This window comes from Vicia villosa, linkage group LG3 (genome assembly GCF_029867415.1).
Source record: "Vicia villosa cultivar HV-30 ecotype Madison, WI linkage group LG3, Vvil1.0, whole genome shotgun sequence".
In the NCBI taxonomy this organism is placed as follows: Eukaryota; Viridiplantae; Streptophyta; class Magnoliopsida; order Fabales; family Fabaceae; genus Vicia; species Vicia villosa.
In genome coordinates this window covers 212,887,411-212,959,499 of record NC_081182.1, presented here as the reverse complement: position 1 = coordinate 212,959,499, position 72,089 = coordinate 212,887,411, and the positions used below count along the sequence as shown (strand labels likewise).

Below are 72,089 nucleotides of genomic sequence, written 5' to 3'. Positions count from 1 at the left end.
AAAGTAAACTCTGTTGCAAAGATGAAAATGATACATTTTATGAGTGATCACACAAGAGAACATAGAATTAGAAAAATAATCAGTCGACAAAAATTGTAGAAAAAATAGTAGAGTGTCTTCTTAGGTGATTTGGGAGTTAGTTTTGTCGCCGGAGTTAAGCTCTTTGTTTCAAGTTGTTAGGTCCCTTGGGAATTGGCCTAGAGTTAGAGTGGAGTTAAGCTCTATTCTATACAATCAAAGTATATGGCACCACATCAGAAGCCGAGACAGAAAATAGCATGCATAAAAGTTAATAAGTGCGGGACAACGTAAGGGAGACAATAGAAAAGGCTGCTGGGTGAAGTATAGAGGATTTAAAGGGAAAATTATAAATTTGTATAGTGTCAACCGGTCAAGCTTCAATCGTATCTTAGAAGTAGAATCAATACCCAAGTAAGCATCCTTGATTCTAGGCTTACGGCTTCTATAATACATAAGACTTTTTCTTCATAATTTTAAGCATAAGTTAGAAATATAAGGAAGTAATAACAGATCACAAAATGAGAGAGAGGGGGTGAGCGAGAGAGAATACGATCATAGAGTTGCTTTGTAGCTAACCTGAAACTTTGCCATTTCATTATCAAACGTTTGTTGCACGTTAGTAAGAGGAATACTGCAATTTTCAACACAATGGCTTATCTCCTCCTGCCTTCTGTTTCTATCAAAGCACTCATATGCACATTTAAAATACGCTTTCTGCAAATATTCAATCAAACAATCAACTATACTGAATAGAAATTCTACTTCCCAATCAAAGATATTGCCAAATATTACCATTATATGCCAAAACGTTAAATATCTACATTTAAATTTTTTAAAGCATTGGGTGTAAAAGAAGAAAAAAAATAGATCGTCAAGAAATATAAAAGTCAATAATCCATGCACTAGTTTTCATTTACGACTTCTACGCACAAAATAATATCATTAGTAAAAAAAATTGAAGCAAAATTCAAAAAAAGAAAAGAAAAATGCAGGGGAAAATATCAGCCAGCCAGATGGTATCAACTTTCTAGGCACCCGTTACAATATAGAGTAGTCAAGAGCAGCCAATAGCAATGTTATCATGCTATAGCGGAGCAAAGACCGACCACTATGGAAAGAGCCTTAGCGGTGCAGAACATTATAAAGGCCGCTATAGGATAAATAGCCGGGTCGGGGTCGGAGCAGTTTCTGTCCCTTTATCGTTTTCCCCTCTAAAAAACTGAAATTACTCATCAACTTTAAAACGTTTTAAGGGTAAAATTTTTGGTTTTTTAAATCAAATTTGATATGAGACTCCACCCTAACCTTCCTTCACCAACGTTTCTGCACTTAGTACGTTTATAATTATTATTCATGTAACTTATCCAAAAATTGATTAAATAAGGGCCATCCCGCTATCCCATTTTTTGGGCCAGCCGCTCCGTTCTGCTATCCGGGATCGACTACTCTGGTTCTAGGATAAAAAATTCAAAATCGTCTAAGTAATTACAACCGAACCAAACTAGAAATAACCTGAAGAGTATAGTTGACATGGTCTTGAACAGGTGCAAGATGAGTTTGAGCAGCTACATTCACTTCCTCAAGTTTCTGCCTAAGTCTCTGTGAAGCTAACTGCTCTTCAGATACTGCAAAATGATCCATCTGATATATATACCCAATGTCAAAAATGGTGTTTCAAACTTAGTTTTGAAATTCATCAACAAAACCTAAAATTTGTTATGATAGTGATAACAAATTCCACAAATTTACAAACAAAAAATTGGGCGAAAATTAAAAATCTAGGGTTTTATTCCAAACTCTAAAAGATGCAATTTTTAACTGAAATTTGCAACAACAAAAACAAAAGAGCAAAAATGAAGCAGAAGGTGATTTTACTAACCTGAGAATTTGGGGTTTGCAGGAAATTGAATTTGTTGAAAATTTTGATGCGGCTTTGTTCTTCGATTTCGTTTCCAAGGGTTTAAGGGTTTAAGCATGTAAGAGATTTTTCTTTTGATTTTTTTAGTCCATATTTTGTTGGGTTAATGAACTTTTTCGTCCCTTTAAATATTTCAAATTTTATTTTTAGTCCCTCCAAAATTTTCCTTCAAGAAATCGTCCCTTCAAAAATTTTCTTCTGAACTATTGGTCCTTAATGTCAAATTTCGTAGCTAATCGGTGGCTAAATTCGTAGCTAATCTCTAGCAAATTTGACGTTAGGGACCAATAGTTTAGATGAAAAATTTTGAAGGGACGATTTCTTAAAGGAAAATTTTGGAGGGACTAAAAACGAAATCTACAATATTTAGAGGGAACAAAAAGTTCATTAACCCTATTTTGTTTTAATAAATTATTAAAGTATTTTTTTTTCTTCTTCTTTCTTTGTAATTTTAACAAAAATGTATCTCATATTTAAAAAAATTATTAATTTACATAAATTAATATATAAAATTTCTTATATTTCAATATTTTAGCATAACTATGGTCACTCAATGTGAATTTTTTTTTTGAATAACAAGTTTTTTAAAAAAAATTTCAGAAATAACCAACTTTTCAAAATAATTCCCCAAATGTCACTTTTTTGCTATCTGCAACACGTTGTCGCCAGGGGGGGTGGCGACAACACTTGGCCCATAACGTCGTCGCCAGGCCCATTGGCGCCTACATGCAATATTTAGGTGTTGTCGCCACCCCCCCCCGGCGACAACACCCCCCCTTATTTTTTTTTTCTTTTTTTTTTGTTATTTTTTTTCTTTAACATAATTTCTCTTAAAATATTTTCAGTATACTTTTTTAATAACTACATTTTTTTAATATTATTTTTTCGTATTTTTTTTAGTATTTTTTTTTAACAACAATTTTTAACAATAATTTCTCTTATATTGTTTTTTTAATAACTACAATTTTTAACAACAATTTTTTTAATAGCTACAATTTTTTTAATAACTACAATTTTTAACAATAATTTCTCTTATATTGTTTTATTTTATCTATCTTGTTAAAATTATTTTTGGAAGTTGGTGGTGGATTCATTATTTTGAAAGTTGAGCATTCTTTAAAATATTTATATATTAAAATACAAATACATTAAAATTAAAGACATTAAAATACATTAACGATACAAATACATTATAATTAAAAACATTACAAAATACATTCACGATACAAATAAAAATCTTATTGCGCGCCACGTGGACCATGGTACGATCCACATTGAGGTTGCCGAATGGGTCGTGTAGACGGGTCACGAGTTGGTAATGCCCCCTATTTCCGCGACGACGCCCCCCTCTATTTGGTTCGTCTTGTGCCATAGTCGACGGTCCCTGAATGAAACCTGGGTCTTCAACATCTTGACCTATAGAATTCCCTCCATAGGATAGGCGGGTGCCCGCGGCGCTGTCGAAGCTGTGTCTAGGCGGGTTAAAATTTCTCCTAGTGGGTGCAGCCTGGAAGTTTTGGAAGTTGGTGGTGGATCCGGTTTGGTTAAAATACAATGGTTGTGGCGGTGTGTTGAAGTCAAATTGTTGGCTGGGGTACTGTGATGTGTGTTGGTCGAATGTGGTGTATTGCGGGTATTCTTCTTCTATGCCCATGTCGGGGGTCATTGGTGGTGATCTTGAAGAGCCCCCCGCATGGAATTCCTGGAAATATGATCTAGAAGAGCTCCCTGCATGGAATTCTTGATTTTGTGGTTGAGTTTGGGATGGAAAAAACTGGTGGAGTTGTTGGGAATGTTGTTGGTAAAAAGGTGTTTGTGGTTGCATTGGTTGTTGGTGGTAACTTTGTTGTTGTTGTTGGTGTTGTTGTGGGTAATGTTGTTGTTGGTAATTTGGTGGTGGTTGTTGTTGTTGTTGGTAATTTGGTGGCGGTGGTTGTTGTTGTTGTTGGTGGTAATTTGGTGGTGGTTGTTGTTGTCCTCCAAAATATGGAGGTTGTGCTCGCGGGTCAGCTAAATAGAAAGGGGCAGACACAATCATTTCAGGATTTGTGACGGATCTGTACCAGTTTACATAGTCAACAGTTGGCTTCATTTCTCCCGGCGCCACAGGAAATTCTAGAACCGTTTTTGATCGACGAGCCCATATTTTACGCTGATCTATGGCAAAGGACTTGTAATTTTTTACGTACCACTGTCCGCTAACCTTCGCAAGATGCCAACGTCCCAAACAGTCAGGCTCAGGTGGGTCAGGGATACCTTGATGCATGCCGAATTGGAGCTTCACACGGTCACTCGGGTGCATCTCCACAGTGGTGAACCGTATGATGGGTGATTTTGCTGTCCAAATAGCCGCCTCGTCAAGGTCGGGTACGTGGTCCAATTCCAAGTAAGGACGCCAAATAAACTGCAAAGCAAATAATATTAATTTCAGAATATAGAAGATAGTTATTTTTAAAAATATATTTAGAAAATGGACATTTTTAGAGGTATTACTTCTTGGGGTCCTAGTCGATCTAATAGCTGGCGGTAGAAAATGATTTTGGAATCAGGCGTTTTGGACCAATCCATTCCGAGTGCATTGAACCTAAACACATTAAAAGATATAAATCAATATAGTTACAAATAATAATAGAATAAAAAGCAATAATTAAAATAAGATCCAAAAGTTACCTTGAAGCGTAAGGGAAGGCGTAACTGTTTGGATTTGCAGGGGCCAATACCGGCATCCTCCACCATGCCCATGCTTGTAGCAAGAATGCACATCCACTAAATGTACAACTATCCTTTTTTGCACATTTGCACAAGGAACTATATAGGTATGCCAACACAGCCGAACCCCAACTATATGTCTTTATTGCATCATTGTCCCCAAGTAAACACAAGTACATAAAATTAACACTATTTCCCGTGCCTTCGGGAAATAGAAACCTACCAAACAACAACATAATATACATCCTAGTTTTCTGCAGTATAGTTTCTTCGTCAGAAAACTGATCCAATTGAAGCCCAACATAAGCTTCCTGAAGGCCAGCAAGCTTTATACCTTGGCCCCTACCCCTTTGTTGCCCCTCACCCTCTATTAAATCCACACCCAACAATTCGACGCATAGGGCGTTTGGTTGTTGGACATTTCCATACACTGCCTTTCCATTTGTTTTGAGACCCAACAACATGTACACGTCCTCTAGAGTGACGGTACATTCACCCATTGGAAGGTGAAAAGTATGAGTCTCAGGCCTCCAACGCTCACACAATGCTAATATAAACTTCATATCAACTGAGGTATGTGTTAAGTTCATTACCTCACCAAATCCCGCACGTTTAACGTAGTCCACAATCAAAGGGTCAGGAGCATTCATCTTACCAGCACGGGTCCTAAATCTCGTGACATCCTATAAAAAAAACACCTCCCATAAGTATTTGAAATTAGTAAATTTAAGTAAAAAAATTAAGTGTTTACTCAAACTTACATAAGTGGCAATGTTTGCAATGGTGTCTCGATGCTCTTGACCCATAGTTAGGAGAGACATGTTTGTTGATGATGAAACACAAAGTTGCTCTGATGATAAGTTGCTCTGATGAAAGTATAAGAGGTGATGAAGAAAATGAACAAGTTTGGGAACATATTTATAGCCAAAATGCATAGGTTATTACGAGATTCCCTGCAGTGTCTTGTCCCGTCAAGTCTGTGGTGGGGACGAGATTCCCTGCAGTGTCTTGTCCCGTCATGTCTGTGGTGGGGACGAGATTCCCTGCAGTGTCTTGTCCCGTCAAGTCTGTGGTGGGGACGAGATTCCCTGCAGTGTACGAGGGGGAAACAGTTTGGCATAACGATTTAATGCGTCGGAATAAAAGCGGTCGACCAAACAGCAGGCGTATTAGAACCGAGATGGACGTAACTGAAAAAATGCAGAGGAAGTGTAGTATATGTCGTGAGGTAGGACATAATAGGACCAAATGTCCCAATCGTGGATCTAGTTCCACAACATAGTTATTAGTTTCGATGATGTTTGTAATTTACTTTTTCAATGAAATGAACTTTTTTTTTATAAATTTTATGGGTTACAACACAAAAAAAATTACTAAATAAAAAAAAGTTCATGATACATATTGAAAGAAATTACCAAATATTACCATGGAAAAAATATTTGGAACCAATAAAATTTACAAAAATTTAAGAGAAAATAGTACCGAAAACATTAATATTGAAAGTAAAAAATTACCGAAAATATAATACCATGAAAAAAATAATTATTTAAAAAATCCATTTTGAAATAATAATTGAAAAGTATAACATAAAAAAAATTTAAGAGAAAATAATGTTAAAGAAAAAAAATTACAAAAAAAAAAAGAAAAAAAAAATAAAGGGGGGGTGTTGTCGCCGGGGGGGTGGCGACAACACCTAAAAAAAAACACATGGGCGCCAGGCCCACTGGCGACAGCTCTCCAGGCCCATTGTTGTCGCCACCCCCCCTGGCGACAACGTGTATTTTTTAGCAAAAAAGTGACATTTATGTAATTTTTTTGAAAACCTAGTTATTTTTGGAATTTTTTTTAAAAAAATGGATATTCAAAAAAAAAATTCACTCAATGTATTTAACACTTAAATTTTCATTTATATTCAAAATTTAGAATGAATTTTTCATTTTATCAGTATTTTTCTACTTTTTCATTTTTTCACATTTGTAAGAAAAATAATTTTTAAGTCATTATTGTGTTCTAGAAAAAAAAACTATACTAATTAACACCTTAAAACCTTGACATTTTATTCAAAATCTTACTATATGTTCTATTATGGAATCAGAATAGATCGGAGAACGGAGGTTCCAGGGTACATTGGTGGATCTGAACTTTTGATGTGATGGGAAATGAGCTGATCTGCAAGGTTAGCACTATGATGTTCAAGCTATTATGTAAGTGAGATGAGTGAATGAAGTTTGAATTTGAAATTGTCTCTCTAAGAGTGTGTTTGGATGAAGCATTTTAATGAGGGAAAGTAATGTTTTGAGGGAATTTAAAATGATTTGACCAAAATCCATTGTTTGGATACAAAAATGAAGAATTGTTAAAATGATAGAAATTTATGGAGTATTTTATCTAAGTTAAATTTAATCATTTTTAAATGACATCAAAAACCAAAGAATTTGAAATTCCTCTCATGTTCCATAGAATGTAATTGTTATTATTATTTCTTCAAAATTTACAAATTGGTCCTCATATTTTTCAAAATTATAAATTGACCCCAAAAATATTTAAAAAATTGCAAATTGGTCCTTAATAAATTTTAAATTTTACAATTTGGTCCTTCAAATTTTTAAAAATTGCAATTTGGTCCCTACTTTTCAATTTTTTAATTTGGTCCAAAAAAATTATATTTTATAAAAAATGACCCAAAAATTCTAACAATGAATTACCTTAATACTTCATCCAAACAAAATAATTTAAAATGAATGGATTTCAATTGAATAATTTAAATTGCTTTGAATTTTAAATTTCTTTAAAATTTTCAATTACCTCATCCAAACACACTCTAAGAGTGGCGTTCTTTCCATTTATATAAGGGAGCAGTTGTAACCACCCATTATTCTTCACGCGTGAAATGTGGGGAGTCGTTGGATGTATCTAGGATCTAGATCTCCCACACTCTTCCCTAGGATAATACCTTTGTTCTTTAAGTGACTGAGGTGCAGTTACCGTGCATAGATAAAAATCTATGCACCATGCATAGATTATTATGGACCCTTGGATCATTGGATCAAATTCTAGATATCAATTGTTATTACTCAATACTCAATACTCATCACTCAATGTTCAATACTCAATACTCAATACTGGATTAAAAACATGATCCAATGGTTTATGTAAGCTTATGCATGGTGCCTAAGGAAAATCCTTATGCATATTAGCCAAAGCCAAGTGACTGGGTGAATTGTAGATTCTCTAGGTCGGGATTGTTGGCCCTGGTGGCCGACTCAAAATAGTTGCCCCTCAAGCCCTTGTCTCTACTTGACAAGGCAAGGACTTTTTGTCGTATATGTTCTTTTGTGTCGGCCATATTTGACTTGAATGAAAGACTATGAGATTGCATTGATGTCAGGGACGGATGCATGTTTAGACACAATGTGGCTTTAGCCACACCAAAATCTTGTCTTTTCTCTTTACTAAATTGTACTTAGATTAACTAAGTTGAATAAATCAGATAATTCAATTAAATAAACGGTCTCTATAATAAAATTATATAGTTATTAAAATCATTTGAATCAGATGACCCGATCTCTAGAAAAATTATGACACCTATTAAATTTCAAAGTATTATAATTTTAAAAATTTATTTTTTAAATTCAAATTTTAAACATACTCATCACATATAAAATTAAATAAATTTTGAATAACAAAATAAGTGGTAAATTTAATTTCAAAGAGAAAGTTGTTCTAAATAACTTTTGAACAAAGTCTACTTATATTTTAAAATTGTCAAAGCAATGTCGTTTTGTGAGAAAAAAATGAAACATTTAACTTGTCGATTTTCAAAACCATCGATTCGTCGATTTTTACCAATTTTGATCGGTTCTCATTAGTTTAATAGCTTATCAACAATCATACCAGGCATATGATCCCTCCGATTATCGGTTTGATCAATTGGTCCGATCCAAATTTTGAAACAATATCACCACCTTTTTATTTTCTCTGCCACTTTCATATTTACTAATTATTTTCTCATATTTAGTTGACGATTTTCAATATAAATGAATTACTTTAATCAATTTTATTCTTATTTTTAATATAATTTAATTTATAAATTCTTTTATTTTAGCCACACAAATATATAATGTCTGGATCCGCCCCTGATTGATGTTCTTGAAAATTCGCGCCATTAATGCACCTCATGCTTTAGAGGTCTTTTCGTAGGTTTTGTAATAATGACCTTTGGAAATCGAAATACTTGAGTGTCTTCTAGAGGTAATTTGGAGCATTGATAATGCTTATTGCTTTTTAGCAAGTCATAACGCGATCTTTGAGGAGTTAGTTTTACGTTTTCCTGAGATGTTACCTCTGCTTCTCTGCCACATGCATTTCTACAATATTTTATCTTTCTATACCTGAAGAAAGTAATGTCTACCAAGAGTCGAAAATCAAAAGAAGATGTTTCCACTTCTTAGGTTGATCATGTTGCTTCATCGATTATTTCTATATTTTCTCGGGAGAGTAGCCTTAATAGAGCCTTTTTGGATATAAGTTCTTATTCATATTGGGGTTTACTGGCCCGCGATGAAGATAAAAGAATCTAGAGTAAGTGTGGAAAATGCGCCATTCCATTATATGGATGTATCTTCTCGATCATGGGTTTTCGTTTGCCCTTGTAAACCTATGAGATAAAAGTTTTAAACCACTTGATTATTTCTCTTTCGCAACTCCACTTAGCGAGTTGGGAGTACATTAAAGTCTTCCAATACTGATGCGAGTGCCAAGGGAAAACCCTATTTGTCCATTTTCTTCCATGTTTTCAAAGTACAACGTAGTTCAACAACCCTGACACAAGGTCAAGGTTTTATTACTCTGGTGCATTTTACTCGCTATTTTGGAATGTTCTCATTGAACCTAAAGCATTTTGAAAATCGGTTCTTCCTAGTAGTTCCTCTCCACAAAGGGGCTCATGCAATAGTGTGTACCTTAGGGACCAAGATGAAAGACAAATGTACCTTCCTGTTTCATAAGTACTAGAAAATATGTCATTTCCTAATGGGGAATAGGTTATATGTCTATGAGGAGTGCAATTTGTTCCAGGAGGAGCTTTATCTAAAGAAGCGATTGCTTTCTTTCGTTAAAGAGTTAACTCATGTCGGGGGTGTCACTCCCCGGGATAAAGCTTCAAAGAGACGTTTAAAATGATTTAGAAACCCACTTGTTGTTGGACATTCATACTAAGGAGGAGAGAAAAGTTGTCTTTAATAAGTTTTGACATTCTTGTCCAGTATTGTCACTTTGATTGTCTGTAATGCTCTTAACTTTGAGAATCATTATTTGCAGATTCTACACTAAATTATTTAGAAGTTAGAGAGATGACATAAGTATTTTCATATTAGGTCAGTCATATTGTCCTTATTACTGGCTTAATTTAATCCTAACACCATATGCGATAGATTTTCTTCTTTAATTGCACATAAATTACTTAACCTTTAATTGCACATCAATTACTTAAAAGATTATAATGATTCTTTAAGTCTGAAACAAAGTAATCTTAATAGTCCTCATCGTGTTCTATTGAGTCTTGCAAAATAAATTTAAATTTATGAACTCTTTATAAGTTAATCTTCAAATCCTTACCTTTTAAAGCTTCAACTTTCTTAATTCTTGAACAATCTAACTCTTGAATTTCCCTAATTACAATCATGTAGAGTATATCAAAGAAGTTTTTATAATATTTTCTATGGAAAACTCTGGAACAACACTTCACTTACAAAGGAAATGTTAAATGTAAAAGATTCCAAATGCCTCAAACAATTTTTAATTTTTTTTAAAAGATAAAGAAAGAATTAAGTATTGAATCGAAGAATGTGAGTTGTTTTATATGAGAATGAATTTAAATTATTAGATTTTAAAATAAATAATAGATATTATGTGTCATTCTTTTTTTTTTCTTTTTCTCTTCCATTATTTATACTAATAAACGGTGGAGATTATGTGTTATTTTAAAATATCAAATCCTTTTGATAAAAAAGAGTTCATTCTTTTATAAAATGTATTCTGTTACTTTTATTAAAAATATTTTAAAATATAAAATAATTAATATATTACATACATGTTTAAATTTTAATATATAAAGTATATTTAATTTTGAAAACAATTTTTTCAACACTCTCTTTAAACATATTGAAATATTTAATATAAAAATTTAAAATAATATTTAATTTTGAAAACTATTTTTTATTAAAGTATTTTTTTTTACTATATAGTATACTCTACAAATAATTATAATATTCTAACAAAAGATCGACAACACACTGAAAGCAACAATGCCATCACATTCTATTTATCAAAGACAATTACATAATTTGTCAAAATAAGAATAGGATGGGTTTGAACTTTGAAGTTTACAAATTCTTTGGATTTCTTTCTCCTCCTATTTTCAACATTTTCTTTCTCAATTTGTTTTCTATTCCTTGCATTTTTGTCCTCTATTCTATAATTTTATCTCTCTCTAATTTATGTCTTTTCTTTTTTGTGTCTATCAATCTGATAGTTAAATGGAAGAAATCTCCACAAGAATTTAAGACTACAAATTTAAGACTACTATGGACTTAAATTCAAACAATTATTGACCAATCATTTATATAAGGATCATGCAATTTATTATGGCAATGTTTCATTGCATTTTAATATTACGGTGCTTCTGAAAATTTTAAAATATTTTTGGATAAATTTGAAAATGTATTTTGAAATATATCTTATATCATTTTTTTTAAATTAAATTCGAAAATGCATCTCGAAATAAATTAAAAATAAATTTGTAGATACATCTCCGAAATCATCTTTTTTTTTCCTAAGTAAATTAGACATACACCACATTTCTTAAGAAAATAGTTCGAAGATGTATCTACGAACTAGGTGTTCAGAGATATATCTCTGAATTCCTGGCTGAATGTTTTATTTGCAGAGATAGTGTAACTAGATTGTAGTTTTTTTCAATCCAACATAATTTTAAGTCGATTAACACTGCCGTTATTTGTTTCAAAAATTAATAAAAACGAATATTATAAAATTGAGTATTGCGTTAATTAATCAGAAAGATTATAATAGTACCAAAGTTGTTCGCCAAGTCATTGAAAAATATACAAAATACAAGCAAAAGCATAGTCTATTGAGTATGTCTTATCATAACACCTTAGCTCCTCCTATGTTTACGGTAACCCAAGGCATTTTGTGCCTCGATAAAATGGAACGTGCTAGGTCAACCGCTTCTCCGCCACCTCTCTCAAACAACCCAGACTAATGCCCTCTCTTGTAATCCGCACAATGTTTTGACACAACGACAACAAATCAATGACATGGTCATCCATGGACAATGATTCATCCTTGAAAATGAATAAGAAAAAAATTTAGTAACAAGTGTGAAAAAAAGTTATTTTAAACTTAATAGTGGAATTTGGAAATTACCGTAAGCAGGGTACATGAGCCTTTTATTTGCTTTGTCATAAACATTTTTGCTATTGCCCTAGCCATCCTAAAGTCATCCAAACTCACCCAAATCATAGAAACAAATCCTACCCATATTCTATTTCAAATGTTGATGCTATCTAATGGATTAAAACTAACTTATTTTTAAGCTAATACATAAATCAAAACTCAAAATAAGGTAAATTATAGAAACTTACTCAAAAATGTGTTGATAAGGGTGTAAAGTGTTTAATGAAGTAGTTAGAGGGAGTTGAGAATGACAAGATACAAGCAAATGATAATGGGTAGAGGGAGTGGGGAGAAAGTTTTTTTCTTATGAAAAATGAAGAAGGAGAAGAGGGAGAGTCTGACGCGAGTTTTAAATATGTTCACCTAGTTCGGAGATGCATCTTCAAAATATTTTTTTAAATTAAAAAAAAAATTTAATTCTACAATTCCCTTCGCAGATACATCTCTAAATTTACATTTACTTAAACTGAAAAATTGGTGCATCCGGAGATATATCTCCGAAAAACATGATATATTTTAAAATTTTCGCACTGGCCTTGGGAGAAGGTATAATAGCTACAATGAAAAATTACCTTTATTATCCAAATCTAACTGAATCAACCAAACATAACTCTTTTGTTCATAATTTTTGACCATCAAACTCTAGATTTTAGATCTACATCTTTTTTATTATTTCTATTTCGTCCTATTTTATTTTTTGAAAATTTTTTGCAGACAAATAATTAGGAGTATAGATCCCACCCTATTCTTACTTTTCCTGCCACGAATTAAGAATTTAAGCTCATATCTCATACTATACTTGTCTTAAACGAGTATAATATAAGGTGTGAATTGTCTGCCCTTATTTTATTTTTTTGCAATTCTCGACTATGAATAGTATGTTTACTTTTAAGTTTTTTTAATAAATTTACAAAATTTCTTTACCCAACTACCTATAGGAGTCACCCCAGCGAAATCCCAAAATTACCCCTGCTTCGGAGATGCATCTCCGAAGTTTTTTTTTTTTTTTGAATTTTTTTTGACTTCGGAAATGCATCTCCGAAAACACCAAAAAAATGGTGTTTTTGGAGATGCATTTTCGAAGTAAAAAAAAATTCAAAACTGTGAATATTTCGGAAGTTCATTTCCGAAAATATTGCTGTATATACAATTTTCCCACCTTCACTATTTCATCATTTTTTCTCCAAAACTTCTCCAAACCCTCTCCAAAACTCAATCAATCTCCATCCATTTTTCGTCCTAAAATCAAGTTTCAAACCGTTGATCACGTTAAAGGGAGCATAGAAAGCTACAATTTGAGGTATACATCTCTCATTTCATCCCCTATTTCACTACATTGATTCAAAAAATTTATGCTGAAACCTGCGATGGTTCGGAAGTTCATTTCCGAAATATATTACCTAACAAATTTCGGAAATGAACTTCCGAAATATGCCCTAGCAGTTAAAAAAAACACAGTTTTGGCCAATTTTGCTAATTTTTGCATATGTTAGGTATGGTGCATCCGGACAACATTGTGCAAGACGGTTATCAACGTTAATAACGATCCGGTTATCGACGTTAATCCTATGATCAATGCAGTTGATGTTCGGCAACAATTTACAAATGATCGGAGCTTCGGTAGTCGCGAACAATTGATTGATTGGGTTCGAAACGAAGCTAGTAAACTTGGATTTGGTATTGTTATTTTAAGGTCCGACAATGGAAATAGTAAGCGGAAAGCTTTCGTTGTTTTGAATTGCGAACGGGGTGGGAGTTATGCACAATCAAACCGAGTGCTAAAAAACGAAGACACGGGATCGAGAAAGTGCGGGTGTCCGTTTAAGTTGCGCGCGACTTGGAGGGTTGATGATTTGTAGCGTTTAACCGTAATTTGTGGAATTCATAATCATGCCTTGGATGCCAAGTTACACGGACATCCAATGGCGTGTCGTTTGTCCCGCCAAGAGAAGAATGTGATTTCAGATTTAACGATAGTCAAAGTGGCGCCTCGCAACATACTTGCCGATTTGAAGCGTAAAAAACCGGATAGCGTTTCAAATATCAAGCAAGTTTACAATGAACGACACAATCTCAAAGTTTTGAAAATGGGCCCTCGGTCAGAAATGCAACAACTTTTGAAGCTATTAGGCGACAACAAATATGTGTCAAGCTTCCGAACGTCCGAGGACAAAGTTACGGTGCGTGATATTTTTTGGACTCATCCCAAAAGTATCAAATTATTCAACACATTTCCAACCGTTCTTGTGATGGATTCGACGTACAAAATCAACAAGTATAGGCTTCCTCTTCTAGAGATTGTCGGTGTGACCTCGACGGACAAGACATATTCGGTCGGGTTTGCTTTTTTGGAGTGTGAAAAAGAAGATAATTTTACATGGGCTTTGGGAATATGCAAGTCTTTGTTAGTTGATCAAAAGGTTATGCCAAACGTCATTGTCACCGACCGGGACAATGCTTTGATGAACGCGGTTGATACCGTCTTCCCGACATCGACCGCGTTACTTTGTCGGTATCACATAACTTGCAACGTGAGAAGTAAGTTGAAACCCGCGGTTGGGACAAAAGATAGGCCGGATGAAAACGGTAAAGTTATCAAAGCCGGTGTTGTGGTTGATAGGATAATGGCGGCATGGAGGGAAATTTTGGATGCATACTCCGAAGAGGTGTATACCGAGAAATTGGTACACTTTAGGTCTTTGTGTGGTTCCATTAAGACTTTTTGTCATTACGTCGAATCCACCATTCTTGACAAAGTCAGAGAAAAAGTCGTGTGCGCTTGGACAATTCGAGTTAGACATCTTGGTTGCACCACGACTAACCGAGTTGAATCCGCACATGCGGTCTTCAAGAGGTGGTTTGGTGATAGCAAGGGAGATTTGTGTCGGGGATGGGACACCGTGAACCAAATGCTTGAAAATAAACACAATGAAATTCAAACATCGTTCGGTCGGATCAAGACGGTTATGGAACACCGGTATAAGGGCCAAATTCTATTATCCCAATTGATTTACAACATATCCCGAACGGGTTTGAATTTTTTGTTTCATGAAGCAAAGCGGTCGGAGACCACGGGGCCGGATAGTTCATTATGTGGGTGCACCATTAGAAAGACATACGGCCTTCCATGTGCTTGTATCCTTTCAAAAAAGAAGAAGTTGAATTCACCAATACGCAAGGGTGAGGTAGCCGACTATTGGAAGAAGCTTCGTTTTGATGATTTTGACCCGCCGAAAGAAAATGACTCCAAAATCACCATCTCCGACGAGTTGGAAGTGATAATGGAGAAGTTTGCTAAAGCGGATGACACAATGAAAATGCACATAAAAGAACAATTGCGAAAAATTGCATTTCCGGAGACCACCGATTTGAAACCGCCATCTCAACCGGTTAAAACGAAAGGTGCACCGAAAAAGTCCAAAATTACACAAGAAGACACATCAACAAAACGATCTCCTTCCTACTTTGAACATGTTGATGCATCATTCCCGGATTCACCGACACCGAAGTCCAAGTGTAGTGGTAACAAAGGAGCCCGTATTTCGAAGCCACCTCGCACACCACCGATCAAAAAATCACCCATTGTCTACATTGATGAGATGCCACTTTTTATGCACAAATATATCGATAACATCGTTGATGTTGGAGGCGACGACAATTGTGGATATCGGGCCGTTGCGGGTTTGCTCGGTAAAGGGGAAAATAATCACACTTTAGTCCGACGGGAACTTATTGCGGAGTTGACTTCGTATCGGGACATCTACGGTCGACTATATGAAAATCAAGAAAAGTTTGCGAAAATTCATGATTCACTTGTTCCATCACTTACCGGTATCGCTCCGGTTTCGAAGTGGATGTCATTCCCCGATATGGGTCATCTAATAACAAGTGCATATGATATGATGTGTGTCGATTTGACAAGGTTTGGACTAAGTGAGACTTTCTTTCCACTCCATAGTCGACCGCCATTGGACGCGTCGAGCCGCATCATATGCATCGGGTATCTATGATCGCGGCACTTCGTCCAAGTGTTTTTGAAACCGAGGTGTCCTATACCAGCTACTTCTTGTCAATGGACGGCACATCGTTCAAATGAGGCGGAGACTTGGCCGGATCCTTTCGTTTCAAGAATGGCGGAGTTTGAAGAAATGACGAGCCAAGAGCGCGAGCAAAATAGAGAGCGGTCGAAGAACATACCTATTTTGGACTTAGGATCCACCGATTGGTTCGGTGAATTTTAGTTTCTTCCGGATCGTTTTTTGTTTGTAATGACCATTTTTGTATGTATTATTGTTTATCATGTAAAATCGGACCGATTCAATACATATAGAATATAAGTATGTTTTATGTCATCATTGTCTAATTTATGTCTATTGTGAATTCCTTTTGTATTTTTTACACAAAACACTAAGCAATCAACAAAATGCAAAATTTACATCTGTTTCTGCATAATTCGGAAATGAACTTCCGAAATATACTAGTCTGCCTCAAATTTTCGGAAGTTCATTTCCGAAAAGTCCACTGAGCAGGATAAGGTTTGTTGGGCCATCATTGCTCCAATAAGTCTATAAATACAACACACTCTTCTTCATCCTCTTCACACCAGAAAACACAAATGACACAAACCTACCCCCACCTAGCATTCGTCTACTTCACCACCGGCTACCCGATGCCGTTCCAATTTCGCTTCTCGCGCGACATGCCGTTTGCGGAGTTGATAACGTCGCTCAACACGCTTTTGCACTATCCCGAGAATTGAAAGGTTGTCAAGCTCGAGTACCGCTCGCCATCGCTTAACGACGAGGGAGACATTAAGTTCACACCTTTTGAGATCAAGAACGACGAAGATTTAGCGGTTTTGTGGACAACGTTCGACCGATTTTCTTCGAAGGGCCCGATCGAGTTGGACGCGAAACTTCAAAGATCGGCGGACGACGTTATCAAAATGTTGACTCATCCCCACCTACCCGTGTTCAACAATATGTAACTTTAATCTTATGTAATGTGATCAATGTAATCTTCATCCGATTAAATAAAGCGAATCGTTCTTGTTTGTTATTTTTCTTCTGTCCAGACCTTATTTCGGAAGTACATTTCCGAATTCCTCCAAGGGGGGTGAATTCGGAGATGAACTTCCGAATACACCAATTTTCTGAAAAACAACTTTATTTCGGAGATGCATCTCCGAAATCAATATTTTTTTATTAAAAAAGACACCTTTTCGGAGATACATTTCCGAAAACACCTTTTTTTTTCAAAAAAAGTACGTTTTCGGAAATGAACTTCCGAAACAAGAGGTATTTTGGTAAATTCACCGGAGGTGACCAAAAAAATTAGGAGATGAGTAAAGAAATTTCCTAAATTTAACCTTGAACACTAACAATACTAGTCATGGTCGAACGAGTTATAACAAAAACAATAGATTTATTCTACTTTCTACTTTAAAAATCCATGTTAAAATTTCTAAACTTCAAAATTTCCTGTTTGAAAAATTATCTTTAAAAGTTTAAAAAAAATAATTTTTTTTATTTTATTTACATGCCGTTTTAGAAAATCTCTCATTCAATCCTGTGACATTCTCACGCACCATATATGTTTCTAATTTTAACTCTCATTTTTGGAAATGTATTTACGGAAGTACATTTTTTTTATTTTACGTTAAATTGTTCTGTAGATGTATTTACGGAATTTTTTTTAACGTTGTTTAAATAGTTCTATAGATACATCTACGAAATAATTCAATATTAAATTAAAAAGTGTTTCTGAATACACCATTGAAAACAAAAGACAAAAATAAAATTTCGTCGGTGAGGTAGATTTAGATATTTTCCGTTTTAAAACACAACTTATTTTTTATTTTTCATTTAATGAAGTTAGTATTGGAATGTGATGTTGGAGATGATGTCTAACATTGAATGGTTTGAAATTGAAACCCTCTCCTGGGTGGATGAAAAAGAAACTAGTGGAGAGCAGCCTGCCACAAACGTGTGAGTTTTTATAAATAAATTAAATGAAGACTTTTCAAACATTGATGTTGATAGTTTCTTTATTTTAAAGAGGGACTTTTATATTTAATTTTATATAAATATATAAAAACGCAAATTATTTTAAAAAAATTTTATGTTTAGGTGTGCCAGAATATTTGTGAAGAAAAAAATATTTGTGAAGAAAGAGATGTTTGTGAATTTTTTGACTGACTCACAGGAGGGAAGATCGACTCTTAAGTCAGCGACATAGAAAGTTGTAGGAGGAACGAGAAAAGATGCTAACTGCAGGAGGTGCGGAATGAGCGAGAGAGGTTGGATGAGATTGACCTAAAGAAGTGTGTCAGCGATGTAATTGAGGTATAAGTATAATTTAAAATTTATGTGTTATATGTTGTTGTTATTGATCGTGTACTTTTACCTTCTTTTTTTTAATCATATTTGGTTGTTTTTATGATACTGAAATTGAAATCAATGAATTTATTCTACCACCCAAATCCAGATCAGTTGGACATGCTTGACAAAGTAGTTAAGAAAGTTGTGATGGATGGTGCAAACACAATAGGTAGTTGTTCTTTCTCAGTTCACAATATTGATACTACACCACCTCAACTAGATAACGTTTAGAGATTATCTAGTACGAGAGACGAGATTCCTATCCACATTTGAATTAAAACATGAACCAGACGTATCTTGTGTATTTCATAAGAGTTGCCTTAAGGAATTTTGGAAGACAGGTGATTAACTAGACATACTTGTAATATAATTATGGTGCTCATAAGTATACTTCTTAATGTGACTTCAATTTATATTTATTGTTCTCATACTTTAACATAAAATTTTGACATTCACATGAATTTTTATTAGGATCCTGTATGAGATGCGTGTTGAAAGGAAATTGAAAAAACAATGTTTCATAGATCCATTAAAAATTCATTCAAGGTAACTCTATAAACACTATCAAGATGCACATACAAGATAAGTTGGTTAATGAGAATAAAATTGGTTACTTGGAACCAGTGGCGGAGCCAGAAATTTTAGACAGCCTGGGCAAAAACTTTACAACATTGATTATTCATCTATTTTAATTTTCACATCTTATTTTTATTAATTTTGCCCCTAATTTTACCTCTGATTTTGTCTAAAAATCAACTATTAAATTGGGAGGAGTACAAAAAAAATAGGGGTTGAGCCCGGGCACCTGCCCGGGCTAGCTGGGCCTTGGCTCCGCCCCTGCTTGGAACCATTTATCCGTAAGTATATGCTTTAATTTGTGTTTTTATGTATAAATCAATTTTATACACATTATTAATTATTCAGAGTGTTTATATAGGGATCATTGACAACTAATTATTTTATGTCTGAAGCAAAGTACTGCAATTTTTTTATGCTCATTACACTATTATCTTGATGAAAATATGCAAAATATTTTAAACGAATAACTGATATTATTTGTAGTACTCAAATTTTACATTTAGTTTTAAATAATTCTTATTCATTTGAATAGTTTTTATTCAAATGTCATTATAAGTAAGGTAAGTACTATACATTTAATTTTGTAAACAATGTAAATTTGGTATTCTATGTTATGTTCTATATAAAATATAAATAGTCTCATTCTGTCACATAATTTGTAGGTTATGTGTAAAAAATGATCCAAGTTAATCAAAATTGAATTTAAAACAAAAAAAAAGGTTTAAACCCCTCGGTTATTAAAACAATTTGACGTAAATAAGGTGTATCGAACCCATGTAAAGAGTACTTTACACCTTGATTTTACAATAACCGAGGAGTAAAGTGACAAGTTTTCATGACGTCTTTTGTTACCTCACCTTTGTATTTGAGGTTAAAGACTTTTCGCGTCCAAGGTCATATCCTTTTTTGTAGTAGTGTACATTCCTTCTACTTGCTTAGCTAAATCAGTCTTCTTCAAATGATTCTTTCCATGTATGATGCAATGATCAGAACAGAAAATCAATCAAACTTTTTCTTCTACGCACAACTTCAAAATGTAGAATAAATTCACAATAAAATCAGGGACATCTAACATATTTTCTTCCTATACTGCTCTTAATTTAGTAAAATACTCTTAAATTTTGTAGTTACCTTATTTAAGATTTGTAGTTTCTTGCTACAACTCTGCTACTCGAATTCTATCACCTCACTTGAGGCGTTCCTTGATATCGGTCTTACATGTTCAATGAAGACGACACCTTTTGTAATCAAAAGAATGATTGGGTTGATCATCTAAGAATGCACAAGATTATTGCATCACTCCTATGTCACAAAATTCAAATTGTTATCCTTTGAACTTCAATTGATTCGTCTACAAATTTAAATTTATTCTTCGTTGTTAAGACTATACGCATTTTTGACGTCTAAGCATGATAGTTTTTTACATACACAACTGGTGTCACACAAATAATAGTAAGATTTTTTAGTGAATGAACATAATAAGGATCTAAAGATTGTGATTGATCCTGATTTTGATTATGAGAACCTTGCCCCATCACCATGGATCTTCTTGAAAAATTGAAATCAATGAAAAGGAAAAAAAAATTGATAAAGAAAAATGACCTAACCATTTTTTGCTAATGAAAAAGATCAAAATTTTAGACTCACACCCTGAAATATGCTTGCTACGTCACATTTTTTGCAGGTACAGACATTAACATACGTTTTTTTTTCCTTCAATTTTTAGGACATCTCATTATGTCATATGAAATATGACCTAACGTTAATTGCCGAAGCACAACAACTAAAATGGAAGTTTTATTTAAGACCGCTAAACTACTTTTAGAACCAGCTTATCTTCTGTATGCTTAAAGACACTATATTTCATCTATTTGCTTAGCCAAACTAGTTTTTTTTTTCATATGAATCTTTCATTGTATGATGCAATGATCAAATTATAAAATAAATTGAACTTCCTACTCTATGCACAACTTTGAAATAAACAATATATTTATAGCAAAATTAGGGACATATAACACATTTTCTTTGATTAGATCATCATTCAACTGTATTCTTTCATGAAAAATGATATGCACTGTGAACTTCCATTTGGTAGTCTAACATATATAACATCTATCTTGTCATTTCTTTTGCATCACTCTCATGCCGCAAAATGTAAATCATTCTCCTTTAAAACTTCAATCGATCCGTTTACAAATTTAAATTTGTTCTCCGTTTCTAAGGCTCTACGCATCTTCAACGCCTAAGCATGATAATTTTCTCTAGACAAAACTTGTGTCACACAAATAGTTGTAGTATTTTTTATGTATGAACATAATAAATATCTTGAGATTGCGATTCATCTTGATTTTGATTTTGAGAACCTTTTCCCTTTGTCATGGATCTTTTTTAGAAATTCAAATTTTGATGAAAAGCAAAAAAATAATTGATAAAAAAAAATTGTGATTGAAAAATTTGAGACAGAAAAAGGATCATCTAGCACATTAGAAACAAAGCGGAATGAATTCACTCTAATACCATCAAAGTATTACTGAGACGGAAATGATAAGAAAAAAAATTAGATATTGTCTCCGGGTGTAATTGTGTAATTGGTTCAGTTTGATCCTATTTTGATCAAGAAAATGTTTGAACCGATTGTACCTCCATCAGTTTGGTTTGATTCAGTTTTTAGTGTTTTTCAAAAATAGAACCGAACCAAACTAACCGATTTGGTTCAGTTTGATTCAGTGTTATTGATTAGTTTACAATGTTTTTTTCTTTTAAATATTATATTCATTTATGTATTCTCCGCTATCATGTATCACTTAACAGTGAATAATATATAACCAAAATAAGTTCATCATCATATTAAATATAAAATACAATCAAGTTTATTAGTTTACCATCAAATAACAAACAAACTTGATCATTATTAACCTCAACACTAATTAGACACATTCTATCAATTTCAAAAAATTAAAAAATACATTACTAACCATAAAATATTATTTTGACAATGTCATTAATAAAGTAAATAATAACAAAAAAATTAAAATTTTATACCTTCATCAAGCTGTTGCACGTCATCCCTGTGTTCTCGTAAATCAATCTCATTAAGCTTTCTTAAAAATTTCTCAAATAAAATAATTATAGCCATCAATTCAGTACACCGATTTATCAATTCGGTACACCGATTTGACAATTTTTAAAAATTAAAACCGAGAACCTAACTAAATATTCATAAACAGTTTTATTTTTATAAAACCTACTTATATCATATAAAAATTACCTCCATTTGTAACCAATATTTTAATCAAGAGGCCTCTTATCACATACTCTCTCGAGATTCTTGTCATTGCAAGGTGTAATGTACTAGATACGTGCAAAGTGGAACAAAACTTGTAGAACCACCTTGCACATGGACATTAAAGCCGTGAGCAACTTAAATTGACTCTCAAAATCACTTCTAGAGTATTTAGCTAGACATCAATATTTTTGTACTAAATCATGACCCCTCCATTGCCATTTATACCTAGTCAAACTTGTTGGCTTCCCCTTTTCATTTTCACTTAAAAAAAAACAAAAAAACCAAACTTCCCTAAACCTTATCCTCAACCCTACAAACACCCTTTATTAACTCAACTTCACCACCCTTCACTAACCATTCCACTTTCTCATTCTCAAAACACAATGAACATGAATCTCTTCCTCATCATACTTACTATCACCACCCTACTCCCCCTTAATGACGCCAAATGTCACCCTAACGACGAATCCGGCCTCCTCGCCTTCAAATCAGGCATCCAATCTGACCCGTCATCCATACTAAAAACATGGATAACAGGCACAGACTGTTGCACATGGTTCGGCGTCAGTTGCGGAGACAACAAACGAGTTAGATATTTGTCATTATACGGAGATACCCAAAATCCAAAAAGCTATCTCACAGGTACAATCTCACCCTACCTCTCTAAACTCCAATACCTAGATAGCCTCTACCTCCAAGACCTCCAAAACATTTCAGGCCCATTTCCACTATCTCTCTTAAACCTAACAAAACTCCAATACATTTACATAGAAAACAACAAACTCTCTGGTCAAATACCCAAAAACATAGGCACCACCTTGACTCAACTAGGAGCATTCAGCCTAGAAGGAAACCGATTCACAGGAACGATTCCTACTTCAATCTCCGAGTTAACTCAACTAACTGATTTAAGACTCGGTAACAATCTCCTCACCGGAACAATCCCAGAATCTCTCAAAAACCTTAAAAATCTCAATTTTCTGAGTCTCAAAGGTAACAACCTCAGTGGCAAAATCCCAGATTTTTTCAATTCTTTCACAAACCTTAACATCCTCGAACTTTCCAGAAACAAGTTCACCGGAAATGTTCCAGTTTCGATTTCGTCCATGTTTTCACATTTAAGGTTTCTCGAGCTAGGACAGAACTCTCTCTCTGGAAAAATCCCAGATTTTCTAGGAAAATTCAAAGCTTTAGATACATTGGATTTATCAAAGAACAAATTCTCAGGAACAGTGCCTGAAAGTTTCGCAAACTTGACGAAAATCTTCAACCTTGATCTCTCCGACAATTTTCTCGTTGACCCATTTCCTTCATTGAATATAAAAGGCATCGAATCGTTGGATTTGTCGAGAAATTTGTTTCATTTGGAAGAAATTCCGAAATGGGTCACTTCGTCTCCGATTATATACTCATTGAAGCTGGCGAAGTGTGGGATAAAGATGAAGCTTGAGGATTGGAAACCTTCTGAGACATATTTCTATGATTTTATTGATCTGTCAGGGAATGAGATTTCAGGAAGTGCTGTTGGGTTGTTGAATGGGACAGAGTATTTGGTTGGGTTTTGGGGGTCTGAGAATGTGTTGAAGTTTGATTTGGGAGGGTTGAGATTTGGGAGTAGGTTGAAGGATTTGGATTTGTCACATAATTTGGTGTTTGGGAAAGTGGGGAAGAGTGTTGTTGGGATTGAGAAGTTGAATGTTAGTTATAATCATCTTTGTGGGGAGATTCCTAAGAATAATTTGTCTGCTAGTGTTTTTGTTGGGAATGATTGTTTGTGTGGAGCTCCTTTGAAGCCATGCAAAGCATAGTTTTTGAACAATATGATTATAGTATATATATACAATCTTGAGATGTTGTATATGTAGTTGGTTTTTGTGTTTTGCAAGAATAATCATGTTTTCGGAATTCGGTTTTGACATCAGCTGGTTTCAACCTTTTTCCGATCACAATTGCGATGCGAAAATTGATCGAGCCGTAGTCCTTTTTATCAAGTTCAGCTTCAATCACCACTAGACTAAGTAATAATCGTTGACTCGGTATTTAGTGTGTATATTAAAAGATCATTTTTATTTAAGAGATTAATAACTCTCTGGTGAAATGACATGAATATATTATAGTTTAGTAAATATCTTGACTTTGAAGTCAAGTTTTAGCAATAAAGTTGGTTTTTGTGTTTTGCAAGAATAATTATGTTTTTGGAATTTGGTTCTGAAATCAAGTGGTTTCAGCATCTTTCTGATCACAGTTGTGTAAATCAATCGAACCGTAATCTTTTTTATCTATCAAGTTCAACGTCAATCACCTCTAGACTAAGTAATAATCGTTGAGTTAAGAAGGGGTATTTAGTATGTATAATAAAAGATCATTTTTATTTAAGAAGAGATTAATAACTCTCATATGAAATGACATGAATATATTATAGTTTAGTAAATAATCTTGAGTTTGAAGTCAAGTTTTAGCAATAAAGTTGAGTTGAGAACTATGTAATAAGGTTTGAAGCCATTCAAAGCATAGTTTTTGAAAAATGTGATTATAGTATATCTATTCTAGAGATGTTGTATATGAAGTTGGTTTTGTGTTTTGCAAGAAAAATCATGTTTTTTTTCTTGTTAGTATGAATAATAAAAGATCATTTTTATTTAAGAGATTAATTTCTCTTAGATTAAATGATATGAATATTTTATAGTTTAATAAGTGATTAATCTTGAGTTTTGAATTCAAGTTTTAGCAATGAAGTTGAAAACCTCTCTTTTTGAATAGAATGATTTTGTGGTTAATGTAATAATAAAATTTTAATTGTGGTTAATGTAATAATAAAATTGATTAATGACAAAATTTATATTTGTCTTATAAAATATATTGACTTAATTGCAAATTTGATCTCTCTTTTATTATTTTTTTTAGTTTTGGTCTTCCTATTTTAAAATCCGGAATTTTAGTCCCTATATTTTAGTCTTTTTGAAGATTTTGGTCCCTTGCAAATTCAATGACAATTTTAAATGAAATGAGGCTCATATTAATGATGTGTCGGTGCCAATGTGAAACATGTCATCAATGTGAGTTCCATTTCATTAAAAATTACCTTCGGATTTGCAAGGGACCAAAATCCTAAAAACATCTAAAACAAATGGACCAAAAATATTTTTAAAATAAAAATAATTTTTTATAAATAATTTTTTTATTTAATTTAAAAAAAGTATGGTTCATCGGAACAGTAAATACAATGTACTTTAATGCCAAATTAAATTAGTCATTTCTAATTGAGTTGATACAAGCACAGACAATAGTAACAACTTACAAAAAGGACTTAACAGAATCTCCCTAGCAAAATTAGCCTACCACGCTTTGGTAAGAAAAAACAATGCTTGATCCATTTTTTTTTCTCTATTACTTCTCACCATTACAATAGTTTTTAAAGTGTATGGTTTTGTCAAATGTCACATTATTAAATTTATATGTTTAAAACTTTAGTAAGAGAGACACAAGGAAAATATGAATAAGGAAAATCTTGATGAACCTATAAGTTCTAACTATGTGCTTACAAATTTGTAGCTTTGGAGGATCAACGACTCATCCTTCAACTTTACAAGGAGATTACCAACTTAATAATGGTTATGGCCCAGATAAAGCTCCTCAAGTCTTAAGGGTGAGAAATCTGATAAACTTTTCATGAGAAACTATGACATGTTGAAATTGTTTTTTGGATTTTACAAATCACATTAAATTGTTTTTTGGATCTGAGCAGTGTCTCTTCAACAAATGCTCTTAGTTTTGTTGGTAAAAACTAAATCCTAGCCAATTATTTGGCCTAAATATCGATAGTTTTGCATGAGATAACCGCACGTTTTTTCATTTGGCAGGGGAATGGACTGGCGAGTGGAGCATACAAGATGCATCTATGCAAGACCACCAAAGATATGGCCAGGCACAACTGGATGTGTATTCTCGTGCGATATTTGGATGGGCTGATTAGGCCTACAAATGTCACTATAACCGCTGGAGTCTCAAGTGGATGATCGAGAATGGTTACATTAAGCTCGGGAATGGCTTAGCAGTTTCTGAATCCACCTCATACATGCGAGTATGTTAAAATATGTTAAAACGGGTCGATCTTATTTCCTTTTAACATACTTAAAAGGGTCTCATTCTAGCTCTTTTATAGACATAATAACACATTTGTTAATTCGGTGCATATCAACAAAAATAGCAATCATATTCGTATAAAACCATACTTAATACATTCATAAACAAAGCTTAAAACAAATTCATCCAATAACCTTATATTTTCAAAAGTACGCGTCCACACGATTTTTTCCGGTGCACAAATCTTAAGAGATCGATGTTCGGTTGAGGAAACAAGCCCCCTACATCTAAACTTTTATGTAACCGTTCTCGATCATCCACTTGAGACTCCAATGGTTATACTGACATTTATAGGTCCAATAAGCCCATCCAAATGTTGCATTAGAATACACATCCACTTGTGCTTGTGCATATCTTTGATACTCTTCTTTAGATGCACTTTGTATGCTCCACTCACCACACCATTCTCCTACAAAACTAAGAGCATTTGTCGAAGACACACCACTAAGATATGAGGCTCTTTCGTTTCGTATATAGTCAACATTTTGTTGAACATTCATGCTACTGAATCTGTCTGAATAAAGATTGTAGTAATGCACATCGAGGACTACTTTGTCGAAGCCACTAACAAATGAGAGAAGAACTTTCGAATCTGCATCCAATGGATTCGACATGATCACATAAGCATTCGGGTTGTATTTCCTCACAACATCGTAAGCCGCCTTGTAATACTTCTTCAGGCTCTCTAGATTCACACCTTGTGGCTCATTCATCAGCTCTATTCCTCCTAAACTTTGTCTATTACCATATCTGTCAACAAATTCATTTCAAGCATAAAGAAATCAATTACTTAGACCACAAGTAACCTTATTTATCAGAGATACAAAACCTTTTTGCCAAGGATTCTATGACAGAGACTGTCCGAGGTATATACGAATCGCCCCATTCTACATATCCATCTCTTGCTCCACTATGTTCATTGCCATTTTGAGAACCTTCAACAGCATGCAAGTCCACAATCACTTTCATCCCATGGTTTCTGCAAGTTATTCGTCGTTAAATATTTGTCGTTATTTCAACTTTTTCTAATAGCGTGTAACCATTAATTTAATCAAAATATCGTCTCAACGACTTACTGTGCCCATGTGAAAGCATTGTCTAGTGCTGCCAATGATCCTCCAACAAAAGGCTTAGGCGGGTTTGTATCTTGAGCTATCCACCATCCAACTGGTATTCTCACCGCATTCAATCCGTTTTGCGACATGAATACGAAATCATCTTCTGTTATATATGAACTCCAATGATCCTACAACAAAATTCAAAATTAAGATGATTTGGAAATTCAACAAAGAATTTAAGTTATAGTTTCTGATGAAAAGTTTATCGAATTTCGAACCTTTAAGACTTGAGAAGCTTTATCCGGGCCATAACCGTTAGTAAGTTGGTACTCTCCTTGTAAAGTTCTTACAATTTTCATACGAAAAACCGATGGATCACTTTCTTCCCAATTCGTCGTGCCTTGATAATCTGCACTCACTGATGTCTTTGATTGAACCTTCATACATATATGGTCAAAAGAATCAAATTTCTATGTAATTATTAATATCTTGAGAATGGTCTAATGAGTACCTGCAAAAATAGACCATTCGATGCTTTGATTCGAATTTTGAGTGGATCGTCATTGTTCCGTATAATCCGAAATGTTTCTTGGTTGCTAGGTGAATTTGAAGCTGCTACAAGTTTGTTGGCTCCTTGATTATTTAGCCCCACAAATTGCTTGTTGAACACTCTAAGATTGAAGGATGAGTCATTGACCCTCCAAAGCTACATATGAGCAAATACTTAGAACTTGAGGTTTTAAAAAATGGTTGTTACTAAAAAAACAACCACGACAAAACGGTATCAGAAGGTGTCGAATATATGCAAAAAGTTATATACGTCCACATTTATTAAAGATAATCGTTTGTCTCGTAAATACAAGTACATGCCAGTTGATAGCTGCACAAAGACAGTGTTACACATAGATTTAAGCTTGAACAAAGAATAGTACATTACTTACTTACCCTAAATGTTTCCCAACCAGAAGCCGAACCGCGGTTGGCGACAATAGCATCTCGTCCGCCATTTTCGGCACTAAGATAAGTTTGAAACTTTGTGGACAAAAGTTGTACTTGAGTTCCATCCTAAAATCATCAAATATAAGAAAAACATTTTCATTTATATGTATTGATGTTCTAACTATATAAGAGTGATGCAAACATACCAAGAGATCTTTATTGACAATTCCATCAAAGAGAGAAGGTAGTATCCAGCCTTCTGTCAGAAGCCAGTTTCCAAGATTCACAGCTTTGTATGGAGGAGTTTGTGCTAACAAATTGGAGTATGGACATGAGAGCCATAAAGCCAGTAGAAAGCTCAAATAATAGTTTCTATATTCCATTTTTGAGTTAGCTTTTAACCAAGGGTTTCTATATTTAAGAAAAAGTTTGTACATGTTTGAATTTAGTGAATCCAAATTTGTATGACTTTGACTATACTTTGTATGAAGAAATGAATGGTCCACCAATTCATGTAAGGGCCCATAATATGACTTTGTGAGTAAGCTACAAGTTGCATGAAGACTTGGACTAGAGTTTGTAGGAACAAATGAATGATTGACCAAGTCTTAGGTTGTACTAGATTGTTAAGAGTTTGATTTTCACTTGTCCCTTTTTTTTAATCAACACATAGATATTTAGTAGTGATTCACAAATTTAAAGTGTTGGTTTTCACTTGAGTTAATTACATAGATATTGGTATATTTTTATATAACTATATCTCTCACACAACATTCTCCATTCCAACCAAGGATCATATATAAGAAAATGCATTCTCCCTATTACACCCCTAATGAAAAATTGAAAGTCCTTCCACCAAACACATTTATTCCCCCCCCCACCCAAAAAAGGACATGGTTTCACCACATATTTATGTAATAAAAATCTATACCACAAAGATCCTTGGTCTACCCTCAATCTCTACCACAGTTCTCCAATAAAGACACATTAAATTCCTGCACTAAGCCGACATCCAAACAACATTTACTTCGCTATAACAAAATTATATCCTAGCGAGTCTTATGAGATTTTTCATTTTCTTTTCATAAAAAAGATTTAATCAAATATTTAATTTTAGGGAATACGTCCCGTCATGAAGAAATAACTCAACAAACCCTTTAAAGTTGATTCAATTATGCATGCAATTATGTTCAGTGGTATTATAGAGTGTCACAATATTATATGACATCTGATGTAAAGGAAGATTCACCTAGGCAAACTCATCAGTAAATATTAGAGAAAGAGCAGGCTAGTCAAATCATGTTATTAATGTGTTGCTTGCATGTCGTCGTATTGTGGATGTTACACGGGCGAGTATAGAATGAGGAGTTTTTCCGGAAACCTCACATGCAAGGGCTATTGTAGATGCCATTTTTACTGAGGCACAGATGGCATTGCAGTATCGTTAGTCTGGAACTTCCAACTAAAAGAGAAGTCAACGAAGAATATGGCATTGAGAAACGCTAAGTGTTGAAGGCATTAATTAACATGTTTCGACAGAAACAGTCCCGTCGACTGAGAAGCTTCGACTAACATGATAGGTATGGTTTGAAAGAATCACAATAACATATCTATAAGATTAAGATCATTCTTTCCTATAAACATGTCCAAAATTTGAAAAGGACATTCAATAGAGGTTTGTCTCGACAAGATAGTTGCATCGACGAATTAATTAGTTATGAAAAAGAAGCTTAGTTTTCTCTAAGTCAAGGAGTCAGGTAGAGGAAAAGGTGCGTCGACGAATGTTGGATCAAATAGTTTTGAGAAGTAGTTAGGGGTTTTGAGCAATTACAAATGTGGAATAATAGACAGTTTTGAAGTCTGACGACATGGACGCATTTTAGAACGTTAAACTGCATGTTTGGATACGTGTCTTCCATATGTCAAAGTATAATTGTATGAGATGGTTATTTGTTGGATGGTATAAGTTGCAGACTCATACATTGTAATCAAGGTCGCAAAGTTTCATACATTCTCTCTAAGAACTGAAGTACCCGAGTCAAAGAGTGAAATAATTTTTGAGAAGCATGTATGAGTCTGCGCCATGTCTTTTCATTGTTCTTTTGTTTCCTTGAATGAAACATTTCTTTTTATCGTCCCAACTTTTTTATAATGTCATTTATTGCATTTTACATACTTGTCCTTTACCAAAGCTTTTCTTTAATTAAGATTTACATTTATTTTGTCTTTATACAAAAAGTTGCATTTAATTCATACACACTGTTTTTCACACAAATACTCTACATGATTTGCTCCCAAGATTTTTCGAATTAATCTCACAAGCATAGCAAACTCGTGACTGTTTATAAAAAATACAAGTAAACAAGTACAAGAGGCAGCGAAGGAAAATAGGGGTCTGACGTAGCAGTAGTATATAGTATTTGTATTAGGGATATGTTGGGTTTCAACTACAAAAGTGCTAAAGTCCACATCGACTAGGAATTGATAAAACGTTGGGTTTATAAAAGAGGTGACCCATACCCCCTCTGGCTTAAGGATTTCGGTGGATATGTGGCGTCAAGGTCTCTTGGATCCCCGAATATTTGACTCATTGACACTTATGGGCTTCGCTCCTCGAAATCCTTAACATATAGTATTACCATTCATAATTTATTTTGATTTCATTCTAGATTCATGATTGATGATCATTTATATATGCCATTTTCATCTTATTTGATAAGTGTATGATTTAATTTATTAAAAATTTATTATGTTAATATAGTTATAGTACATGATCTATTACATTGGTATATTTCTAAAAAATGTCAAAATTTACCTTCTAGAGTGCACACAAAAGTATATATATTCGTATTTTCTACAGATATGTATCTCTGGACAAAATCATGTCAAAATGAAAGTGTCTCAGTTAGGAATGAATTTGGAACATATAGGTTTAATGCGGAAGTGCATCCCCTACCTAATTTCTTACAAAAAGAGAGGTGTAACTCATTTACGCATGTATTTGGTGTGAAATGGGTGCATCCGAAAATACATTTTCGAATTCCTAGGGGCATTTTTGAATTTCTATACGGTGCTTCTCCACCACTTAGGAAGAGAAAAGTAACCTCATATAATTATAAAAAGTATAAGGGGTACTCGTACTCCAACACATTACAATGATAGAAAGTTCCGAGCTCAACATCACAGAGGAACCACTACCCAACTTCTATGAAGAGTTATAGACGATTCTCACCATCTTATGATCGAAAGCTAGATAAATCAAAATGAACGGTACATTCAACTTAGAGCATAATAGCGAGAATTTAGTGACTCATTAATTCTTAAATTATGTTGCTTATTTTTTACCATTGAAGTGAGATGATGTGGCAAGATTTATACTTTAAACAATGAATGAAACTTGCTGTAAAATTGATAACTTAACATTAAATATTTTTTTTGTTGAGGAAATTCAATAAAAAATTAACTTTTATATATATATATATATATATATATATATATATATATATATATATATATATATATATATATATATATATATATATATATATATATATATATATATATATATATATATATATTGTTTATTTACATTTACCATTATTAGAACAAAAATAGGTGACATTCTTAAATGCATGCAATGTGGCAATTTCCTATAACCAAGTTACAATCCCTTCCTACAACCAACCACCTAAGCAATACTATTCTCCTACACAACATGCATATCCCAACAAACTAATACAAACATCCATTCTACTTCTATTGTATCATTGTTTGTATATGGTGAGTAGTTCTTGTACTACTCACTTGTCTCCTTTTCTTTTAGCTATATATCTTTTGCCATTAACAAAAAAAATCATAAAATGCAATGATAATCTTATCACACAAAAACTCAAACATTTCTTATTAAAACAATCATATTAAACCAAAGCAGTACTCTAAAACCCTAATAACTGTAATTTCCATAAACACAAAACACAAAAGCAACAAAGCTCACCCACTCAATTTCAAAATAAAGATAACATTCATGCACCCTTAAATCAACTTATACTTATACTCCTCAATGGTTCTTCTGCTATCAATTCTGAGTTTGGATTATCCTTTGTCAATTCCGAAGGAGTCGTCGCTGCTGCTATTTCCGCCCTCGGCTTGTACACCGATCTGAGAAAGTTATAAGCAAGTGCTCCAGCTACAGCTCCAACAATAGGCCCAACTACATATATCCATAAACCATTGTAAATATGCACCACAATTGCAGGACCAATACTCCTTGCTGGATTCATTGATGCACCGGAAACAGGTCCAGCTATAAATAGATTCAACGTTATCGTCATTCCAACTGCGATACTCGCTGAATCATCCACCGCTCTATGATCCGTTGTAACAGCTGAAATAACAAACATTAACAGAAAACTGATAATGAATTCCATAGCCAAAGATTGGCCACTCGATCCAACTGGCACAGTTCCGAAAAAAGACTTCGGTGTAATATCAAACATTAAAGACAATGTTAAGCTCGCAAGTGTCGAGCCGAGTAACTCAGCAGCGATGTAAAGTGGAGCTTCGATGAATTTGATTCGGCGAAAGATGGCCCAGGTTATCGTAACCGCGGGGTTGAAGAGTCCTCCAGAGATATGACCAACTGAGTAACACATGACTGTTACAACCAAACCCCATGTGATGCATATCCCTGGAAATGTTACGGAGCCATAGATTTTGTCCACTGCTACAACACCACAACCTGCAAATACAAGAAAATATGTTCCAATGACTTCTGCTATAACCTTTTGTATTAAGGTTATTGCACGGTTTGATGAACAACAAAGTTTCAAGATGGAATGGTTTCCTTGGTGTATGATTGCCATTGATATTGATGCTAGTTTGTTAACTCACATGTAGTTAGTGAGATAGGTGCATTGTATATATAGAAGTGGGAAGTTACAACAAGTGTCCAAACTAAATTAAATTATTGTAAAAGCTGCCTATATGAAAACAAAATAGAAAATTTGGAGATAAGGTGATATGTGCTGACTATTCTGATAACATTCATATTAACTAGTTTTACACAATTATTGTTAGAAAAGATACTTTGGTTTTGTGTGAAGGTGGTTTTCTTTCTGACTTTAATTTTATTTAGTTTTATATGTATACATACATATATATATATATATATATATATATATATATATATATATATATATATATATATATATATATATATATATATATATATATATATATATATATATATATATATATATATAAATATATATATATATATATATATATATATATATATATATATATATATATATATATATATATATATATATATATGTATGTATACATATAAAACTAAATAAATATATATATAAAAGAAGTAGAGGTGTGTATGTTACCTCTGCAAGGACAGGAGCACTCAGAGGCCTTAGTAGGTGTATAATAAATAATGGTGGTTAGGGCTTCCACACGACGATGAGAAGCTTTGTACAATGTTGTTTATGGTAGTTTAGAGGACATGCTCACATGAGGTGGGAGTCTCTGTATGTGTTGGATGCTTAGGTATAAGCCTACGACTTATGATTTCTATACGTTAAGATTTGTCTTTCTCCCTTTGAAGGAGATGTACTAATTATAGAGACATTTAAGGTCAAGAGTTTCCTTGGAAAAAGTTACCATCCACTTAGTCAATGACCGTTGAATCCCTATTTTCAAAGGAGTCGTGGCTTAGTTGTTGGCTCTGATTTCTCTCTACCCGAGAAATGTCTCATCCCACTTTCCCATGATTGGACGATAGGGAAGCATTGAGGGCGAGATGGTACCTCCCTGAGGGCGATATGATCTTCGCCTTTCCTAGGGGTAGCTCGTGGTCATTGTAATTAGCAAAGTCCTTTACAAATATAATACAATACATCCCCTCAAGCACGAGAGCCTTGATAGGCTTTGGGTTTTTTTAAGAGGAATTAGATTGTCTGGTCTCGACCGAGGAAACTCTAAGTCTCTAAGGTGGGACGTTAGACCTCTCGGGCAAACATTTTATGTCTGATCACGTCCGAGGAAACTCCAAGTCCCTCAAGAGATTGTCATGGGAAATATAATCCCTCAGACTAAGTTATATGTAGTATGGCTGATGTGACTATTAGTCCCTTAGGCAAGGCGTTGACCCTTCTATAAAGACCTAAGACAAGACTTAAGACTAAGTATTTTAAGAAAGACTTCGGTCGCACCTCTTGTGCTGGATTCTTATGTATGATCTCGCCCGAGGAAACCTAAGTCCTTCAGGCGAAGTTATATGTAGCCTGACAAATGAGAATATAAGTCTCTCAAGCGAGGAGTTGACCCTTCTCGGAGCAGACTTCTATCAAGCCCTCAAACAAGACTTGTGGTTAAGTCTCTTAGGATAGACTTTGGCCGTGCCTCGTGAGTGAGATTTCTATATTTGATCCCGCTCAAAGAAACTCTAAGCCCTTTAGGCACGAGTTTAATTAGTCTGGGAAAGCAAATTATATAATATTTTCTGACTATGAAGGCTATTTTGCATTATATCGAGCTAGTATATGGGCTATAAATTAGTTTTTTTTAACGTAGTGTGTGAATGTGGAATGAGTGTTATTAAGGATAGGTGAATGTTTTCTTAATTGCAGAGTGTATTTATTTCTTTTAGGCATTTTGGCCTTCTAGTGAGGGCACATAAATATAATTTAGAAGTGTATGAGCCTCTCCTTGCCTCAATCCACAAAAGACTTGGGTCTTGGATAAATAAGTAAGTTATCCTAGAAAATATGATTGTATTTTTGAACTTTATCCGGAATAGAACTCATATTCATTATCTATCCTACCTGAGTTTTCCTGTTAATATGAGGAAGAAAGTTACTAATCTCTTTAGTTGGTTCCTTTGGAGAAGTGTGAAAGGAGATAACAATATTTTGTGGATCAGGTGGTCAGATTTCTGCAAGCTGAAAAAAATTGAGGTCTAGAGGTGAGAAATCTGAGGTTTTTAACATGGTTTTGTTAGGTAAGTGAGGGGTGTAGAGTGATTTCAAGAACTGACTTTTTGTGGTTTGGATTTTTATTTCTATGTATATGGTAGTTTGATCTCAATTCTTCATCGAGTAGTAACATTTGGCATAGTTGTTGAAACTCTTATTGGTAAAGTCAAGTTTATCACTTACATATTTCTGTTGAAATAAGGTTTGACTAGTTTGCAAAAGGTGTGAAGAAAGTGGTAGGTACTGGGATTTTTCCTAATTATTGGTTGGACGAGTGAGTGAGGTACCACATTTGTTTGTGTTTTCTAAGATCATCCTTAATTTCAAACAAGAGGTTGTTGAATGTTACAAGTGTGGTAAATGAGTTGGTTGAAGTTTAGGAGGGAAAGTCGATTCATGATTTAATGATCCATATCTAATGGGTTTCAAGTAGCTTGGATAACGATTGTTGGATTTGGGATCATATTTCTTTGGGCCAATTCTCTTTTTGATCAACTTCCAGGGCTCTCTTGGCTAGATATTCCATTTTCAACCACTTTTTAGATGATCATTTGATATATGTAACCTTGTTATGAAGATTTGGCCATATATAAAGTTACTTTGTTCTCTTGAAAGCTCATGTTTATTCAAAAACTTATTCAAGATCCTCAATGGGTGTAACATGTATTCTGTGGTGAGAATAAAGAGAGTTCGATCCACTTAATTGCAATATGTATAGTTTCTTGAAATATTTTGTACTTGGTAGCCAATTAAACGGACGAGAAGTTAGTCCATATATGTGGTTGTCACCTTAAATTTCGTGTGACAGTTGATGATCTGTTTGATTTTTATATTTTTGTTTACATCAACACAAAAATATAAATAAATGTTATCGTTAAAAATTAAACTTTAGACCAATCAATTATATTTATTTGACTCAACTAACACATATCAATTAAGTTATCTCACCCACCCTTTTTTATTTTTTGTAATAAACTTATTAATACTATTATTTTGTATTTGAAAGCTAAAAAGTTTTAATTAAATGTATTAACATACAAAATGTAATTTAAAAAGATATACACAAAAATTTGATACATTAATTTCAAAAGTCAATTTTTACTGTTGTGAAAAAACAAAGATACTTATAAAATTGTAAGGATGAAGTAATAATCATTTGACTGAAATTCCTCTATTAATTTATTATAGTATGGAAAGAAACAAAGATCCTTTATGACATATTATTATATTGGACAAGATGTGCAAAGAGAGGTAAAAGGTAAAAATTGAAGATAGTAGTTATTATGATGTGAAGAGTTATTCTTTGTGGGATTGATGTTTTGGTTTTTCTTCTCTGTATGAAGGTACTAGTGTCATGCTAGAGCAGTTAATGGGACCAAAGTTTTGCAGGTTTGGACATTAGGTCTGAATACAAAGGTGACAGTTTGCATTATACTGCTTTTACTTTTGAGAAACAATCATGTAAGCAAAAGTGTTATGAATATTGTTTAAATATATTTCTTATCTCACCCATGGATTTCTCACGCACATACGAATTGATAAATTGTTTTTCGTAAATGTATCTCCGAAAGCATTTTGTTTTTTGTTTAACATTGATTTTTTCCGTAAATGCACATACAGAAGCCCCCGTAGATGCACATACGGAAGAATTTGATGTTATAATTCGCACCACACGCTTCTCCTTCCCATTCTTCATTTTTCTCTTCTTCAACTCTCATACTCTCTCAACCTCAAAAATCAAACTTCCCCAAAGCTTGTTTTCTTTCTCTCGAGTTCGGCCGATAACGTCCACAACAATTATCAACACATTCTATTAAGTTCAAAATTCAATTTAATCGGTAAGTTTTTGACTTTTCGAATTATTTAAGAGTATTTGTAATATAGAGTTAGAATTCGATTTTTAGGTTTAGAAATGATTGGATTGTTTTAGAAATATAGTTTAGAGACAATGAATGTGTTGTTTGATGTGTTAAAATGACGTTCAAGCCACCAAATGGGGTTTTTTCAACCCTCTACAACAGTGACCCGACGCCATTATTAAGTTTTGGAGGTTTCAGAAACTTTTGTATATGCATCTACGGAAGAAATGAACGTTAGATCATTCTGTAGCTGTATCTATGAAATATAGGAAAATTATATTTTTTTCTAATTTAATTATATCTCATTCGACTTTATTTGTATTACGCAGACATTATTGCCGACCAGGAGGATTGCATAACATGCATCAACATCAACAACAAAACATAAGTTCCATTTTCATCATATACTGAATCTATTTTCATCATACAACACATGGTAATGTGTTATTTGACTATGCTCCGAGAGAGTTCAGTTATCGTAGATAACTCTTAAAGTTTTTAATATACTATTATTATTTTTTAATTGTATTATTTAATTAATATTATTTTTAAAATCTCAAATAAATATCTTTCATTTTACGATAAGAATAATATTAAGTACACCTCTATTTATTTATTTATTTATTTATTTATAATTTAGTTCAATTTTCAGAAAATAAATGAATAATTGATTTGTCATAAGCTAACTATTTGTAAAGATCTTTCAAAATCTTTACTTCTGTTATTGTTTGTGACTTATGAGAATGAGAAAACAGGTATAGATGTATAAAGATAGATCTTCAATATGTCAAGATTCTTGTACAATCACAACTATGTGTATCATGTGACTGACTCTGTCTGGTGGGACTAGAATTCTTGTACAATCTTCACTATGTCAAATTATTTCTTCCAGAAACAATTTTAATTATTTTTTTTAATGGCAGAGAATATTTTAATAGATTTTTTTATAATTTGTAAGTCTTATTTCAATATATAACAAATATGTTATCACAAACATGGTACGTGTGAATAATCAAATTGTTGATCATAAAATAGTAATACAGTCTGTCCTTTGGATTTTGTTATTTTTGACAAATTTTAATATTAATGTTATTATTTTAATTTTGTTTTTTTATTAATGTATGATCCTGGTCTAAATGTGGTAATTATTATTTTAGGTAAAATTTTATGATATATTATTTATTCTTTATATCTAGAACACTTGCGACTTTGTTATTTAAAAAAATATTTTGTTAAATTAAACTAAAATATATGAGTGTTATTTATAAATTATTCTCATTCAAACAATATAAAATTATTTTAGTCTGTCCAAAATAGTTTCCTCGAGTCAAGATTAAAAATTACAAGAAAATTTCTTTGGCCACCTCCCAACCTTCTAGTCCACCTCTGGTGAAAAACCCAGACTACCCCCGACTTCGGAAATGCATTTCCGAAATGCAAGAAAAAGGTGTTTTCGGAGATGCATCTCCGAAAGCGCCTTTTTTTGAAATAATTGTCTTATTTCGGAAGTTCATTTCCGAAAACAACATTTCGGAAATGAACTTCCGAAATAATGCGCGTTTTGTAGATTAAGCAAAACACTCCCCCTCCCCCATTCATTTACCCTAATTCAACATCAAACACAACCAAAGGAGAAATTTTGTGCAAACACACTTCCAAGGCTGCATCAAAGCTCCAATCACATTGCTATACTACATTGAAAAGCCCTCAAATCACTCAATTTGTAAGTTTTGAATTTGTTAGATCCATTATTCAAATGCATGTTATTTAGGTTTTCAATTGCATAAATGATATATGGGTAGGTTGTTAGTAGTATTTAGGTTGTTTAGAAGCATTTTGAGTTGTTTTTAAGTCTGGTTTTGGGGTCTGCCATGGAAGTTGCAGAGAACTTCATCGCAGGGGTGTTTCGGAAGTTCATTTCCGAAAACACCTCCATCCCAGTTTCGGAAATGAACTTCCGAATTGTGGGCGGCAGAGGAGGTCTCAGGGAGAGAGGGTTAGGCACACCCAGTAGTGGTCGGGTTTATTTATTTTTTGTTTTCGGATTGTATCTTTCGCACATTATTATTATTATTTTCGACTTGTATATATTATTTGGATTTGATTTATCATATTAGTATTTTCAGTTTATCTGTTGCTTATTTTATTTGGCGTTTGCGTTTAATTAAAAATGCGAGACTGTTAAGAAAAAACATAAAAAAAAAAACACAATTTCTGCATAATTCGGAAGTTCATTTCCGAAACCCCCCAAAATCTGAATAAATGTGTTTTCGGAAGTATATCTCCGAACACACCCCCATGAGGTGTTTTCGGAAGTTCATCTCCGAAGACACCCCATGAGGTGTTTTCGGAGATGCACTTCCGAATTGTGAAAATTTTTTAAAAAAATCAATGCTTCGGAAGTTCATTTCCGAAGCAGGGGTATTTTGGGTTTTTCGCTGGGGGTGACCCCCATAGGGAGGTGGCTAAAGAAAAAACCAAATTACAATGCGACGGATAAAATTTAGGCCAATCTTCTCGGATTAATATTATTTTATATAAAAATAGTTAGTATTTATTTTGAAACTAATTTTGAAAAATTTATATTATATTGACATTGATAAAATTTATTTTTTATTAATTATTATTTTCTCATAAATCATTTTTAAAAGTTTGATATTAGACACATTTGTCTACATATTTTATAGTGGTTGAAAAATCACCAATAATACAAAAATCATTGTTTCTCCATTTTTAACGGGATGTGTTTAGACCAAATAAAAAAACTCGCTGTTTATGGGTCCACTTAGCAAAAATTTAAACTATGTTTTTGTTCATATTAATCTATAATGAGAAAAAGAATTGTCTTATTATTATTGAGTTTTTGTGATAAAAAGAAATGTGGCTGGCAAATCATGGAGTGACACAAGATGTTGTCTTCTTAGTTGCCTCAATGAACACTTCAACTTATGTTTTGTAATGTCGCAACTTTTTATCTTTTTGTTAGATTTTGTGGTATTTAAATTAAAAGTATTAAATTGCTCTTTATAATTTCAACCGACGTGTTAAATTAATGGTTACATGTGATGTCTTTACAATTGAAATTAATTTTTATAATATGATTAATATAATCAATATATATTTTTACAATACTCAATAAAGAGTTAGTTTATGTGATAAAATAAATAAATAACAAATAAATTAATACAATTAATCACAATTTTTAACTTATATATATATATATATATATATATATATATATATATATATATATATATATATATATATATATATATATATATATATATATATATATATATATGACAAAGTAAATAAAAATACAATTTAATTAATGTTTAATTGTGACAAATATTTTATACTAGTAAATTTTTTAACAATTATATGATAGTTCGTTTTGCACGCTTTTTTTTTTATTATAGATTATTTAGTTATCAAAGTCCAAGTACTTAACAATCTAATCTTCAACTATTCTCACAAACTTGTTCTTTGATTTTTGAGAACTTTTATGTAAATCGAATTCTCATCTTTATCTAGGGGTGTTCGCGGTGCGGTTTAGTTCGGTTTTGAGCATAAAAGTCATCCTAACCGCGAGATAAAAATGCATGCGGTTCGGTTTGGTTTGGTTAATTTTTAAAAAGTCATCCAAACCAAACCAAACCAATGCGGTTAGGATCGGTTCGGTGGGCTGCGGTTTACACTATAAAATAAAAATGTACTGAAATAAAAAAAGGAAAAAAATTTATTCTTCCATACATATATTACAGTACCATTAAAAAGAAGTTTTTCATACTAATTACACTAAAATAATTCATTTCTCCATACATGTATTTTACACCAAAATTACTACCATGTAAGTGTATCATGTATTTTACAGTACCATACTATGTATTTTACATATACTACATACTAAATTACTAATATAACTTCAGTTATTCATACTACATACTATATACAGTTTTTCATACTAATAAACTACATACTAACTAATAAACTACATACTACATATACAAGTATCAGATAACTTCAGTTCTAAATATTCATACAACATTACAACTTCAGGACTAAATATTATCAGTACTACATATGCACCAAATGCTTCTCTAGAATGAGTGAGAGAGAAATCAGAGAATGAAGTTGAAATGTTGAATAGGAAGGAAGAAGAAGGAATAGTGAGTCACGTGACGTGAGTGTACAATATTGCAATTGGATTGGAAATATAATAAATTAATTATAGAAATTCAAAAGTTTAGTTAAATATGCGGTTCGGTTCGGTTGGGTTCGGTTTTGTGAAATGAAAACCGCAAACCGAACCGAATCGTGCGGTTCGCCCCAAAAATCAGCCAAAACCATCCAAACCAAACGCGATTTTTGCGGTTTTTGGTTTGGATTAGTTCGGTTTGCGGTTTTCCTTTTGGATTGGTTCGGATACGATCACCCCTATCTTTACCTTCTTGAAATCCATGCATTTATGATATTGGGACAACTTCACCTTCTATAAACTTCCTCAATTTTAGATGAATTAATGAGGTACAAACAACCTTGAGGTAAAAAAAAAAAAACAAAACTCCTCAAAAAAAAAAAAAACAAAACTCCTCATTTGAGGATAAAGATTAAGTCCAATAAATTTTAATCAAATACATCAATGAATTTTCTAAGTGTGTGATTTTAGAGAATGATTTGAATTGTGTAAAAGTTTGATTCGAATAATTTACATTTAAGAAATCCCATTATGGAGATGCTGAAATTATCCATAAGGAGGTGCTGAAATCTTAACCTTTAAATCATCCATAAGGAGATGCTAAAATCTTTTTTAAAAAAGAAAAATTAAACCCAACAAGGACAAGACTCTTATTAGCATCAGAATTATCCTTGAGAGAGAGGGGAGGGGGAGAAAGATAGAGAGCAAAAAGTGATTCCATTGATGTATGGCCTATCCGCAAGAGGTTATCTAAAGTGATAGGAGAAATAGTTAAAAATATCTAGACAAATCTCAAACACCCTTCAACATAACCATTACCAACCTTAAGAGCTAAGATTTCATTACTTATACTTTTTACAAAGGCATGGAAAAACCAGTTTTAGCATCTTCCTACTTAAGCAACTTATCTTTGGACCTCTAGTACAACTATGAATTTTTTATCAAAATGAAGGGCCAAAATAATTCAATGGTTCCAATCCAAGCCCCAATATCCCCTTCTAAAAGAATGTCCTGATCGCTTCTAGAATTCAAATTACACACCACAACTCTTTGTTCCATAATTTCAAAGTATTGTTGACGGACTTAAGTTTTTCTTTCCGAACATAAGCTTTCCAACCAGAGGCCAGAATGGACCACCTCATCCAAATTGCTATGAGCTAGCAAATGGTTATTGAATCTAAACGGATTAGGGCCTCACAACTGATTTGAATACTCAAGAATGATCGGAAAATGGTCAAAAACATCTCTAGGCAAGGCCTATTGAGAATCCACCCCAACTGATACCATCATCCATCTTACAAAAGAATTCTATCATGCCTACTTGAAATCCACCCTTTAGGTTAGAATCAAGTAAAAGTTCAACCTAAAAGGGGAAGATCAATCAGATCCCTCAAAGAGATAAAATTATTAAATGCCAAGTAGTTAGAACTTCCGAAAAACTTGAAGAGCCATGTACCCTTATCCTCTCACTGTTGGACAAAACATAATTAAAGTCCCCTAACACACACCACAACTCTCCCCAAGGTTTAATTTACATAAACAAAGATCTTCCCACATGACCCTCTTATATAGCAAAGCATATTACTAAAATAAACGTTATAGACAAAACAAACAGACCTAGAAAACCCCACTCAAGACATACAAAAAAAACAGAGTCCGAGAAAGAAAATATGGATCTTACCTTTGAACTACACCAAATTTAAATAAGACCACCACTATTTCCAATAAAGGGATGAAGCTTCAAACGTAGAAAGAATTACCCCGCAAATAATGAACTATAGAGACAAAGATCTCTTAAAGCTTAGTCTTTTGAATTACTACAAAATCCAGGGACATATAATAAATTAACTCCTATATTTTCTCAGTCTTGCTCCTAAGTTTTGAACATTAAAAAAACATGTCGACATCAAACACGACTTCTAGGAAATTAATGCAGACTTCTGAAACAAAAAATCAAAATCAATGACAACACATTATATCATGTTCTTGAAACAAAGATAAGGTGCTTTGATTTTTATTTGATCTTCATCATTGAAGCATACTTCCATAATACGTTTAGGTACCATTAATGTTTAATTATAGGTTTTGTTAATGTATGAGGTTATGGTTTGAATTTTCAATTTTGATAGGATTTTTAGTGTGACCTTATTTTTTTTGGATACATTTTGTATTTTGTGTCTATTCAGGACACTCCTTGTGCAGTGGATGGTGTTGTTATTGTATTAAGTATGAGTGGTTAAATCACATGTCGACTATGAATATGTAAAGTATTGGATTTATAAGATAGGTGATTCATATAAATAATTTCTTAAAGTTTTAGGTAAATATGTGACATCTCACTTTCTCGTAGTTTTCGAGCATTAGAATCAGTGTTTCCTACTTTTCCAAACTCTATAACAAGTAATATCAAAGCACCTAGTTCAACTTTATGGGAAAACCGAAGTTGGATCATGTATTGGATACTATTATAGGAGGTGAGAACTCAAACTCGTGGTCAAGATTATTGCATTTAAGTATGAGTAATTAAGTAATACATCGCCTATAAATATTGAGATACAAGTGTGATTTAGAAGTCCCACATTATTTGGAAAAATGAAGGTTGAACACTTTATAAATGTGAGGGCCCGTTTACCCAATGCATTAAGGTTTTGGGTGAATATGCAATGTCTCTCTCACTTGTTTGGGCCGGTCTTTGACCCAATATGGAAGTTTTCCCTCAAAGTGATTCGTAAGAGCCGATGGTCCAAGTAAGAGATTGACTCCTTGTATCAAAAGTATTTCTGACAAGATGATGGTTAGGCGGCGTATTTCGTTGAAATTCCTATGATGCGGTAAAAGTGTCAACGGCGATATAAGTGTATATGAATGAAAGAGTTCATGCTTTAGAGGAAATATAGTGGATGGACTCACACTTGAGGGGGAGATTGTTGAGATACAAATGTGAGTTAGAAGTCCCACATTGGTTAAAAAAGTGAAGGTTGAACACTTTATAAGTGAGATGACTCATTTACCTAATACCTTAAGATTTTGGATAAATATGTGGTGTCTCTCTCACTTGTTTGGGTGAGTGTTTGACTCAATGTGGATGTTTACCGTCAAAGTGACCCAATGTGTCTATGCACCCAACAATTTGTTTGTAGAAAAAAATGGCATAGAGAAAATAGAAGAACACAATAACAACACACGAACATAACATTGAAACTCCAAAATCTGAAGAAAAAATCACAGAAAAACCACGGTCTTTGTGAAATGACAATAAGAGAATAACATTATGTGAAAATTGTTAGAATACATAATTTACCCTCAACAATTGCTAGACTCTCTCATTCACCCATGCCCCTCAAAGCAAATATTTAACTATCTCTCACAATACTCTAACACAAGAATATACGAGAATAAGAAAAAATCAAATACAAATTTAAAGTGTTTATAACTAGTACATTTTGTAATGAAAAACTTAAATCCTTTATATGTCATTGAAACGATGAGAAATTATATATATATATATATATATATATATATATATATATATATATATATATATATATATATATATATATATATATATATATATCAATCAACTCCAACCATAAATAATTAAAATATTTGATTTAAAAAAGAGATATTCTATATACATGGTACCTTAAAATTTTCACTATATTCCTTTTTTGTGATCATGAAATATTGGTTCCTTTGTTACTCCAAACTTTCCATACCTCCTCAACACTTGTGAATATAAATATTTGTTTTTGACTTTTTCAAAACCAAAAAACAAATACTAATAACCATTAAGAACATACACTTTATAATATGAAAGGAGTTTAAAAATATGGACCTATCTGGCCGACATACATTAACATCACTTTCACATTTGATTTTGTAGTAACTGCAGCCATGTGAGAGAAACAATTCTATTATTTTTATCACCACAACCAGGACATATCCAGAAAGACAATGACACTTCAATCTATTAATTTACACTTCATTTCTAACAAATATATAAGCCAAAAATAACAACATATTAAAGTTAAAAGATTGCCAACTTCATGCCAAATGCCAATGTATTTTCAAGGTCCCACTTTCTTTTCAACGACATAAATTTTGTTGTTGTTTCATACGTGGGGTTACTGACCTCTCTTGATTGGCCAACATGACATTATGAGTTTGCATGCAGAAGATGCTCAGACAAATTTAAAGGTCACCAATGGAAGTAAAGCCATTTTGTTTTTTTCAATAGGAGGGTCCTTTTCAATACTCTATGATATTACGTGTCTTTTAAGATTTTTTAGATAAATAAATAAAAATATATAAATATATATATAAATATATATATATATATATATATATATAGTTTTTAAAAATAACAAATAGTATTAAACAAACAAATAACATATTTATCCTGAAACAAACAAATAACATATTTATCCTGAAGCGTGTTCATTGCTTCGGATAACATTTACTTTGCCAGAAAAAAAGCAATGAGAGAGAAAATCTTCCTCTCTCTCCCTTCTCTCTAGAGTTTGCTTTCATTCTCTTCTCTGTTTATGGCGTGGCAGAAAGTTCAGAAGAGATTGTTCCGTAATGTCTCTTCAAGGTGGGATACTTTCCCTTATGGGGGTATGCAGGTAGAGGATGGGGAGGTTGTTTCATCTTTTTATTTTTCAGTGATCCCGGATAGAAGCAGGGCAGGGGATTTGTTTAATCTTTTCAGTTGCGTAGGCGATACGGTGGAAGTGGTGATCCCTCCTAAACGCAACAAATTTGGTAAACGCTTCGGCTTTGCGAGATTTAAAGGCGTTATCGATGAGAAGCTACTTGCAATAAAACTTGATAACATCATTATTGATGGGAACAAGATCCATGTGAATCAACCCAGATTCGAAAGAGGAAGAAGGGACGGTAAGAGCAGAAATTTTGTTAAAGAGAATCATTATGGGGGCGGGGGCAGGGAGGAGATGAACAAGAGATTTAACAGAAAAGTGGGGAATTCTATGTCTTTCGCTGAAATCGTTCAAGGTAGCAACAAAAGTAAGGAGGACAAGGTTGACACACCAATGCTTTGTTTCAAATCTCCATCAGAGAGCTTGGATAGATGGAAAAAAGCTTATATTGGAGAGGTGGTTTTTTCAGGAGAGTCATACAACATTCAAACGCATATGGAGATGGAAGGATTTTTCTCCATAAGAGTTCATCCAATGGGCGCGAATCTTTGTTTGTTGGAGGAGATGGAAGAAGGTTTAATCAAGGAACTTCTAGAGGAAGGAAAATGGTGGTGGAAGCAATGGTTCAAGAACATTAGACCATGGCAAACAAATGACGTTGATTCGGAGAGAGTTATGTGGGTGAGGCTGTATGGAGTGCCATGTCAAGCTTGGTGCAGTGAGTTCTTTGAGAAAATCGCTAATCTTTTGGGCAAGTTCGTCTGTGTTGATGATAACACTAGTGCTGCTACAAATCTGGACATAGCAAGGATAATGGTTAGGGTTCCTTTTAACTTTGTTTTAAAGGAACAGATGGTTTTTTCAGTTGATGGAGAAAACTTCTCTTTGGTGCTACGGGAAGACACTTATGGACCAGTAAGGGTTCTAGAGAAAAAAACTAGATGTGTCTAACGGTGGTTCTTTTTCCTCTTCCGATTATGATTTGGAAACCTTTGGGGCAGCCTCTGAGTTCGAAGGTAATGATTTTCATGAAGGGAAGGAGCAACAAGATGAGTTCGATGTTCTGGTGGATGGCAAAGAAAAGGATATGGCGGGGGAGAATCGGTCTGGCGAAGAAATTTTTTTTTCTCACGGCAAAGGACTTGTTCAGCCGTCGTACAGCAGGAGCAGAGAAGTTTTCGGAGTTCCTAGGGATAATAATTATACTGCCGTAGAGTCAGCTACATTAGGAATAGGCTCATCTTTTGATAAAGCAATACAAGCCATTCTAGAGTTAAAAAAGAAGGAAATGGACAATCAGAAACTTTTTCATGAAAGTTCTTCTGCTAATTCCTTTTCAAGGACGCAACAGTCGAGGCGTGGAGAAAATTGTAAGCAGTTTGGTAGGGACACAGAGTCTGCAAGCATTTATGCTAATATCTCAAAACAGAGAAAGTCGTGTGGTGTTACACTTTTGGATGACGTGGAAAGAACTGTGGAGGGTAAGAAAGTCTTTAAGAAAAAGTCTGTTTTCAAATCTCTTAATGGGCTGGGTGGGACCAGTGGAAGTGGAGCATGCAAGTCCAATAAGAAAAAGAAACAAATTGCCGTAAATTCCAAAACAATTCTGGAGCCCGTTTCTCTTGCGTTGGATGCTGATAACCAGATTTTATCTCTCAACCCCCCTCTCTGCGGCAGCACCAATCTGAGTAATTCTAGTGATTGTATTGAAACTCCGTTTTTTGACACTCAGCCTGTTGAATCTGATATAGTTAGATGCAATACTAGAACTCTCTCTAACTTTGGTAGTTGCGGTAACGATAGGTTGAATTTTGAAATAGACAAGTTAGGGGTCGTTCTAAATCTTGCTGGGAATTCTGTTAAGAACAAATCAGTGGAAGTTTTGTCAAGGGGAAGTAATGGTAATGAAGGCAGGAAGGGGACACTTAATTGTTGCAAATGATTGTTGGAAGCTTTAATATTAGGGGGGGAGGTAGCCTAATTAAAAGGAAGAAGATCAGAAGTTTAATAACAAATGGGAGGGCTGCTTTTTTTCTCTTACAAGAAACAAAATTGAAAGAGGTTAGTGACTCGCTGGTTAAAAGCTTGTGGGGTGAGGAAGAAATGGCTTTTTCTTTTACAGCTTCGGAAGGTTCATCTGGTGGTTTACTGTCTATATGGAATTCTAAAACTGTTTCAGTGGAGGCTAGTTTTTCGGGCCCGGGTTTTCTAGGAACAAAGGTTTTGTGGAAAGGAGCAATTTATTATGTGGTTAATGTCTATTCTGATTGCACTTTGTCTCAGAAACGAATTTTATGGAACCGGTTGTTAGTGTTAAAAAATAAATATCAAGACGGAGAATGGATAGTAGCAGGAGATTTTAATGCGGTTAAAAAGAGGAGTGAGAGATGTGGTATTTCTTCTAGAAATGGCAATGCCAAATGGAAAGACTTTTCGGATTTCATTGAAGAAACGGGGCTTGTTGATGTGCCTTGCAAGGGCAAGAGATTCTCTTGGTTTAGTGGAGATGGAAAGTCGAAGAGTAGAATCGATAGATTTCTTATTTCCAACAATATTATCTCATCTTGGGGGGTGGTTGGTCAATGGATAGGAATGAGAGATATTTCCGATCATTGTCCGGTGTGGTTGATGGTGGATAAGGAGGATTGGGGGCCAAAACCTTTCAAGTTCAATAATGAATGGTTTAATGACAAGAATTTCTTTGACTTTGTTAAGAAGGAATGGGAGGGAATTAAAGTTCAAGGGAGGGGAGATTTTGTTTTGAAGGAGAAATTTCGTTTGATTAAAGAGAGATTGAAGTGGTGGGAAAAAAATATTTTTGGGAAAATTGATTTGGAGATAGAAGAGAATGTGAAAGAATTAAACAAATGGGACGATAGGGAGGTGTGGGAGGAAGAGATTCATTTGAATAAGGTCAAGGCGTCAAAGAATATATGGTTCAACCTTAAACTCAAGGAGAACATGTTGATTCAAAAAAGTAGGATGAGGTGGTTAAATGATGGGGATGATAATAGTAGATACTTTCATAACTCGGTGAAGGAAAGAAGGCGCATGAACCGCATTTGCTTGTTAGATTCTAATGAAGGGGTTGTTGCTACGGTTAATGAGGTGAAGGATAGGGTGAAGAATCATTTCGAATGCAAGTTTAAGGAGGAGTGTTTCGAAAGACCTCTATTGGAAGATGTTGCTATTGGATCTTTGAATGAAGATCAATCTTGTTCTTTAGAGGCTTACGATAGAAGAAATAAAGGAGGCGGTTTGGAGTTGTGATGGTTCTAAGAGTATGGGACCGGATGGAATATCGCTTCTTTTTGTCAAGAAATGTTGGTCTTTTTTAAAAGAAGATGTTTTTGCTTGTTTCAAGAGTTTCTTATCCGGAGCGGTGTTGTCCAAGTGTATAACATCATCTTTCATTGCTCTTATTCCTAAGAGTGACAATCCTTTAGCTTTAGATGATTACCGGCCTATTTGCCTTATCGGATGCATTCACAAAATTGTTTCTAAAGTCTTGGCTAGTAGGATCAAGAAGGTTCTTCCTCACATCATTTCTAATTGTCAAAATGCTTTTGTTCCGGGGAGACAAATGATGGACGGTGTGGTAATAGCAAACGAGTTAGTTGACTTTGCTAGTAAGGAAAGAAAAGAATGTCTTCTTTTCAAGGTCGATTTTGAAAAAGCATACGACAAAGTGAGTTGGAACTTTCTTAGGCACATGTTGAGAAGGATGGGGTTCGGGGAATTATGGATGAAGTGGATGGAAGCGCTAGTTTTCACTAGCAAGATGTCGGTGTTAGTGAACGGTAGTCCAACGAAAGAATTCACGGTGGAAAAGGGTCTTCGTCAAGGAGATCCTATATCTCCTTTCCTTTTTGTTATAGTGGCAGAAGGATTAAAGGCTTTGGTCGGAAGGGCGGTTGATAATGGGGATTTTGTTGGGTTTAACGTCAATGGAAAGTGTTTCATTGACATTCTCCAATTCGCCGATGATACGCTTCTAATTGGTGACGGAAGTTGGAATCATCTTTGGGCTATTAAGGCAGTGTTGCGGAGTTTTGAATTGGTCTCGGGTTTAAGGATTAACTACCATAAGAGCAAATTGATTGGTGTTAACATAAATTCGCACTTCATGGGAGTTGCTACTAATTTCCTTAATTGTAGGGAGGAAGCAAAAGAGTTCAAATTTCTTGGTATTCTTATCGGTGCAAATCCTAGAAGAATCTCTACTTGGAACCCTCTTTTGAACAATGTTAGGAGGAAATTGAATTCTTGGAAAGGGCGGTGGCTTAGTTTTGGTGGGAGGATTACTCTTATAAAATCAATCTTAAGTAGTTTGGCGATTTCACTCTCTCTTTTTACAAGGCTCCGAAGAAAGTGATAGCGGAGATTAATAGAATTCAAAGCAAATTCTTATGGGGAGGGGTAGAGGAAAAAAGGAAAGTGCATTGGGTTAAGTGGAATGAGTTGTGTTTGCCGGTGGAGAAAGGTGGTCTCGGATTTAGAAGGTTGGACCTCTTTAATAAAGCACTTCTTTTGAAATGGCATTGGAGGATTTATGGAGCAACTAAAGAATTATGGTATAGATTGCTCAAAGCGCGTTATGAAGATGTGAATATTAGATTGAGTCATGACAATCCGAGTGTTAAGAAGGGAAGAAAGACTTCGGCGTGGTGGGCGGATTTAATCTCGTTGGGGAAAGATCTTCCGGAAAATTTTTTTACTAACCATTTTCTTTTTCAGGTGGGAGATGGGCACTCTATTTCCTTTTGAAAATCCCATTGGTTGGAGGACGGCTCTTTAAAAGATCGGTTCGCAAATCTTTTCAATTACTCCAAGTTGCAAGACGTTTCTATTGGCGCCATGGGTGGATGGAATAATGGGGAATGGCTTTGGGGAGATTTAGGCATCCCCACCGGGCAAGCTCATAATCAGCAAATGGGAGTGAATGAAGAATTGGAACATGATGCTGTTTTGTTTCCTGCTATTCAGCACAATGCAGCCAGCATTTTAATTGATGCTACAGCAGGCACTGCTACGGAACAGGTCAGAAACGCTGCTCAGGTGCTTACGGCCAGCACTGCAAATGTTCAGACGGAGCGAAACGGAAGGACTGCTCACGCCCAGCAGCTCCAGTGCCTTCTTGCTGCTCTAACCGCGGCTGAGCTGACTGAATTTAAACCGGACGTCGCTGTTTGGAAGTTGGTCCCAGACGGAATTTTCACGGTAGCTTCCTGTTACCTTTCACTTTGCAAAAATTCTATTCCTTTTGGCCCGATTAATAGATTCGATTCGGCTTTTAAGGATATTTGGAAGGTTGATGTACCTTTGAAAGTGAGGTTTTTTGGTTGGAGATGTTTCCACAATAAAGTTCCAACAAAGGACTCACTTTGGCGCAAAGGTATTCTTTCCAATACTTCGAATCATGATTGTGTGTTCTGTGACAATTGCAATGAATCTATTCTTCACTCTTTCCTCTTTTGTCGGTATGCCGGAATGGTTGGAGGGAAATTGCCGAGTGGATTGGGATACCGTTTAAGTTAGGAGTAGATTTAAAAGAAAGCTTTTTGACTTGGAGTTCCTTTTGTCGTGCGAAGAGAGTCAAAAGCACTAAAACGGGTATGGTTTGGTTAGCTACATTGTGGAACCTTTGGTTGCGAAGGAACGAAATTGTCTTCAACGACGGTACTTGGAATTCGAGGGATGTCGTTTGGAGTTGTAAGGCACTCGTTTGGAGGTGGTCGTTCATAGGGAAAATTACTCATTCCAATTATAACTTTTATGAGTTTAGCAATAACCCATTGTTTTACTTATGTTAGGTTCCAATCGGTTTGTAATTTTCTTTTTCGGCCCTTTTGTGGGATGTAATCTCGAATCTTGTTAGTTCTAATATAATCTCTTGCTTTCAAAAAAAAAAAAATTGCTTCGGATAAATCCGAACTAAATTGGGATCCAAATCAGAATATAATGTTTTGTGTTGAACATCTTTTAACTTTGAGTAAAAACCGAAACAAACCAATGAAACTAAATATTAATTGATTCAGATAAAAGATTTTCAAAATTTTACCCACGAATTTGTCTATCTGAAACAATCGTATTAATTCGTATAATTTGTATTTATTGCTTGATTTATTATCACTATTATCCTACCATTCGAAGATGGAGTATTATACTATGATAAAATATAGACATATTTATTATATACATACAAGAAAATAACTTTTTAATGTTTTCAATTGCAATAAATATAAGAAATATTTTAATAAACTTTTCTATAATATATTGAATTGCTTCGAATTTATTAACTTTATTTTAATATTCTTTTATATTTTTAATATAATTAAATCCGATATTTTTCTATTAAGTGGAACAATCATAATTGCAAATACATTTAAACACAGGATGCAATGGATCTCCACCAGCCTGAACACAAGTTCCATGACCTTTATAAGTTTGAAAGCACCATGCTCCGCATGCTTCAAGAAGACATTGACCTTCACGAGTTGCAATACACTCCTTTGCCATGACTACACCATTTTTCATTGATATGACTGAAAAAAAGAACATAATTATCATATAACAAACTACTTAAAAATATAAAAGTTTGGTTAAAAAATTATATTTCTTTAAGCAATATTAGATGAGAACTATTATTTGATAACCTAAGTAATTGAAAAGTTTTATATATATATATATATATATATATATATATATATATATATATATATATATATATATATATATATATATATATATATATATATATATATATATATATATATATATATATATATATACTCAATATGAAATATTGTAGATTTTTTTAAAGAAATAAACCTAAATTATACATCCTTCATATATTTTTATCATTATATGAAGTTGTACATATTCACCCAGGTTAATGAACAATATCAAACGCATATATATTGTACAAAACTTAATATAAAAATTTATTTACCTGAAAATACGAAGACAAGAAAGATAATTAACATGAAAGAATGTTGAGCCATTTCAAATAACTTAAAAAAATTAAAACAGTAAAACTATTTATGCTGGTTAAACTAGTTCTAAGGGTTTATATATAACAAAAATTTCAAAAGTAATATAATTTTAAAAAAGAAAAATAATATATATTGTATATATTTATAGAATTTAAAAGAAATATTCAAATTTAACTTAATTTTTTAAAAATAATTCATAAGAATCTCATAATATTTAAGGAACAACGCTTTAAAACTCTAACTTAGAATATATTAAACATTTATACCAAATATAAATAATAATATTTCCAATAAAAATAGTGCTATATACAAGTTATAGTTGTAAAGCATATTTCCTTATGTGTAATAAAAATTGTATGCAATATCAAGTTGTCTATTTCATTTATATTTTATAGATGTACATAATATATTTATTTTCTCTTTTATATAATTACGTATTTTGATATTTTTCTTCAATATACAATTTGTGAGATAACTCAGCTACTATGTATTAGTTAAGTTAGATGAATGTAAGCAATTAAGTTAGAGTTTAATCGTGAGTAAAAGTATTAATTTGTATTTTTTCTAAAATATAATAATGTAAACAAGTTGTTAATATTTTTTTTTTAATTCCTAAGAATCATTTTGTAAATCTATTTTAAAGAAAAGTTTTGAAAACAATATGTTTAACTATTATACTTTTAAAAAGTGTTTTAAAATTGTAAATATTATAAAATCGTCAGTAATAAAAAGTGTGCCACTTTTTCTATTTTTTTCTTTTTCTAGTTTTCAAATTTATAAATCAAATCATCTAAAATCAATTTTAATTTTTTAATTTTTAAAACTCTTAAATAGATAATAGTTTTAAAAAATTATTTTAATTTGATTAGATATAAAGTTTTATTACTTTCATATTTAAAAATTAAAAACTAATTTTACAAAACCAAATAAATCAGACACTAGTATTTTTTCATTGTAATTATTGTTCTTGTATTTCTTTGTAATATATATATATATATATATATATATATATATATATATATATATATATATATATATATATATATATATATATATATATATATATATATATATAGAGAGAGAGAGAGAGAGAGAGAGAGAGAGAGGTAGGTAGGTCATGTTCTTTAGGTCGAGTGAACATGTATTACCTTAATATAATGATAACACTATATGAAAATTATATGAAATTTGAGTTAAATATTTTGAAAGAACTTTGAATTACTTATATAAGTTTTTAATTCTCTTATGGTAAGATATTAATATTTAATGTATTTAAAGGCAAATATTTGTAATTTTAGATATCATCACATATCCAAATTTCCAATTTAATAATCAAACTATTTACACAAAATTAAAGAAACTTTTAAAAACAATATTGTAATTCTATAGTTTGTAAGATGGATATTTGTTTCATAATTATATTGATATTAATATTTTTTCCTAATAATTTATTGATTATGATGTTAGTAATTAGACATAAGAATTTGTCTCTTTCTAATTTTCAAAACTAAAAACCAAAACTGTAACATCCCTAATTACTAATTATCACTAAGTATGTTGATGTTAGTAATTAGACATAATTATGATGATTAGTGATTAGATGAATGATTTTAGAATGAGTTTACAAGACAAGAAGTGAATTGTCTTTGAGGTTTAAGTTGAAGAGAAAAATAGTCTTTTTGATCTTGGAACATATAAGTTTTTGTAACACTTCTAACTCATTCTTCCTTCTCCCATTTTCTTCTCCACACTTAGAAAATCAGATTAAAAAACAAGAGCAAGAGGAGAGAAGAGGGGCGGACAAGGAGGAAGAAGAAGGAGGAAATCCAAGTCTCTTGCATGCATGCGTGCATCATCATCCTCATCACCAACCCAACCTCTAACCTTTATCTACTACTCTTTCAATATGGGTTCCTAGGTAGTAACCTTGGGGTAAATGTTAGGGTTACATGATAAGTGATTTTGAGGTTCATTAGAGATAAGTGATTCTATGTTCTTATGCTAAACATGTTGTATTTGGGTTTAATTTAAGAAATATGATGCTTGATTGTGTTGCATGTTATTGTGAATCATTAAGATACATGATATTTGATTACATGAATATGCATGCTTATTTCTCTATGATGTTTTACCTATAAATCATGTTAAAATGGTCATGCTATATATGCTTGGGTCTATTTGGATTGAGACTAGGGTGTATTAGAATTCGTTTAATGCAGGAAATATAACATTTTTGCTTTTGGTTAAATGGGAAATCAATTTCAGTGGTCAAGCAATCAATTGACTATGAAAGATTTCCATTCTATACATTCTGTTCAGTGAGAAATCGATTGGACATCTATGCAAACCGATTGCACCTGACTGAAAACGACCCTTCATTATTTCGACCATAACTTGAGCTTCACAACTTGGATTTTGATGCGGTCGGAGGCATTGGAAAGCTAACGTTAAGGGCTATGAGATGCCTAAGCTTCCACAACTATAATGCACTCTTAAGTAATGATAAAATTCATGTGTATGCCCATGTATCTTGATTAATAAAAGATAATACTTGGAGAATCAATTTGTTAATCATTCTAAAGGCCTTTGTGCACCAAAAGACGTTGAGGTCTTGTAGCTTGCGAAGCTAAGCATGTGAACCAAGAGACGAGGAAGTCTCATAGCTTGATGTAATCTTATGTGTTGATTAATAAGTATGACGTTGGTAAGTTAACCTTAGGATACCGAGACTAAGAGAGATGAACGGATGCTAGCCATCTATCCCTTTTTTCTACTAAGCAGCTACTTTAAAAGTTCTATAATCGATGGTATAATAATGATAGGTCGAGTCATAGGAGAACATACAAGAGGATAGTAACTAGTCACTGATCCTAGTTGACCCGAGATAGTGATGAAAGTTACGTATATGTTGGCTATTTCCTATAGATTGGCTCCAGGAAAGACCTTTTTTACCACATATATTGCAGGTTATTTCTCGAGCATGAGTCTCGGGAATGGATCGTGCTCCGTAGTTCATGAGATATTCTTCGGGGATGAACTCCCGAAGATATGGATCACTACATTTTCCTTTGTCGCTTCACCTACGGGTGAATTTCGTGGTATGACTAGGGCCTTGAGATATTGGAGGAGTTGAATCGTAGTGGCGGTTCAATGTTGATTCCATGTTTCTCTATAGTCCATACTCGTTACTTACCATGTAGATTTTAAAATGTAATTTGGGACTTGTTTTCGAGAGCAGGTATGCAAGTAAACCTAGAAGACTAGACCTTGAGCGTAGTCTCCGAGAGAAGACTGACAGGTAAACCCGGAAGACCTATTCTGGAGGAAACATGTACCTATTATCTTAATGTGTGATATGTAATTAGAGTATACAATTGAGTGGTCAAGGGAAACTCAATCGTGATTCTACGAGTTAATAGGCTTTTCTATACTGGATAGTGAGAAAACCTTAGGATCCATGATGGATCCATAGTGTCATACCCCAATTTTGATCCTAAGGATCCTCAGTTATAGTTGCATTCATACAACACATCAAGATCACAATCTTGAGAGTGACCCTTGGTTTTGATTCTCATCTTTCCTTTGAGGGATCACCAAGCATCTCTGTGTTCATCTTTTGCTTTTTATATTTCGCTTACTAACCACTAATCAAAATTCAAAAAAATATGCACTGTTTATTTTGTTTCTTCGAAAAGATAGGGCTTTGGATCAACAAGTTTCTGTGATATTCCTTAAGGGGCTGAAGAATTATGTTTCCCTATTTATTTTGTTTGAGTGAGAAGTTCTGGGTTCGAATACCACTTTTCTCACTTTTCGCTTTTTTTCCGGTTTATTTGTTTTTAACCTTATTTTTAATTTTATTTGTATTTTCTTAAAAAAAATGCATGTTTGATTTTATTTTCGTTTTTCTATTTAAGGAATTTTTAATAATAATATTTTATTTTATGCATATTTTAATAAAAAAAAGTAAAAAAAATCATAAAAAATATAAAAGTCAATTTCTCATTTAGCTTTGGGTCCAAATCAATTAACATTATTTGATTTGATTTTCTCTACATCTAAAAAAAATCAAAACAAATATTCTTGATAATTATTTCTTTCATTAAGTTTGATTTTATCTTAAATAACTTCCTAGTTTATTTAACCTAATTTCTTCTTATATATATATATATATATATATATATATATATATATATATATATATATATATATATATATATATATAGAGGAGGGATCAAATTACACCCGAAGAGTTACACCACGAGTTACACTCGTTCAATAACTACATCTCGAATTAATATTTTTTAAATTTAACCGTTGGATTGAAACATAATATCATATAGATCATACCTATAAAGTTTGAGCTTAATCTATAATGATTTACTATGTCATTGAATTACATCAAAATTAATGTTATATGAAAGTTCATTTTGACGTTAATCTTTGGATATCTTGATGATATAGTAAATCATTATAGATTAAGCTCAAACTTTATAGGTATGATCTATATGATATTATGTTTCAATCGAACGGTTGAATTTAAAAAATATTAATTCGAGATGTGGTTATTGAACGAGTGTAACTCGTGGTGTAACTCTTCGGGTGTAATTTGATCCCTCCTTATATATATATATATATATATATATATATATATATATATATATATATATATATATATATATATATATATATATATATATATATATATATATATATATATATATATATATATATATATATATATATATATATATATATATATATATATATGGAACATATCAAGTGAGAGCATTTTTAAACGAGAGATGAGAGGAAGAAATATTAATCAGTGGATTCATCAAGAGAGAGGAAATAATAGCCTCATTAATATAGTAACATTCTCTCTCTTCATGAATCCAATGGTGCATATTTCTTCCTCTCATCTCTCATTTAAAAATGCTCTCCAATCCGATTACACAAGAGACGGGAAGGACCCGACAAAAAAGGAAAAACACAACCAATTACAATTATGAGAGAAAAAGAAGCAGATCTTTAGTAAACTCATAAAACGAATAATTGGAATATGCAATTTTCCCTCAAAAGGACCACTTCCACGCCAAAGACTTGATATTCCAAACCGTATCGCTATGGTTCCACTTTTCCTCCCGAAAGCAAGCGCAATTTCTAACCAACCACAAAGTCCATGTAGTCGCTAACCACACTACATCCTCCTTACCTCTTTTCACCTTATTATCACGGAAGAAACGATGCCAATCCATAAAATTTGACAAACACCCATCCTCCAAACCGCCCTCTTTACCCACCCAAAGAGCTATGTCCAACCAAATAGCCTTAACCACCCGGCAACCAAAAAAAGAATGATTTCTAGTCTCTATGTCATAACCACAAAAAGAACATTTCAACTTATCTAAAGGAAAAGAAATACCTCTATACACCAAAAGGTCCTTGGTCGATATCCTATCGAGGAGAAGTCTCCACCCAAAGGCCTTAATTTTAAAGGGCACCTCCGCCTTCCACACCATGCCGAAAGCATCATCGAACTCATTCGGTGGTCCATACGAGATTCGGTCAAACCCCAAGAAACTATAGCAAGAAGCCACCGAAAAAACCCCTTCCAAATTAAACTTCCAAGAAACAACATCTCTCCTTTCACCCACACCAATGAAATCGGACACCAAAATCTTCAACCGGGCCACATCCATTATTTTATGTTTCATTCCTAACATTTTCTTGTTTATGTGAGGTACTATCTTAAGCAATTGAACTATTTTTTTGGACATTTGCAATTTCATACTTAATATTTTATACCTTTTATTTTCGCTTAAATTCCATTCGAGTTTATCGTAATAATTGTATTAACTTTCATCCCCATTTGTTAAAATTGTAATCCCCATCTCCGAGGCCTTGTAATATTTTTTAGCGTTTTCCTTTACTACTTTATTTTAATATTAAGTATTGCATGCATTTAACCGTTTTTCAAAACAACAAATACTTGATTCCGAGCCCCCTTTTTCTACCATAAGTCAATCGCACTTCAAACATCGCAATCAACTGTACTTTACACGTGCACACTAGCACACATTCATAACTTGATCTTGGACTTTCTTACAATGAGACCTATTCGATTGATCATCCCGATTGGTCGTTTAGAAGGCTAGTCTTTGGCTAGAATTACACTTTTATCTCTACCACGTTCATGTTTAATCTTTTATATTGTTTGTATGAATTTACTTGTATGGTTTCATTTACTACTTTCAATTCCCTTTTTGAATAAATTGTTCACCTCCATATTCTTGGTCCATATACCAAGTCATAGCCCATTCTTTGTAAGTTTATTGCTTTGTGCATCGCCATCGACCTTGTTTTTAAAAACTTCAAACTCTTTTGTGCACTTGAATTCTTTTTCCTTTAAAACCTTTTTTTTCAAAACAAAATAAACTCATGTTTCTTCTTGAGCAGAACTACACATGCTCTGATTTTTCCATTGGACTAATGAGGTATGTAGGCACAAGACGCGATGTCTTGCCGAGCATAATTTTAAAACCAAAAAACTTTCTTTTCATTTTTTGCAGACAAATCTTTTTACACATATTTTTCAAAAAGCTTCCTATGGAGTACCACAGATATGAGGGGTGCTATCATCTTCCCCTCGCATAATCAACACCTGTACCTAAGATCTCTGCTTTTTTTATTAGTTTTTTACTTGAAAAACTTCTTCGGGTTTTATTTCGCTCTTTTCCCTTTTCCTTTGAAAACTATAAAGCGCAGTGACGACTTTCACTAAAATAATGAGTTAGGTCAATCTAATGGCTTTGGTCTCAATTTTCACCGCTACACGTAGATTGTGCATGTACTCTGTAGAGCCGAGAGGACCCATAAGATATGGGAACTCACTAAGATTTAGAAATCTCACCCCATTCATCTTATTATTTTTTAGGTACCATGTAAGATTGAGTTTCGCTAGATGCTTGTATCAAGAGCTTCACGATCGGATGACGTGAAAAAGGAAATTACCCAAAAGTAAAAATCCCAAACTTATCTTGGTCACCAAGATTAAGAATCTAGACATACTTGTGTCCAGGTGCAAAAAAGATAAAAATGACAAAAAAAACCAAAGTGCACCAAGTGAGATTCAAACCCATGACCTCATGCTTGTAACCTCTGCTTCCTTACCAATTGTGCTATCTCATTTATTCGAAATAGAGAGCCAATTAAAAGTAAATGAAGGTTATGTGATATTTCGTTAAATGTACAAATAATTTTAATTAAACTATTTTATATTTTTAAGTCATCAGGACGAAATAATATCCAAACCAAGTGTTTAGTAAAAACCCAAAAAAAACCAAAGACATTTATAAAACACAACTTTGAAAAATTATTTGAATTTTCTTTTAAATAGGGCGGGCAAATTCGGGGTATGACAGTAAGAATTTAGATATTCCAACAAATAGCCAACCAAATTACTCATTCTTTCCCAGGTTTAACTTTCTGAGATTTGAAAAAGAGAAACCACCTTTAAAAACTATCCTTGAAACAACCTGAATTATCCAAAAAAATGATCCACAAAACCAATCCACTTCCTTATCTCCCTCCAAATCAACCTAACTACACTACATAACAAAAAAGTATGATCCAAGGACTCTCCTACTGCCAAACAAAGAACACAATTAGAATTTTTATTTGAAGGAATTATGCCTCTAATTCTTAACAGATCCCTCGAAGGAAGTCTCTTTCTAAAAATTCTCCACCCAAAAGCCTTAATTTTCAAAGGAACCTCGGTCTTCCATAGCACCTTCCAAACATATTCAATTTCGTTCACAGGACCAAAGACAAATTTACTACCAGCAATTAACTCAATCATGCGCTAACCTAAAAACCAGAATCTTGATCTGGAGACCATTGCAAGCAATCGTGCCCAGCCGTAACCTTCCACTTCTCAGCCAGCAACAACCTCAAAACCTGCATATTGTCTGAAACTTCAGAACTGACCGCACAATTACCACCGAAGTCACCTCTATTCCCCATCTATCCAACATCCCATCCCTGCCATGGAAACCTTTTTCAGACACGAGGCTGAATACAGCAAAGGGTAGTGAGCCTTTAAACTGGTATCCTCCATCCACACCGAGTGCCAAAAAGAAGCAATGAAACCGTTCCCAATTTCAAACCTACAATTCTTGACAAACACCTCCTCGTGAAGTTTCTTCTTAATAGTAACAATATATGTCCGCCACTCGGATTTTGTAAGTCTAGAATTAAAAAATTGGCCTTTGTTCACCACGTGCAAACGAATATCACCATAGCGAGCTCTAAAAAAAAAACCTAAAGACTCTGACCCTTTTAATATTCTTCATCTCCATTTAAGAAGAAGGCCACATTAAAATCTTCAATACTTCTTAGCGCCAAACCTTCTTTATCCATAGACAAACACACATCCTTTCAACCTACCCAATGAATCCTTCTCCGATTCTCCGTTTCATCCCATAAGAAATTACTTTGTAATTTAGTAATCTCTTTTGCAATCTTAACATGTATCTTATAGAAAGAAAGCATGAAAATTGTCAGAGAACCGAAAACACATTTTAGAAGGGTGATTCTCCCTCCAAGAGTAAGGAATTCCAACTCGACAAATGCTTCTTAATCTTAATTAAATGCGGCTACAAATTCGACAACCTTCTCGTATTCGACCAAATGGGAATACCAAGAAAGTTGAATTTACAATCTTCCAACCTGCAAGAAAGGAAAGAAGCAGTTGCCTCCATAAAATTAGTATTCATGTTAATCCCAATCAACTTACCTTTATGAAAGTTGATTCCCAATCCCGAAACTGATTCGAAGCCCCTAAGGACCGACTTAAAAGCCCATAATTGCTTCCAACTACTCTCTCCAACCAACGACATATCATTTGAAAATTGAAGGATGTCAATCATACATCTCCTATTAACATTAACCCTTTCAAATTTTCCGATCTCCGCCGCTTTTCTATCCAAACCCAAAAGACCCTCCGCTACAAGAACAAAAAGAAACGAAGATAGAGGATCTCCCTATCTCAAACCCCTCTCCACCCTAAACTCCTTAGTCGGACTACTATTGACTAACACCGACATATTGCTCTGAAAAATCATTGCCTTCATCAATATCATCCAAATATTACCAAAGGCCATCCTCCTCATCATAAACCCAAGGAAGTCCCAACTCACTTCATCATACGCTTTTTCGAAATTAACCTTAAAAAGAAAGCTACTTTTTCCTTCCTTCTTAGCAAAGTCCACCAATTCATTGGCTACAAAAACACCATCTAGTAATTGTCTTCTCGGAACGAATGCACTTTGGCAAGTAGAAATGACAAAATTCAAAACAACTTTCAATCTAGACGCCAAAAGCTTAGACAACATTAATACATGCATACAAGAAGACATATAGGTCTAGAATCATCCAAACCCAAGGGATTAGACGCTTTTGGCACCAAAGTCAAAAAAAGATGATGCAATAGCTTTCAATAAAATAACATTCAAATGGAAACTATTAAAGAAGCGCATACATTCATCTTTAAGGAAATACCAACACCTCCCAATAAACAAGAGGGAAATACCATCGGGTCCCAGACTTTTCGATCCCGCAAAACCCTATACCGCATCCTTAATCTCACTCTCCAAAAACGAAACTTCAAGAGACACGCTTTCTAGACTATTAAGACTCTTGAAAAGAGTACCATCAAGGACGAGCCTATCCACATCATCTTCAACAAATTTACTAGAGAAATTATCCACGACCTCCTTCTTAGCCTTACAAATAAAATCCAAAATACCATTGCCCGAATAAATCGAACCAATAAGGTTACGCCTCCTCTTCCCTTCACGACTCTATGAAAGAATCTACTATTGTTATCTCCATCATTAATCCACTTTAACCTGACTTTTTGAATGAGCATATTCTCCTTGATCTTGAGATTCAACCAAAACCGACTAGAAGCTTCCTACCTTTTCGCTATAACCTCTTCTAAATCACTATCACTATCAAGTTTTATTATCTTCAAATCTTAAAACTTTAAAAACCAATTTTATAAAAGCAAATCAAATAGACACTATTATTTCTTCATCCTAATTACTGTTCTTGTCTTATTTTATTTAACTATACTAATTTTTATATAATTTTTATAAATTTGTGCTGGATATGTTCATTAGGACGAGTGAACAAGCATTACTTTATATGATGATAACGATATGTGAAAAGTATATATAATTTAGGTTATATCTTTTGAAAGAACTACATTGTTTCACATTGAGTTATTTATATAAATTTTTAATTTTCTTAGATTGAGATATTAATATTCAACATTTTTAATATCAAATATTTTTAATTTTAGATATCATGACATGTCCAAATTTCTAGTTTAATAATCAACCAATTTACACAAAATTAAAGGAAGTTTTAAAATTATATTGCAATTTTATACTTTGTAAGTTGGGTCTTTGTTTCTCAATTATCTTGATATTAATATTTTTTCCAAATAATTTATTGATTTTTATATGATTGATATCACAGTTGGTTGGTTTTATAACGGGTTATCAATTTGAATTATAATAAGATCGCGAGTTCAAATCATTGACTGAAAAAGTATTTAACAACTGATAAATAGGATTTACATTTTTTATTATATCATATTCAATATATAGAATGTAATTGTTTTTTTTACTTTTCTTGCAATTAACTAAGTGATAAACTTTATTTTAAAACTTTAATCAAATAAAAAAAATTCATGTGGATAAAGGATTTAGGAGTTATTGTTGATGTTAATCAATACTACACTCTCCGACTTTAATGAGTAGAAGATGTTTTTTCTTAATAAGTAGAGATTTTTTTCTTCTCATTTATTTTTTTGTATTTTTCAACGAATATTATGTATCAATTCAATTAAGGATGTTCATAGGTTCGGGTAAGTTCGAATCAAACCGAAATTCAAATTAAAGTATGGTATTTGGGTTGGACTTTTTTTAGTTAGGACAAAAATCAAATGAAACCAATGAAATCGATGTTAATTTGTTAGAACAACAAATTATCAAAATTCTACTCGCGAATCTGTCTACACGATCCAACCATATTAATTTATATTTCATGCTTGATTTATAACCATTATCGTACTATTAGAAGAATGGAGTATGATACATAATAAAATTTATACATACAATAAAATAACCTTTAATGTTTTCAATTGCAGTAAATATAAGAAACATTTTCATAAACTTTTCTGTAATATATTAAATTGCTTCGTATTTATCGTCTTTATTTTAATATTCTTTAACACTTAAATATAATAAAATGGGATATATTTCTATTAAGTGGAACAAATGTAATTGCAACTACATTTAAAACTAGGATGAAATGGATCTCCACTTTCCTGCATACAATTTCCGTGACCTTTATAAGTTTGATAGCACCATGAAGCACATGCTTCAAGAAGACATTGACCTTCACGAAATGCAACACAATTTCCTGCCATGACTACACCATTTTTCATTGCAATGACTGCAATAAAATAACATAATTACCATTTAACAAACTAATTAGAAATATAAAAATCGGATGACAAGATTATATTTCTATGAGCAATATTGCATGGAAAACTACTATATCCAAAAAGTAAATAAATGTTATTGAAAAATTATTATTTTGTGAGTCGAGAATTTGAATACATAACCTTATTATAATTCAAATTAAAAGCCTCATGTCCAACCAACCCGCGATGATATCATTAGTGTAAAGACCCATAAATAATTTGAGAAAAAAATATTAAATCAAAATGATTAGGAATCAAAGAAATTCCTTACAAATTCTAAAATTAAAAATGAAAAATTTACTTTAATTTTGTTTAAATTATATGGTTATTAGCCTATAAATCCAGATATGGGATGATATCTAAAATTAGGAATAATTACTTTTAAATATTTTGAATATTAATATCATAACCAAAGAAATTGAAAAGTTATATATACAATTCAATATAAATAATGTAGATTTTTTAAAGGAAAAACCTAAATTACACATCCTTTTCATATATTTTTATCATTATACGAAGTTGTACATGTTGACCCTACTAAATAAACAATAACAACCACACAAATATATTGTACAAAACTTAATATAAAAATTTGTTTACCTGAAAAAATAAAGACAACAAAGATAATTAACATAAAGGAATGCTGAGCCATTTCAAATAGCAAAAAAATTTTAAGCCGTGAAAATATTTATGCTGATTAAACTAGTTCTAAGGGTTTATATAGAACCAAAATTTTAAAATAATATAATTTAGAAAAGATAAATAATATATATTTATATATATTTAGGGAATTTAAAAAAAAAAGAGAAATAAGATATTGTATATATATATATGAGAGCGTATCGGTGAGAACTGATATCTATTGTGAGAAACAAGAACTAATGATATCAACCATCGGATTTAATTAACGCTTAAGATTTATTTATTATATATAGAGATCACATTATTGAATATTTTCTATTATACTTAAGATCTTAATATGAGAATCTTTCCATAAATATTTTACTATTTTTTATTTTAATATTTAATATAAATTAAGGACTAATTTTTTTTCTATTTTTTGATTTGACAAAATTTAATAAATAACAGGATTTTTATTTTAATTTTTCCCAGCATCCAATATGCACCAAAATTTCTATAATATTGTTAAAATGGTGGAATTTATTTGAAACCGTCCGGATTATAGAATTTATATAAATAAATAATCTCTTAACATGCAAATAAATAAACTAATCAAACTAAAATATATTATCTAATATTTTTAATCAAATTAAAATATAAGTAATAAATAATTAATATATTTTTATTAAAAATGATCACAATAACAGAACTTGTAAACATAAAAAATTTCCTAACTTGCAGATAAATAAATTAAGCAAATTAAAATATAATAATTTTAAATTCTTTAATATATTTAACACAAATGAAAATATATCAATGTGTTTTTATATAAAAGGTCACAATGGTAAAACATTCGAAATATAAAGTTGGTTTTATTTATATATTTTTTATACTTTAAAATTAATATAGTTCTTTAATTTATATTTTATAATTCATATAATTTTATTCATTACATATTTAAAACTATATTGATCTATAATTTATTTTGATGAAAAAAAGTTGAATGTTCTAATATATTGATCTATATTTTACAGTATAAATGAATACATGATAAATAGAATCAACTTTTTATTTTTGAATATTGGATGCTGGGAAAAATTAAAAACTCATTATTGATTTATTATCAATATATTTATTTGAATAAAAATATTAAAGCATTTTAAGTGATTAACTATAATTTTATTTGTTTTATTTTTTACTTTTGAAAGTTCTATTATTTTGATCATTTTAAATAAAACCACATTATTGACTTATTGCCCATTTGCAAGTTAGGATATTATTTATTTTTATAAATTCTATAACTATGACCATTTTAAATAAATTCTACCATTTTTAATAATAACCTATTATTTATTCAATTTTGTCAAATAAAAAAACAGATAATGTTAGTCTTTAATTTATATTAAATATTAGAATAATAAATAAAAAATTATTTATGGTAAGATTCTATTATTATAGAATTTATAAATCTTAAGCATAGTAGAAAAGCAATTCAATAAGGTGATCTCTATTTGGAATAAATAAATCATAATCGTCAATTAAATCTGATGGTTCAGATTGTTAGTTCCCGTTTCTCACAATTGATATCAGTTCTCACTTGATACGCTATATATATATATATATATATATATATATATATATATATATATATATATATATATATATATATATATATATATATATATATATATAATAATTAAAAAAAGTCAAGTTTTATAATTTTAAATAAATCATAAGAATTTTATATTATTTAAGGAACAAACTCTAACTTGATATATTTTAAACAACAATATTTAAAAGCCAAATATAAATCATATTATTTTCAACAAAAATAGTGTGATAAAATAATTTAATATGTATTTCTTCAAAACAAGCTTTAATTTTTTTTATTTTAAAAAAAAACTATATCTTTTTGTAGTTGATATTAAATATAGTGTTTAATATATACAAGTTATAGTTGCAAAGCATATTTTCTTTTGTGAAATAAAAACTGTATGCAATATCAAGTTGCCTATTTAATTTGTATTTTATAAATATACATAATATATTTATTTTCTCTTTTCTTTAATTACCTTTTCTGATATTTTTCTTCAATATAAGATTTGTGAGATAACTCAGTTAATATTTTTGTTTAATATATACAAATTATAGTTGCAAAGCATTATTTAATTTGTATTTTATAAATATACATAATATATTTATTTTCTCTTTTCTTTAATTACCTTTTCTGATATTTTTCTTCAATATAAGATTTGTGAGATAACTCAGTTAATATTTTTGTTTAATATATACAAATTATAGTTGCAAAGCATATTTCCTTATGTGTAATAAATTTTTTTATTGTATGCAATATCAAGTTGTCTATTTCATTTGTATTTTATAAATATACATAATATATTTATTATCTCTTTTCTTTAATTACTTTTTTTGATATTTTTGTTCAATATAAGATTTGTGAGATAGCTCAGCTAATATCTATTAGTTAAGTTAGATAAATGTAAACTATGAAATTAGAGTTTAATCGTAAATAAAAATGTTAATTTTTATTTTTTAATGTAAATAAGTTGTAGATATATTTTTTTAATTCTTAAAAATCATTTTGTAAATCTATTTTAAAAAATAGTTTTGAAAAAAAAATGTTTAATTAGTATACTTTTAAAAAGTGTTTTAAAATTGCAAATATTATAAAATTTTTAGTAATAAAAAGTGTGCCAATTTTTCTTATTTTTTCTTCCAGTTTTAAAAATAAAAAACCAAATCATCTAAAACCAATTATAATTTTTTAATTATTAAAACTCTTAAATAGATAATAGTTTTCAAAAATGATTTTAATTTGACTAGACATCAAGTTTTATTACATTCATATTAAAAAAATATAAAAACTAATTTTTTAAACAATCAGACACTAGTATTTCTTCATCGTAATATATATATATATATATATATATATATATATATATATATATATATATATATATATATATATATATATATATATATATATATATATATATATATATACATATATATGTACATACGTATATATATATACATACGTGTATATATATATATATATACATACGTATATATATATATATATATGTATGTATATATATATGTACATATATATATATACATACGTGTATATATATATATATATATATATATATATATATATATATGTATATATGTATACATCTATATATACACACATATATATGTATGTATACATCTATATATATATATATATATATATATATATATATATATATATATATATATATATATGTGTGTGTGTGTGTTAGTCGTGTTCTTTATGGCCGAGTGAACACAAGTATATGAAATTTGTGTTAAATCCTTTGAAAAACTACATTGTTATTATTTATATAATTTTTAATTCTCTTATGTTAAGACATTAATATTCAATGTATTTAAAATCAAATATTTGTAATTTTAGATTTCATCACATGTCCAAAATATCCAGTTTAATAATCAAACTATTTACAAAAAATTAAAGAAACTATAAAAATAGTCTTGTACTTCAATAGTTTGTAAGTTGGGTCTTTGTTTCACAATTATATTGATATTAATATTTTTTTCTATAATTTCCCAACGAAATTTTAATGTTCCAAACGACATCATGAACGTTCCAATAGTGGTTCTAAAAAATTATACCGTTCCAAAGAATCCACATATTCCAACAAATAGCCAACCAAATTACTCATTCTTTCCTATATTTAACTTTACGAGATTTGTAAAAGGGAAACCACCTCAAAAACCTATCCAGGAAACAGCTTGAATTATCCAAAAAATGATCCACAAAACCAATCAACTCCTTTATCTCCCTCCTGTCGCTACCGCGAAAATTAACATAGTCGCCACTAACATATTTATCCTGAAAAGGAAGGGAATGCCAGCAAACCACAAAACAAAACAACGGTCTCACGACCAGAGAAGAGGGTAAGGGAGTCGGTTACGCGAGGGGAAAATATTTCATCTGCATTCATAACATCGCATCACAGGTTTCTACCACAGGTTTCTCACCTCCTCGTTGTTTATTTCAGCATCATGAACCTCGAACAATCAGTTAAGGATCTCCAAGCTCAAAATGCTGAGTTCCAAGCCTTGATTCTGAATTTGTCCAAGGGGCAAGAAGAGCTGAAGACCATCCTTACCAAGAAGAAGAAGAAGGGCAAGAAGACTCTGGGGAAAAAGCTTAGACCGATCTTGCAACTCAGGGAAGTCGAAGTCTCTGAAGACAATGACGCTGAAGACCATCCTTACCAAGAAGAAGAAGAAGGGCAAGAAGACTCTGGGGAAAAAGCTTAGACCGATCTTGCAACTCAGGGAAGTCGAAGTCTCTGAAGACAGTGACGACGATGAGCAAGATGATGATGCTAGTATCAAAACTGATGCACAAAGTAACCATGATTCTGCTAAGCCCTTTGAAGAAGAAGAGGAATATTACCATGAGGATGAACATCCTGATGACAAATACAAGTTGCTGGAAGAACGTATGAAAGCCATGGAAATTCAAAAGGTACCCGGGCTAGACTTTGAAGAACTAGGACTTATCTCAGGGGTTGTTATTCCCCCGAAATTCAAAACTCCGACCTTTTCTAAGTATGATGGAGTCTCTTGTCCTAAACTACACTTGAGGTCTTATGTAAGGAAGATTCAACCTCATACTGCTGATAAGAAACTCTGGATCCATTTCTTTCAAGAAAGCCTATCAGGAACACAATTGGAATGGTACTATCAACTCAAAGGTATCAATATTCATACTTGGGAAGACTTGGCTGCTGCTTTCTACCAGCAGTACCAATACAATGCTGATCTAGCACCGACTCGCATGCAACTACAAGGCATGTCTATGGGGCCGAAAGAAAGTTTTAAGGAGTATGCTCAAAAGTGGAGAGACCTGGCTGGAAGAGTTCAACCTCCTTTGGCTGACAAAGAGTTGGTCGATATGTTTATGAGCACGCTGACCGGCCCTTTCTATAGTCATTTGCTGGGGAACGTGTCGAGAATGGCATCCGAAGTGGTAAGATTCAAGCTACTACGTCCCCAGGTGTTACAAAGAAGCATTTGAATGGGAAGTCGGAGTCAAATGATGTGTATGGATAGAAAAGGGGTAACCATGACCAGCTTGTTGGGGCAGTTCTGATCTCCACACCGGCGTCTCAAAAGGGTCGTCAAAACAAGCAAGACACGCCTAGGTGTCAGTTCACAAAGATCAACATGTCACTGGCCCAAGCATTTCAACGCCTGTTGAAATCAGAGTTGATCACTTTAAAGGATCCTCCTAAGAATCCTAGTACTTCTTCTCGTGGCTATAATCCCAATGTGAGGTGTGCATATCACTCTGATAGTCCTGGTCACGATACGAATAGCTGTTGGACACTAAGGAACAAGATCCAAGATATGATCGATGCCGGGGAAGTTGAATTTGATCTTCCCGAGACTCCTAACGTGACTGCTAATGCTGTGGATGGCTAGAAGGATGAACTTTCAGATTATTAGTTTTTACTTTCCAGTTGCAATTTCTTTTCCTGTTTGTTTAAACATTCGGCTTATGATAGACATTATCTGTTTTAATAATCATCATCAGTGCATTGCATATGTTTGTCTTGAATAAATTATTTCGCTATCACTCATTTTAAATTATGTCTTTACTTTGCATATATTTTGTGATATTCAACTCCTACTAAGCTGTAAGCCTTTTAAGGGAGGATGACGAAAATGATACCGCAACCTCACACAGTATGCTTTTGAACGGACTATGCTGACGATGTACAGGCATTGTTTCAATTCCTAAACAGCGGAGATATAAGGATGATAATCCCTCGTCAACCCCTTTTGAGCCTAAGAGGTGGAAGTTTCCTTTCTCATACAGATTAAAACCTTGATCATAACCCGGGGCAGGGTAGTCACTCAGTTAACTCAATTATACTAGCCGTTGTTTACACAAATAATGATGGGATCCCGCAATCATTCATTCAGGCAGTCAATGTCCACCAAAAAGAAAAAAGCTGTTAAGTCAAAACCTATGAAGGAGACTTATCAAAAGTCAAAACATCCCGCTGACTGTAATCACAAAATAAACAGTTCAGGCAAAAGTTAGGGATAACAAAGTCAAAAAAGAGGTCACTACAAATCCTTGACAAAAGCAAATATTACAAAAAAAGGATGACTGTCTGTCCAAATAAACTGTCGGTGCTTCAACCATCACCAACTGTCAATGTTACGACTTCAAGCTCTGCTAAGGCTTAAACGTATAGTTAACTGAGCATAGGATCGAAGAACATCACGAAGATTGGGATGGGTACAAATAAAATTTGAGCCATTATCCTTTGTTTCTTAAACCGTGAACCAAGCCACGTTACAACCCTTGAAAGTCCTTACTGAAGCATGGTTAGTTCGAAAGCATACTGTCACCAAAAAGGTATCCTGACTCCTTAAGTGTTACCACAAATGCTGAGTTGGTATTTCGTTTTTTACAAACATCACGTTTTTACAAATACCACGCTTTTACATCTCCCGTTTTAATGTTTTTCAAAAACTCAAGACAGACATATGCATTGCATCTCATGAATTCATTATTAAACATATTCTACTATATAATTCCAAATGTTAGCAACAGGAAGAATTTGCACAGGGTACGACTAATGACTAAAAGTTATCCTGACAGAAATCAAAAAGC

The 72,089-nt window shown here is 32.6% G+C and overlaps 5 protein-coding genes and 1 long non-coding RNA gene across 6 annotated transcripts in view; 2 read left to right on the top strand and 4 right to left on the bottom strand.

Moving 5' to 3' along the window:
* Positions 1-2,039, bottom strand: part of LOC131657314 (uncharacterized) — a 2,739-nt gene extending 700 nt beyond the window's left edge. Inside the window, exons 1-3 of the mRNA XM_058926725.1 lie at positions 1,901-2,039; positions 1,534-1,662; positions 598-735 (exon numbers count right to left, since the gene is read on the bottom strand). Coding sequence (XP_058782708.1) covers positions 598-735; positions 1,534-1,662 — 267 coding nt within the window. The 5' untranslated portion in view covers positions 1,901-2,039. The remainder of the gene's footprint in view (positions 1-597; positions 736-1,533; positions 1,663-1,900) is intronic.
* Positions 2,040-22,649: 20,610 nt separating this feature from the next.
* LOC131593446 (leucine-rich repeat receptor-like serine/threonine-protein kinase SKM1) lies at positions 22,650-24,529 on the top strand. Its single transcript, XM_058865939.1, has one exon. It carries the CDS (start codon positions 22,753-22,755, stop codon positions 24,175-24,177), a length of 1,425 nt encoding a protein of 474 aa, XP_058721922.1. The 5' UTR covers positions 22,650-22,752; the 3' UTR covers positions 24,178-24,529.
* A 2,018-nt stretch (positions 24,530-26,547) lies between these two features.
* On the bottom strand, positions 26,548-28,916 carry LOC131657312 (probable glucan 1,3-beta-glucosidase A). The gene is made up of 7 exons (XM_058926724.1): positions 28,716-28,916; positions 28,516-28,635; positions 28,082-28,276; positions 27,849-28,007; positions 27,589-27,758; positions 27,342-27,491; positions 26,548-27,262 (listed from the first exon to the last, which is right to left on the bottom strand). Exons 1-7 carry the CDS (start codon positions 28,890-28,892, stop codon positions 26,740-26,742), a joined length of 1,494 nt encoding a protein of 497 aa, XP_058782707.1. The 5' UTR covers positions 28,893-28,916; the 3' UTR covers positions 26,548-26,739.
* A 3,361-nt stretch (positions 28,917-32,277) lies between these two features.
* On the bottom strand, positions 32,278-33,423 carry LOC131657311 (probable aquaporin NIP-type). The gene has a single exon (XM_058926723.1). The coding sequence runs from the start codon at positions 33,369-33,371 to the stop codon at positions 32,547-32,549; it is 825 nt and encodes a 274-aa protein (XP_058782706.1). The 5' UTR covers positions 33,372-33,423; the 3' UTR covers positions 32,278-32,546.
* Positions 33,424-48,316: 14,893 nt separating this feature from the next.
* LOC131659881 (uncharacterized) lies at positions 48,317-49,483 on the top strand. Its single transcript, XM_058929002.1, has one exon. The coding sequence runs from the start codon at positions 48,317-48,319 to the stop codon at positions 49,481-49,483; it is 1,167 nt and encodes a 388-aa protein (XP_058784985.1).
* A 3,011-nt stretch (positions 49,484-52,494) lies between these two features.
* Positions 52,495-53,300, bottom strand: LOC131657310 (uncharacterized). The gene is made up of 2 exons (XR_009300612.1): positions 53,166-53,300; positions 52,495-52,758 (listed from the first exon to the last, which is right to left on the bottom strand). It is a non-coding gene; the product is annotated as an uncharacterized LOC131657310 (long non-coding RNA).
* Positions 53,301-72,089: the final 18,789 nt, after the last annotated feature.

Excerpts from the sequence above, each read along its gene's own strand:
- LOC131593446 (XM_058865939.1), top strand. The coding sequence starts at position 22,753 with ATGAACATGAATCTCTTCCTCATCATACTTACTATCACCACCCTACTC.
- LOC131657312 (XM_058926724.1), bottom strand. The coding sequence starts at position 28,892 with ATGGAATATAGAAACTATTATTTGAGCTTTCTACTGGCTTTATGGCTC. Across the intron at positions 28,277-28,515 it reads CTGGTTGGGAAACATTTAGG|CTTTGGAGGGTCAATGACTC; the intron begins GTAAGTAAGTAA and ends GCTCATATGTAG. Across the intron at positions 27,492-27,588 it reads AATGCTTTCACATGGGCACA|AAACCATGGGATGAAAGTGA; the intron begins GTAAGTCGTTGA and ends AATAACTTGCAG.
- LOC131657311 (XM_058926723.1), bottom strand. The coding sequence starts at position 33,371 with ATGGCAATCATACACCAAGGAAACCATTCCATCTTGAAACTTTGTTGT.
- LOC131659881 (XM_058929002.1), top strand. The coding sequence starts at position 48,317 with ATGGCTTTTTCTTTTACAGCTTCGGAAGGTTCATCTGGTGGTTTACTG.